This window comes from Vigna unguiculata, chromosome 9, assembly GCF_037176805.1.
Source record: "Vigna unguiculata cultivar grain cowpea cultivar isolate G323 ecotype 2 chromosome 9, ASM3717680v1, whole genome shotgun sequence".
NCBI lineage: Eukaryota > Viridiplantae > Streptophyta > Magnoliopsida > Fabales > Fabaceae > Vigna > Vigna unguiculata.
The window spans coordinates 31,900,902-31,971,777 of NC_140800.1; the positions used below are offsets into that span (position 1 = coordinate 31,900,902).

The window sequence follows — 70,876 nt, forward strand, 5'->3', positions numbered from 1 at the left end:
AAGTATAAGAAGAGCCAAACACTTTGTATTTGACTTGAGGTAAGGAAGATCATGGACTTAGAATCAATTATATAGTCATTAACACTCACTCACTAACTTATTCCAGGCGATGCAAGACTTTTCAAGACGTATTATTTTCATCAGCCCAACATTCTGCATCCTTATTAAAATAAATACATCTTTATTGCCCATATCAGCAATCATACTCCACCATAAGGAGTATACTCACTTGAAATTAAACCATCCCAAGAATTTTCACTTGGAATTAAACTATCCCAAGAATTTTTATGCACTCTACATCGATGCTAACCAACACTCATGTATAATCATCACACACTTTGCATAAATATTAGTTAATGCCAGCGCATAAACACCATACACTCTACATCAAGGCTAACCAATGCCCATGCATAATCCCTATGCACCTTGCACCAATATTATCCCATGCCTGTGTATAAAATTATCCCTAGGAAATACTCATCCTAGCATTCACAAACTGCTCAACTAGGAGGTACCACATGTCATAGTCCTCCACATCCAAATCTGACTAACCAGGAGATGCCATATGTAACAATCCTTCACTATCAGATCTGATCAACTAGGAACTGCCACATCATCATCTTCTTCCTCAAGTAGATTTGACAAATCACACAACCAACATTCATCTCCTTCCTCAAACAACCACCGTCTCCACCACACCATCATCAGAGCAACCAAACCAGCAACACCCTTCATCGGAAACCATGTTGCAACCCACGACACAAAATCGTCATGCAAACCTTGCAAAACCACCGCTGACGAAATAGCTCCGCACGAAACTTTAAAAACCCATCAAAGATCTCGCAACCATCGCATCTCATAGCCACCACGTCATTCGACACCCTCATTGGAGATGCAACATCCACCTCGCGAAGACTTGTTGATCCCGTTGCCAAACGCATTGCACTAACACCCCACGCAAAACCCATCTCGTGAGTAGGGATGTCAACGAGGCGGGTAGGGTATTATGGGTAGTATCTCCCTCGTACCTAACCCGTTGGATAAATATCCGCCCCGTATCCATACCCATATCCGTTGGGTATCCGTTATGCGGGTATCCACATAATCTTTTAATATCCAAGGATATCCACGAGTACCCAGAGGTATTTACAAAAAAATAAAATTAAATATTTAACAACATAATTTAATCATAAATTCAAATAAAATAAAATACATAACATTCATAAATTTTAAACAAAGTCCAAATAACCCATTTAAATAATGTTGAATGACAGTTTACAAAGAAATGATTTCTTTTAAAACCAAGTGATAAAAAAATAATTCATTCAAAATCAATATGATAATATTTTAATCATATTTTTTTTTAATTTAAATTAGATTATAGCGGGTACGGGTATCACGGGTACAAATACTATGATACCCGTACCTACCCCGTTAACATGCGCGTATTAAAAATATTCGTACCCGTTACCCGCAGGTATCCATTTCCTACTAGTTGCGGGTTTTATCCGCGAATACCCGCTGGTATAAATTTTTTTGACATCCCTAGTGAGCGTGAGAAGCACTAGTTAGGTAATTAGTACTAGTGTGTGTTTGTAGTTATGGTGTGTGTGTGTGTTGTATTATATATATATATATATATATATATATATATATATATATATATATATATATATATATATATATATATATATATTAAATATAACTACAAATAATGAAATTAGTGTATAAAATAATTAATAATAACAATAATTATCATTAATAATAATTTCAAATAATAGTGATTATTATAAAAGTAAGATTAATAATTTAATATAACTTATCTTTTATTATTTTTTTTTATTAAAATTTATTAAATAATAGTTTTTAAAACTTAATATTTTTATCTAATCCAAAAATTATTTCATATATTTTTATGGAAAATGATACTATGACTCTCATTTTTTGACTCTTATGCTTTACTCCTTAACGTATTTGGACCATTGATTTTTCAAAGGAAAAGACAGTGGTGCATTAATCAATGGTCCACACTAAGTCACGTCAGAGAGTAAAAAAAGAAAGATAAGTCATAGTATCATTCTCCTATTTTTATAATCAAGGGTATTTTTGTAATCTTCAAATTATTTATTATAGTTTTTTATTTTATCTATCACATATAGGGATGTTAAAAAAATCTGTACCCGTGAGTATTCGTGGATAAAACCTACAACAGGTAGGAAATAAATATTAAAAATGGATACCCGCTACCGCGGGTACAGGTATCTTTGATATCCGCATGTTAACAGGGCGAGTACGTGTATCATAGTATCCGTACCCACTGAACTTTAATTCAGAAATATATATATATATATATATATATATATATATATATATATATATTAGTAAAAAATATTTTGAGTCTTCATTCAATAATGGTGGTTGGATTCTTATCCTACATCATATTAGATTACTTCCAGATATTGTGGAGGCATTGATGTGTCTCTTGGTTATGGACCAACTTGGAAGGTAATTAACATTTTTACTTACATATTTTAATTAAGTGATTGTTACAAATTTTTAATGAACTTCTTATGTTTTCAGGCTCTTCTAGATTATAGATTAAAATTGGACAACATGAAACTTTATACTTTATACAATGTTGCAAGATGTGAACATTGATGAAGTTAGTAATCTTTAATATTTTATTCAAAAATAAACTACAATATAAATTGTTAGTGATTTTTTATTTGTTTGTTTTTCAAAAATCAATCGAATAAAGTGGACTTGTTGATCCAAGCACTAATTAGGGTTAAATATTTGTTCTTTTAAATATTTTTATAAATACCCGCGAGTACACGTGGATACCCGCAGATATGAAAAAAATAGGCGGATACCCACATAACGGATACCCGACAAATATGGATACGGGGCAAATATTTATCCCGCGGATAGGGTACGAAGGAGCTACTACCCGTACCCTACCCGCCCTGTTGACATCCCTGATCACATCACTCAAATTGTTCACTGACTTTCAGACAAATAAATACATTAACTTTATCCTCTTAATTCATACAAATAAATACACATATTCATTCACTCAAATCTACATATATTTATTTTTACACTCTCCACCAAATTCATCCCTTCATCAAATCCATCTATTCATTATCCTTACTCTTCTTTTTCTCATAAGTGCTTCTTCTAATCCTCTAAGGCGGTATTTGTTTCTACCAAGTGTAACAAAGGATGAAATTTCAGGTGAAGGATGTGTTTGTTCTGCTAATCTGAGAAGATTTGCAAGGACATATTTAGAGAAGTGGGGGAGAGTAATCTTTTCTGAAAACGAAGATATTTGTGAGGAAAACCAAAATATTTCGTCTATCGTTAGCACTCCGACCTTGTTCTTTTTCAGTTTTCCACTTTTTCACTTTTTCCCCTTCTCAGTGTGGCTTGAGTTATTTCCTTTGACCTTTTTTACTATGCTATCTTGCACCTGTGTTGTATGACAAGCAGTTCTTAGTTTTTTTTTTTCTTCATGTAAGTTTGATTGTATATGTACATACGCATCTTATGTTTGGTATGAAAATGAATACTTCTAAATTTTTTTTGTGTTGAATAAATATATGATGAATGAATATGAATGATTTTCTTAAAGTGGAAAACTGTTCTTTTTTTTTTTTCTGGTTAAAAATGTATGTTTTTTATTTAGTAAATATGATGGTATTTTCTATATTAGGTTTAGGTCTGATTGTATATCACGTTTAAAATTGATTTAGGATTAGGTCTGTGAATTAGGAAATGAATTACAAATATGTATTTTATAATAAAATAATATTTTAAAATTTATCACACAATTATAAAAAAAAAATCTAATTTAAATTTTTGTTAGGCTAGTTTTGTTACGCCATTATAAAAAAAATATTGTTACGCCATTAACCTAAATAATATTTATTATAAAAAGTTATAATTAATTATATTATAATTTAAATTTTTTTATGCCATTATAGAAAAATAATTATTTATTATAAAAAGTTCTAATTTTTGAAATTGTAATTATTAGGGCTTTAGTTGAATTGTAAATTAGCCAACTTTTAACTAGTTAGAAATTACATTTATTTAGATTAAATTAGTTAATATTTTATTTAGGTTAATTTTTTTATTGAATACGAAAATTTATATTAACTATGTACGAATGAACAGAACTAAACATTTTTAGTTAAAATATTACAAATTTGTAATTTATAAATTTTTTAAGATAATTATAATAGAAGTAAATATAATTAATATAAGATTTGGATATGTTACAATTATTGATATAAAGAAGAAGATGGAGATATTGCTTCATTAAAGAGTTTTGATAATGACATATAGGACTTATGAAGAAGTCTATAAGATTTAATGAAGAAATGTTGAAAACTTAAAGAATGTTTGGATTTAAGAGATACACCGAAAACTTAAGCTTAAGAGTTTAGTTGTTGAAGTCTTGTAATTTGTGTATCTTATTTAAAATAGTTAAATTAGTAGATCAAGAGCTAAAATGCAGAATCCAAGTAGTAAACCACTTGAGAAAGTTTTTATTTAATTATCTCATGTGATAATCGATTATCTCAGTAAAATTTTTTTCGAGAAAAGCATAATCGATTATCAAAGCAGCAATTGTGACTTGATCTTTCATATTCTTATCCTAATTTTGAAAGTGCACAAGTGGAAAAAAGGATTTCTAATTTTGTTATTTTGGACTTTTAAGTCTATTTTGGGAAAGATTTAGATTGGACAAACTTAAATTTTAAGTCTATTGAGTAAAAATATATTTAAATTTTAAGTCTCTTGTTAACACACTTATATTGCAGCCTGTTGTTGACTAACATTATTTAAAATTGAAGTATGTTTTTGAACAATAGAATTAAATGTGGATAAACTTTACATAAAAAACGACGAATTTAAGTTTGTTTTGACCATAACAAACTTAAATTTTAAGTCTATTGGGTAAAAACATATTTAAATTTTAAGTCTGTTTTCAACACACTTATATTCATCTCTTGTGTGATTCAAGAGAGGTGTCTTCATCCTTTGTAGGATTCAAAGGAGGTGTTCGTCCCTTGTGGATTTCAAGAGAGGTATTTATCATCTTTTGTGGCTTCACGAGAGGTGTTTTATATCCTAAACTGATATTCATATTTGTAATCGGTTTATTTTTAGTGTTTGAGTTAATCTCTATTTAGAGAGATTAACAATTTGATCCAAACTAGTATGAAATACTTTGTGCAATTTTCTCTTCACACACTCTTTATTCTATTGTGATTATTAAAATAAAGGAAATGATTTTAATGAACTTTGATATTAAAAGGAAAAAGTTTTAAGAGTACAATTTTTATTAACAAATCAATTCACCCCTCTCAGTTTTTATGTAAATGTGAATATTCTGCTACACGATTAAGAATAATTTAAATTACATTTTTTTTTTCAAATTTCATTATTATACTATTTATATAATAAATTCATAATATAATTATTACTCACAAGAAAGCAACAAAGCTTTATTGATTTTTTAAACTTAATTATAAAAAAAAAATCCTTGACAATTTTTTATGATCATTGCAAAGATAAGACAAACAAGAAAAACAAAAGCACAAGGAGAAAGGGTAAGTTAGTGAAAATAAAAGGAACAAATAATAATCAAACCACTTTAAACAAAAGCAACAAGTATTACCAAACATAGAAGACATACTAACTTAATTATCCAGATACATGTAATGAAATTAGAGTCATAGGGAATTTGCACTTGTGATGGCCTCCCCAACATCGGTTGTAGGACTTTATACATTAGCTTTTAGTAGGTTGCACCTGTGTTCTTTAAGTCAAACAACATCACCCTGAAACACTAATTTGTTGTTTCCCCATTAAAGTTGTTTCTCTTTGTCCGAAGGATGCATGCAAATGTTGTTGTACCCTGAGTAAGCGTTCATGGATTTGAGCAACCCATAACCTAATGCGCTATCCTCCACCATGTTGATACTGGGCAAGTGGTAGGAATCTTTTGGGCAAGATATCTACAGGTCGGTGAAGTCTAGGAACATTCTCCATTTACCGCTAGCCTTCTTCACCATCACTAGAGAACCACTCGGGGTGTTGGATATTCGCTTTAGCCATCAAATCCATATTCAATCTACGACACATGAAATTTGGGACAATACCTGACATGTCTATTGGGCTCCAAGCGAAAGATTATACATTAGATTTCAACACCTTGGTCAATTCTCGCTCACACAATGCCCTCAACTCCTTACCGAGCTTAACCATCCTACCCTCTCCAAGCTTCACTTCCTTGATGTCCCTATTTGTTACAGTCTTCTATTCTCGTAAATGATTAGATGGTCTAGCTCTATGATGTCAGAATTGGCCAAGGTTGCAATACAATACATGCTTTGTCGAGTTTTCAAGCTTTTCTCATGGCATTCTCTTGCAAATTTTTTATCTACTCTCATTGTGACCATTTTGCTGTCTGAGTTTGGAAACTTCATCTTTAAGTGGGTCGTGGAGACCACTGCCTTCAACTTATTTAATGAAGGTCGACCCAGTAGCAAGTCGTAAGAGTATGGGACGTTTATAATGATGTACATATGACTATTATTTTAACAACTTTATCATTTGAAAAAGTTGTCCTTAAATCCACATACCCCCTTTCCTCCTCTTGCTCCCCCAAAGAATCCCACTAAAACTCGATTAAAGGGTTGAAGTTGGTCCCTTGGAATTTGGAGTCCCACAAATATGTCCCGGAACATGACATTGGTCGAACTCCCTTGGTCTATGAGAACATGGTGCACATTTTTGCCCATCATGATCATCAATAACACAACTGGGTCATTTTTATGAGAGACAACATCTTGTCGATCTACGTTTGAGAAGACTAGGTCAAATGTGCATATATGCCTCTCAGGTGTAACGTTCCAACAAACCCTCTTGTGATAGTACTGAAATCTTCTAAAATAGGAGTCTTGTGAACTTGTTTCAAAGCCACCTGTCTGCGTGAGACTTGTCAGCCCTCCTTTCTCATGGGTCCCTTTGGCAAGCATACTTCTGCAAAAGTCCTTCTTCCACCACTATGGCTAGTTGCCCAAAGAGGGTAAAGCATCACTCAATTTCATGATCATACGTGCGGTAGAACTCCCACTAAGGTTGGAAGTCTCTCCCATGAACCAAGACGATTTCACAGGGAATTTTAAATGTTTAAGTCACCTACTTGTCAGCTAATATGAATGCCTTAGAGGTAGTTAGAGGAGGGAGCATGTATTGGTAATCGTCATGATTTGTTCTCAACTTCCGACCAACATTCTTCTAGGCGATGTAAGTGGCATACCTGTAGTCGAATCGTTTTCCAACGACTGTCTCCTCCCCACTTTGTTATTTTGCGAGACTGTGGCTTTCCAGTCACAATGGACAGTGTTAAAATAGTTAACGGATTGTGAACAATCACTGCTACGTGTCATTTTGTGTGTGTTTTTTTTTTTAATTTTTAAACTTTCTTATTTTAAAAAAATATGTCCATGTGTCAAGCCACTATCATGCCACGTGTCAGGGTCAATTTTTTATATTTAATTTGATCTTGATATTCGTTATTTTTGTTCAATTTGGTTCCAATTTTGTTTTAAAATAAGTAATTTTGTCCCCTTCCAAATTGAGATCAAATTTAATTTTATATGAATGTTGAACTCATATTCTTTTTAAAATTCAGATTTTTATTAAATATTTTTAATTTAGAGTTAGAATTGGTTTAAAATTAAAACTTTTAAAGTAGGGAATAAGACCATTGATTTAAAATTTTAAGCGGTTAAAAATAATATAAAGTAATATAATTGATTGGTATAATGTTTATGTGATTTTTAATACCTTATGTGATTTTCAACCTCTTAAATTTTTAAATTAATGGTGCTATTTTCCACTTTTAAAATTTTCGGTCTAATTTTAAACCAACTCTAACCTAAACCAAAAATATTTAATAAAAATATGAATTTAAAAGAAAATATCAATATAACATTTATATAGGAATTAAATTTGGTCTCAATTTGGAAAAAGACAAAATTACTCAATTTAAAAAAAATGGAACCAAATTGAACAAAATAACAAATGTTAGGACTCAATTGAATATAGAAAATTGATCATAAAACGTAGCATGATATTGGCTTGACACGTAGGCATTTTTTTAAATTAAAAATTTTAAAAACTACAAAATGACACATGACAATCACGGTTTATAATCCGTTAACTAATTTAATAGTGCGGTTGGAAAGCGGATCAAATTGCAAAATTGACGAATATTAGAACCAAATTAAAAAAATTATTAGGATCAAATTATAAACACTTAACAAATATTAAAACCAAACCAATATTTAATCCTAATATCTATTGCATTATGTTTAAATTTTATTCTTTACATCTTTTAAATTGTCTCGTTTTTGTATCTTTATGTTATTCACTCGTTATATTTATTTGAACTGTCTAACATTTTTATTTTTAAAATTATTATTTAAAAAATTAAACTTTGACTCCTATCTGTTATTGATTTAGTATGAGTTATTGATCTTTCAATGAAAAAGATAATGATACATTAATTAATAATCTACATTAAATCACGTTAAGAAATAAAAAATGAATAAAAGAAAAATAGGTATTATCCTTATTATTTATTGGTTAAATTACTCTTTTGGTCCCTCTATTTGTTGTGAAATTTCAGTTCGGTCCTCAAGTTTTTCGTTCTCTCAATTTGGTCTTCATTTTCTTAAAGTCAACATCACGTGTCAATTTATGGTTTTTTTGAATTTTTTAAATTTGTTTTAATTTTTTACATGTGTCACTTCATAGTTGTGCCACGTGTCAAAATTGTTAATTTTTGACACGTGGCACAATTGTGAAGTGACACGTGTAAAAAATAAAAAAAAAATTCAAAAAAATTCAAAAAAAAATCAAAAAAATATTCAAAAATATTCAAAAAACGCAGAAATTGACACGTGGCGTTGACTTTAACACCGTCTGGTCAAAGTTAACGGTAAGGACCAAATTGAGTCATTTTTAAGAAAATGAGGACCAAATTGAGACAACGAAAAACTAGAAGACCAAACTGAAATTTTATGACAAATAAGGACCAAAAGAGTAATTTAACCTTATTTATTTGTTCGATCTCTAAGTCATACGAAATAATTCCATAAACATGAGCGAACTTGCATTCGTGAAAGTAGTTGTGTAACACCCCATTTAATTAATAAACATAATTAAAATAAAGTGTCAGACAAATAAGATATAACAGCGCAGTTCCAGAGTTTAAACTTAACTCCTTACAATTATCCAAGGAACACTACGATGCCAAAACTAAACCGTTACAAAGTTCAACAAGAACAAAATAGAAAATTAAGAGTTAAGCTAGTACATGGGCCATAGCCTAGAAAGAAAACCCAAAGTAGAAAGATCCAGATGACTAAGCAGCGAAACCATCACCTCCTTGATGACCACCGGTGTTCCTCGCATCTGCTCACATCAACAAGTTGATGATCATCGCAAAAGAGAGAACCACACATACAAAACACACAACAAACAATAGAAGGGTAAGCTAGAGCCAAAAGTGGTTTTATCATGCAGTTAGACATACTTTCACAGTCAATAACACATACATCATCCAAGCATGTTATGAACATTCCATCAATACACTACGACTCGACTCGACTCATCTGGATACATATAATCTGGTCAGATTCAACGGATACTTGCACTTGTGGTGGATACCTCTGCTCACCCCCGAGTTATGTGTTACAAATGTTACAATGAATCAATCCCTCACACACAAGGTTAGCCCTTAATGAGTTTCAGGCCTCCTGCTACTCTCACCACAAGAGTTAGTCCGTTCTAAGTGAGACTAACTGATTCCTTAGAGTCTCAGGATGCAATCCTTACCTTGAATCCTTATCAAATTATATAGATGGGGCACCACCATGGACACCCACTAACAGGGGCCATGGAATTACGTCCCGACCACTAAAGCACGACCTTGGAAGTCTCACCTAGAAACTCCAAGGAATTATGCACTGACACGGACCAATCATACTCAATCAATCAAGAAGGATTTAACATGCATATATATATATATATATATATATATATATATATATATATATATATATATATATATATATATATATATATATATCACATACCAGCTCCTTATAATCCACCTCTTTCGTATTTCCAGTGAATCCATACCAACCCATTATTCTCAAACCATGAATATGGAACTCCATCTCATATCAATACCATGCCACTTTGATACCAACCATCTCGATTAGATCACAACCAAGATCATATCCAACCCATCATTTTCAATCCAAAGATCACATAATTCTTGCATACTTAACTCATTCATGCTTTTAACAAGGTAATGAAATTATACAGTAGATCACCAGTCAATATATAAAACACAACAAACATCACACCAACACATGCATCAACCTCGCTCAAGTCAGGAACCCTCGCTCAAGCAAAAGGGCTCATTCGCTCAAGCGGCAGGCCCTCGCTTACGCGAGACAACCAACAGTGAGGGTTGCTGGAATGCGAATTTTCGCTTAGGCGAGCCCCTCCTCGCCTGAGCGAGGCCACTCCTCGCCCAAAGAAAAAGTCCCTCGCCTGGGCTAAAAATTGCAGCGACGAGCCAAAGTCCTCACGCGTTCTCGCTTAGGCGAGCCCTCTCGCCTGAGCGAGATGCCTCGCTCAAACGAGAGCTCTCCGCCTGAGCGAGAGCTCGAGTGTGGATCTGGCCTATTTCTGCAAGTCTCGCATGGGCGAGACAGGTCCGCTTGGGCAAGAACACATGTTCCTCGCCACTATTTCCCTACAACAGTCACACCCACAATTCCATACAACATACCAAGACATTTCATGCTCTCACAGTAACACACCAGCCATAAAATCACAGCACAACAATAGAATTGATAGAAAATCGAATTACAATAATAAGGCCTAGCTTCCCTTACCTGGAAAAAAAGGCTAAGAGAATGGTGCGACTCCAATAGCAAAACACAGAACCTTCAGGGACAAATTTACCAAGCTGGAAAAGAATAGTGGAGTAAGTATTGACGTAAGTCTACGACAAAGCCCTAACTAGAAGTATGAACATACAAGCGGAAAAATGAGGTATGAGGTGTAGAACACTTACACGAGGCTAGAAGGTGAAACTGAGCTCATTGTATCTAGATTGGGAGTAAACCCTAACAAAAGAAGACGGCAATAACTTAAGGATGTAAGAGTTCTATTTTTACGAAAAAGTGAGCAAAGCGTTAAAGTTAAAACACATTAGGTTTGATTTGCCTTTTTGGGCCGGCCCTTAGGCCCATTAGGTTAAGAGCAGCTTTTAAAATATTAGGGTAGAAAAACTAGACCTTACAAATTGTGCGAAATCCAAGCAAATTTTCAGCGAGTTAAGATGTTTCTGTCTCAGATATGTCATGGAGACAAATACATAAGCTTCATTAACATGTCTGTGCATCAAAGTTTGATTTTATCGAATGCAAAAACTTTCTCTTGTCTTTCGGCGAAGTTTGGTTTTAAATCGAATCTTATTGTCATTTCTGCTCTTTATCATCCATTATTATTTCCTTTATATTTGACAAATAGATTTTTTTTATTCTAGATAATCATTCTAATTTTAATAAACAATTATATAAAAAATAAAATGGGTGCATTTGTTTTTTATATTATAGATAATAATTTTAATTTGAAAAAATAATTAAATTAAAATATACTGTTATTTGAAAAGATAAAATGAAAAGATAATTATTTTAATTTAAAAATAATTAAATTTTAATTATGGCTATTTAAATGATAAAAGTAAAAATATAATTATTTTAATTTAAAATAATAGTTATTTAAATGATAAAAAAAATGTTTGCAAGAATTTTTTTGAATATAGATATAAATATATTTTTATGTATAACTCAGATTAAGACTTACACCAAATAAAATTTAAATAGCATTATAGATATATTTATTTCGTAGTAAATATATTTAAGTAGAAATTAATATATATATATATATATATATATATATATATATATATATATATATATATATATATATATATACACACACACACACGTTGTCCTCTTGTTTTATATCGTATATAGTTTATATTTTAATTCTTAATCATTTTATTTTTCGATATCTCCAGTTTTTTTTTTTACTAAATTGAATTCATTATATTTCGGCTATACGATTTAGACTGATTTGTTAGTATTAGTTTTTTAAAGCTAATTATTAGTTCATAAAATTGCGTTGTCAGGTATAATTTTTAATTTAATGTTAGCTATGAGGGTATTTGATAACTGTTGATTTATAGGTTCTATAGATAAATATTGTTGAAATATTATCAAGTCTTTTCACTTATTTTCGTTAGGTCTCTTTTAATTTTTCATACTTCAACCTTTTTTGTCAGTCTTATATCATTTCTCTAATGAGCAAAGTTAATTTGATCAATCCAAATTAATACTTTTGTATTGTCTTGAAATAATGTTTCATACTTTGGTAACATAGGAAACGTATGTTGGTAATGAAGTTGGTTGTTGTGGTGACTTTCATGAGAAAAGGTTATTTAAAAATCACAATTTTTCTTTTCTGTTACTGAAGAAGTTCAAATGTTTTTAATGTTGTGATGTGAATTTTAACTTTAATCAAAGTAGGTTGAAATGCATATATTATATATCATAGATAATTTAATTTTTGTGCTGAATTTTATGCATTTTAAGGAATTGTGAATGTGAAAGATTTTAAAGCATATAAACATATAAGTTTTTATAAAAAAATTAATATAGAAGTGATAGTTTAGTAGTATTCATTTTAGATCAGAAGTAAACTCCATCTTTTCCTCCTGAACACAACTTTCAAATACTAATAATATTGTAAAATAAGTAATTTTAACTATTATCAAATTAAAGAAATAGTTACTTATCGGTATTTGAAAGATATGTTAAATAAAGATAAAGGGTAAAAAAAGTATAAATTTCTAATATGAAATATAGTTATTCACGGTCACTTATATATTAATGCTTTATATTTACATGTTTAAATACTTCAAAAAGAATTAAAAATGATTGGTAAATTAATACTTTTTTAATTTAGTTTTTATTTGTCATTAGATATAAATATTAATAAGAAATTGTATTATTATAAATTCATTACAAATAATAAATTATCTATCATCTACCTCTTACAAATTACTTACACAAAACACAAAATAAGTGTTGAGAGATCGAGTGGAGAAAATGTTTGTGTATATGAACATATGTGATTGAAAATTAATGGTGCAATATGGATTTTTTAAGTGAAAGATATCTTATCACTTTTATTAGCTTAAAACACTATGTTTGTGGATGCACTTATAACTTTTGCTCAAATGACTATATCTTATCAGTTCTAACTTTCACACAATCATAAAGAGTAATGATACATGTACATCTTAGACTAAATTTTTAAAACAAATAATATTTTTTTGTCTATATAATGTTATTGTTGTCATGCTTCCTCATACATCTTATAACAATATTGAATGCTAGATCCACAGACATTGTTCCAACTCATCGAAATCATGTTTATAAAAATTAAATTCTTGTTATCAATTATAATAATGAAAAATGTCTTATATAATTTAAATTTAAATTATTTTTTATTATAGGATTATTAAGGATAGAATTTCATTAATTTGGATAAATCAATATATGTGTAGTGGTCTTCATCATATACAGGTTAAGAGGTCTAATTTGTTAAATTACACATATAGATGGTTCATGTAAATATATGACCATTGAACTTTTTTAAAGAAAAATTCATAATGATTAATATTACCTTTCAATTGTCAACGAAAAATTCTTTTGAAGAAAAATATAACTTTTATTAGATTTGAGATTATCTTGTAATTAACAAGTTGTTTATCATACTTTGATATCAGACATCTAATACTTCATAATATTGATTAAATGATTGTAATTAGCAGTTAATCAAAAAAGAATTAATCAAGTCTTGGTAACGAGTTTGAGCTCTATTGAAATAATGACATTGACCTTGGTTGAAATAAAGATTTTTAGTCAACATTGAATATGACTAATTTTCTATCTAGTTGATTATTTTTTTTTCAACCTACATTAATTGAAAAGTAAAAAAAAAAGTCTCAACCAACAACGTTATGCAAGGATTTGGATTTCTCGCTGGCTTTTCTGTACTATCCTTATGTTGTATCTTCAAAATATATTGATAACCACTAATTTTAAAATTTTAAAATTTATTAAAAAGATTTTTAAAGTGTCAATATAGTGTATTTTTAATGTTCAGCAGATAATAATACAATAAAATCTAGTAAAGAATGTGAACTCCGTTATGGAAATAAACAATAATTGATAATTGTCTAGATAATTTTGATTGATTAATAAAAAAAAACTTTGTCAATATAAGTTAAGAATATTTGCAAACTTCAACCAAAAATATAAAAAACCAAAATCAACTAAAAGAAATGTAATCAATATTAATATTTTTTTGAATGATTTGTCACTATTCAATATTAATTTTTTTTTCATTTAATGTTAATATAATATATTATACAAATCAATAAATTTGAATTGTCATATCTAAACAAAATATTTGGAAAGAAACAATTTAAAGGTAAATCAATTTAAATTTAATGTATTTAAATGTTTTAAAATTGTGAAAATTTCTATTCAAACTCAAGATTTAGAAAGTTGGAATATGAAGTTTTTTTTATCCTCTCTACCTATTCAAGTTTGTAATTCTCTAAGCGTAATGCCTTCATCTAAACCAAAACGGAATAGTGACTATTTTATACTTGAATACTATATTTCGTGGTAATTTTAGTTTGACTAGTGCTTACAAAAGATGGTGAAGTTTCTTTTAAGTCTTCATGATTTGTTATTTAAATTGTTATGATGTTAGAAAGGTCCAACCGGTTACACATCCTTATTTTGAAAAATTACAAAGTAATGTTTTATTATTTAGGATGTCTAAAAAGAGTACACATTTGATGATTATGAATGATATACGAGAGCTTTTGTCTAGATAAAAAAGGTATTTGGAATACCGGTTCGCCTTAGGTTTATTCCTTAACTTTATATCATATTGGTTTCAAACTTTTATTGACCAATAATTTATAATAAAACACTAGTCTTTATAATAGGTGATTCACTATTTTTGTTGTTTTGAAAATATTCTCATACTTAATAAAAAGTGTCGTGGATTCGACAAGTGGTATCAAAGCTATGGTTCAGTATGATTTTATCTTAATATGTTATGTGGTTGCAGTTTAGTTTGATCTTCTACATCAGAAAAGATGAATCCTTGTAGTTGGAGAATCATCCTTATTTGTTGAAATTGCAACGAGAAATTTGATGGAATGATCATTTTCAACGTCTTGTTGACGCGGTGAATCTGCAAATAGGTTTGCGGAGGTACAAGGACTGTAAGTCGCGTTGATTTGTAATAAAGATCATGTTTTGTGGCGAGTGTGATCCTAGATTTGTAGAGGAGGTCGTTGTTGGTGCTCATGTGACTCAGTGAGTGATGTTCGATGAAGTTCTAATATGTGTGAGTCACAATTTGTGACTGGTTCGTGGAGGGAATTCTTTGTTGTTTACAAATCTACTTTGGTTGTTTGTGTAGTGTAGCTCGTGGACTTGAGGCTTGCGTGATGTGCACTTGTAGATTCGATGGTTGTTGAGTTTGTGGATCTACTCGCGCGGTGGTTGGTGATGTAGGTTGTTGTGATTTTCGCTTGGTTGTTTGCGGTGGAGATTTGGTTTTCTGAGCTGCTACTTCGATCGACTCAAGGGATGCACATATGATCAATGAATGCGAGATCTATTACGGCGTTTTGTGTGGTGGGTTTCGCGTGCAATGGATGATGGTGGAGCTGTTGGTTAGTCGTTGGTTGATGGTTGTGCAATTGCGTTTTAGATCTAGTGTGGTGGTTCATGCAACTTTGATGATGGCTTACGAGTATAAAACATTAACACATTGATTTTGAATGGTTATTTTTTATCAATTGGTTTTGAAAAATCTTCATTTCTTTGAAAACAGTCATTCAACAATATTTAAATAGGTTATTTGCACTTTGTATGAAATTTATGAATATTATGCATTGCATTTTTATTTGAATTTATACTTAAAATTGACATATGTTGTTAAATGTTAATTTTTTTTTGTAAATACCCACAGGTACCGTGGATATTAAAAAAATATGTGAGTACTCGCATAACAGATATTAGCACGGATATGTATACGGGTATGAGACGAATATTTATCCAACGAGTAAGGTACAAAAGAGTTATTATCCGTATCCTACCCGCCTCGTTGATATCTCTAACTCTCACACACTCCACACAACACACACCAACACCAGTTAACTAACCAGTGCCTCGTCACTCTCACACACTTCACACAACACACAACACTCTCACATTAAAGTTTAAGTTTAATGCCAGGGACAAAATCATAAAATGATACTTCATTCACTCAAATCTTCTCTTCCTTGATGAGATGGGTTACTCTGCCTATTTATCAAATCAACGCTTTCCCTCCAACCAAATGAGCTAAAAAAACGTAAGTAAACCCGCAAATCCATTATACCACATTCATCTACAGAGCACCATCCACACATTCGAACATGGCTTAAATGTTTAGAGGAAAAGAATCTTGAAAGTGAAGAAAACATTTATGAAATATTTGCAAGTATAATGAATAAAAAATATATTTTATTAAATAAAATTATAAGATTATAATTATGTATTTAAATATTAAATTAATTTGAAATAAATGTAATTAATTTGAAATAAATGTAATTAATTTGAATTAGGTTAATGTGAGTTCCCATATGCTGCAAATCATCTATTCCTTTCCAGCGGGTGTATTCTCTCCCGGAAAGTGAGATTTTGACAAACAAATTCTCTCACTATCAATCTCGAATACAAAATCCACTCCTCTCACTATCTCCGCAACGGAGCCCCACTGTATACGCGCCCTCTAGGGATCTAGTGTATAGGGGATTTAAGATAATTTTAAAGTGAAGTATTTTCCAACAAAACATTGTCCAAGATATTTATTAAAAAAACTTAATTATTCGGAACATATTTGGTTCTAAAATTTTAAAATGGTATCTACTTTTAAGTTTGTTTCAATTTAGTATTCAAATTCGTGAGTGTGTATCAATGTAGTACACTCCGTTAAGTTTTCGCAAACACAGTTAACAATGTGTCAGTCTCGGATTCTTTTAATTTTTGAATTTTCTTTTAATTTTTTTTTGAATTTTTTTTTTAAATTGTGACGTGTCAAATCCTTGATGTGACATGTGACATTGTTAGTGACACGTGGTAAGATACTTGCCAATTGTCATTGTCTTGATTTCAGTTTAGTCCTCACATATGTCTATTTATTTCAATTTAGTATCATATATGTTTATTTGTTTCAATTTAATCCTCACTATATTTGTTTGAATTTATTTCAAATATTTTTTTTTTCAAAATAGAGAAATATTATCTCTCTTTTATTACAAAAGTTATTATTTATATAAATATTATATTGATATTTGTTACTAAAAATGACTTATAAAATTAAGTATTGAAATTTATATTAAAGTTAACGATAAAAGTCATCAATAACATATTTAAGTTTTGTTACATTGATATTTGTTATACTCATGAATAACAAACTTTTGGTAAATTTGTTATTCATGACTTTTATCATTAACTTTAATATAATTTTCAATACTTAATTTAATAAGTCATTTTTAATAACAAATATAAATAGAACATTTATATAAATAATAAATTTGGTCTTAAAAGAGACACAATATTTATCTATTTTGTAAAAAAATATTCAGATAAAATTGAAAAAAATAAATATATGTGGGTAAAAATTTTAAAAAAATTAAAAAAACCAGATGCTGACACGTGACACGTTAACTGCGTTTGTAAAAACTTAACAAATGTATTACATTGATGTATTATTTTGAAATTTTGGAACCAAACTGGGTATATTCGGAGTAATTAAGCATAAAACAAATTCTTACAAAATTGTTTTTTTCTTTTTGTAAACATTTTATCGGTTTTAAAACATTTTTATTCCAAAACGTTTCAGTTCATTTTTACTACTAATTCAAACTCAGCCATAAGTACTGACCCATAAAACATCATAAGGTTTACTACTAATATTAATGTACAAGTTCATCCCAACGGAGAAATCAATCTGTCCCTATAAACTATTACTATTCCGACCAATGCAGAACAAGAACAGAACTGCTTAGCATCCCAACCAATTATTTGTTCCTACGAGGTTTGAGACCAGCAACTAATTCTATATTCTCCCACATTTATAACTGTTAAAAGAAAAAAAAAAGTTAAAAATTGACTATAATTTTAAAGCTATTATACTAGAACATGGCCACATATTACAACTCTGCAAATCCATGTTAACAAGGTCAATCCATCTTCTGGGGAGATTCCTCTTTCCTCTCACTTGCCACCTTAGGGAATACCATAACAGTTTTTTGAGATAATGAAACACCACAATCTTCTTTCTTACTCTTTGTTGGCAAACCTTGTCCCTTCAGTGATTGTGGATACTTGAAAGTTCCAAACTCCATATTTTTCAGGGTAGACGATGGGAAACTCTTACCTTGCTTGGTCAACTTTGCAGACTCTGATGGGACAGTCTTCACTGAAGATCGAAGAAGAGGAAAATCTTTCTTTGAGAGCTCAAACGACTTTGTCTTCCCATCCTTGTGTGTCTCAGAACAAACCTTTGGAAGAAGGGGAAAATCTTCTTTTGAGAGCTCAAAAGGCTGCGAATTGCTACCAATATCCGTCACAGTATGAACATTTTCCAATGGAGTAGAGTCTCGGGCTTGTGTTAGTGATCTACCCTTGCGAACGCATGGAAGAAGGGGGGACAAATCTGCACTTGAGAGCTCAGACAACATCGAATTACCACCCTTGTCTGTCTTAGAACATGCCTTTGCTAATGGAGCAGACGCTTGTGCTTGTTTTGGAAGTTTAGCCTTGGGAATGCCTGGAAGAAGAGGGAAGTCTTCTTTTGTGAACTCAAACGGCGTTGAATCAGCATTCAAATTTATCTCAGAATGAACCTCTACTGTAGGAGGTGATCTTGGATATTCATTGTTCTTTACAATGGGAATTTTCCTTGGCCTGTTCTCATTTGCGCGTATATCCCAGTAGGAGTTATAGTTCTGCAAGATTCAACCATTTTAGGATCATATACTATATACTGTATACTGTGTGCTATCATAATATAAATAGATTGGGTTTGATAAAAAACACAACATACCAAGTCAGGTATATATGTGCCTGTTCCTCGGGATTTTACTACTTCATCAATGGTGTAAGCTGGATGATACAGTGTCTGTGCTGGGATGTATACATTGCTACCACTTTGATAAATCATGCTCCAGTTTTGCTGTGATGTCAGGAAATCACCTTCGCTCCAGTTTTGCTGGGTTGATGGGGCAAGCATGTCATCGTGAGAAGGTGAAGATGGAGAATTGGAATGCACAGTTGTTACTGGCATGGAATTATTGGGATATAGCTGATCATATTGTGAGTCAAAACAGTAACTGGCATAGTCTCCATCCAGAACAGACCCTTCAGATCTTCCAGTACCAAATGGACAAACAGGAACATCAACATCTGCCCTTTCTCCTTTCCCATTCCTTTCCAAAGTACAGAAGAAAAACTTCTCAAGTGCTGAACCCATGTTTCCTCCTGGAAGTGTGAGGACCTGCTTCAGCCTTCTAGCACCATAGGAAAGAGCTAATCTTATTCGATGTAAATTGGCTGCAAATAACCATTACAAATTTCAAACGCCATGTATACGTATGAAGTATTAAAGGTATAAAGAAAATGAAGTACAAAACATGATGAACTTTAGCCATTGATGCTTAAGTGGGCAAAATTACCATAGTTGACACAACGACCAACGTTGTTATCATTTCTAAGAGGATCCAAGATGTTCATGAGCTTAACGGGAAATTCAGGAGTCACTGTCTCAGATGCTCTTATGCTAGAAGAGCACATATCCCTGAAGTTTTTGAGAAACTCTTTCTGGAGCAAGAATCCACTCTGTTCACATTCTGGTGTTTCTGCAGCAACCAAGTTGGGATACATCAAGGACTGAACAATAAAAATACATTGCATCGCAACTTAACACTTACCAAGAATTTCTGGAAGCGAGGATAAGGCTTTTGGACCCCATATACTAGCATAATTGTGGTCCCAGTCAAATGAGCCGTAGTAGTCCAAGAATATGTATAGAACCTGCTAATAGCGGCGATTCAGTGGTTTTATTCTTCAGGTAGATTTAACTACAAATGCTGAAAGGGTCCTAAGAATGTTATTGATGGAAGACATGACTCACCTCTAGAGGACCACGCAGTGACGAATGAAAACGATTGATGATATACAAGACCAATATTTCTATCGCATACGTTGATAACAGTCCATGGTGTGCACCAAGAATTCGGCTTTCATAATAGCACCAAGCTTTGATTAAGATGATACTGCGTTTGAAAAGATGGTTCTTTCCCACAAGCTGGTCAACCTAAAAATTTATTTCCAACAAGAAAATTTAGCAGAACCAAAATAGAAACTGAATGAAAAATATAATTTCAATCAGAAATAGATGAACTATGGAGGAAGAGATAGAATTGGCAACACTTGTATCAAGAAAATGGAAAGGGACTGAGTAAATAAGACATTAACTTAAAATGGAGACAGATTTTTTAAGGTGTTCTCTACATGATCATTCACACAGTTTTTGACTCTGCAGGACCTCGGAAACATATCTAAGAATGTATAGCACACACACACTGTAGTAGAAGGAGAAGCCAAGCAGGTATGTAAAAACGTAACAGGAAAATGAGTTCAAAATGTCTACATGACATCTGAAACATCTAAAAGTGCAGTACCAATATATTAAATGATAAATTTGATATAAATGATAGTTCTAACACTACATATATTTTCATAAGCACAACTAAGACTAATCACAGATAAATGTATACTTAACTAACAAGTATTTTTTGGTTACACTTAACTATCAGAGAACACCCAATTAGGTGCAAATATTATTGAAATCAAATACCTGGTCCAAAAATTTTATAGTATAGAATCCAATCATCTGGTTGAAAGAGATATCAACTGGTATATTTTTCACCGTACATTTCACAAGCTGGACCTGCAGCTCATCATCAAAACATAAACAGGAAGTCCATGAAGTTGACAGATATCCTTTGACAAAAAAATTGTAAAACACTCCTGTCTAATCATGTCAAACACATAAACATATTCATTTTGAAAAAAAAAAAAACAAAACAGGAAGATAATGATAACAGTTGAAATAGAAAATTTTGTTTCTAAACCTGTGCAGGTATATGTTGTATGTCTTTTATTTGGTATTCAGGGTCATCTTCTTTTTCAAGTATACTGCACACTGTTATGGCCAAATCCTCCTCTGTATCTTCGCGACTAAGTGCTGTTAAGTCAATATCTCCATCAGGAAGGTAGGTTTTTAGTGGAACAGAACCGAATGCCAAGACCTGTAGGAGGTCCACAAAGAGGTAAAAAATTCATTTACAATCACTTCTGTAGTGGCATAAAATAATTAAGTGAACTTTCTATTTGCAGCAAAAAGCTTTCAAAGTTTAAAGTGACAATCAAGGTTTAAAAATATTCTGTAAATTTGATCTTGAATTGGAAAAGTTTTATTATCTGCATATCTAAAATCATATTTGAATGTAGCTGCTCTTAAAAGGAAAGTATACATATAGAAAAAGGAAAAGGGTTTTGCACCAATAATTTCTAAACAGAAATCAAAGAACATTCATAGCAGCATACATCAAAAACGGATCTAATTATCTGCAGATCATTTATAAAGCAGCAAACATTCAAGAGCAGACAACTAATTATGAGAGGAAGAAAGCAACTTCAGTAAACGAAGAAAAGACCAAATGTAGAAAACCAATGCCACAAAATAAAAAAAAATTATAAACATGATTATTAGATTCTAACATGTGCTCCATAGTAATCTCCTATCAGCTTCCGAACATAATCAATAACATCCTTTCTGTTCTCCTCAGATAATACATTTGGTTCAATTATCCATAGTATCTCTTGGGCCCTCTCTTCAGCCATCTTCCAAATTTCCTCATCAATTGATAACAGCTGGCTAGGTGGGGATGGTAGCAAATTTTCTTTCTTATCATCCATAGCTGCAGATATTATAACTCAGATCTCCAGCAAAATAAAAACCTAGACAACAACACAAACACAACATCTAGGCAATTAACTTCAGTGATTGCATGTAAAACAGAAAATTGGTCCATAAAACTAATATCTTCTTATAGGAGAACTGCATTCCTGAAAACCTAGACAATTAGGCAAATTGCATTTTGGTGAATCTAGGATTAAATATTGCGCATTTGTACCTAGTTATATTTAAAATAAACAAGCCAATGTTGCAGGATAATAATTGTTAACTGAAGACATATTTTGCATTTAGGTTCCTTACTAAATTTTTGAAGCACTTTGTCTTCGTATATATCAGCCACTGCTTTTGAGACACTAACAAAATTTTCAGGGCTAATGTTGTGTAGAAAACTTTAACCAATTCATTTCAAGAGCTTCACATCTGGCCATGCAAATCTATCAAATCATCATCAGTTCATAAACATTTGATATTCATTTATCCTAAGGAACAATAACAACAACCAAGTCTCATTTCCTTAGGCAAAGGTTGGCAGCATGGATAAAACAAGATGTAACAGCATGCAACAGTTCACAAACAAGACACAGATAACTGATTATCCACAGAAAATCAAATTCAGCACACGTATTCAAAGGAAGAACACAAGAAATTAACACCAGAAGATCAGTTCCTTTTGCAGAAAACGTTCAAGAACTCAACAATTCAGTCACAGGAGGATCGTGAAGAATGTACATTGAACAAAGATGGACAAAAAACGGATGACTCAAGAAAATAGTACTTTTGAGTCACAGAATACCTCAATAATTATCACCCACACCAACAGAGGTTAAAGGGAAACGAAATTTATTACAGAAACTGAAGAAAGTTTATAGCTTTTGCCTCGAATGCAGCATGGTCACAAGCTCTGAACCTCATTTCCAACGTTCACACCAGTTAAAATTCTAAAGAAACTCCCACCCTGTCAGTCACTGACACAGTGGTCCATGACGTTAGAAGCTGCTAACTCTGCTGTTCTAGGAAACGTGATCTTCGCTCTTTATATATACAAAAAAAAATATAGTAAATAAAAAATAAAACCACTTGTATTTGACAAGCAAAGTCTGGACTCGATCCGTTATTGCCACACAAGCATCATTTCTCAGGGTCTTAATTTTTCATCACTTGACTTAAGACCATTTGGACTGTTACATTTCTTTCAAGCGTAATCTTCGACATGTTATTTATTCTTTCTTCTCCTTGTCAAACTCTTTCGTCACCTCGCTTGTATTTTCCAAATAACTCCTTCTCTGGTATTAAGTGCGACAGCGCTAAAGTTCCCGTCTTTCCGCAGAAAACCCGCGAGAGGAGTTACCTCATTGAAAGGGGTTTGGAGTTTAGCCCAGGAGATGCGTTTTTTCGCGAGGAAAGTGCCACCGGCCGAGACCTCGGCGTTTTGGCCGCTTCTTTACACAAGAGGGGTAACGGAAGATTGCGCGTTCTGGACGCATTGTGTGGATGTGGAATTCGGTCACTTCGGTACTTGGCCGAGGCTGGAGCGGACTTTGTTGCGGCAAATGATGGGAATGAGAATTATGGAAGCACCATTGTAGAGAATTTGTCGAGAGTTTCCTCCGAAGAGGAGGGGAGATGGGTGGTTACTCATTTGGAAGCTAATAGGGTTATGACTGATTATTATTTGCAGAAGAGTTTATTTGATTTTATTGATGTTGATTCTTTTGGGAGTGACTCTTCGTTCTTGAGGTCTGCCATTAGTACTTTGAAATTCGGTGGCTTGCTCTATGTTACTTCCACTGATGGCTTCTCATCTGGTGGCCACCGTCCTCATCAGTAAGAATCCTTTTCATTCTTTTGCTCTGTGTTTATATATGGTCACTAAGTGATTGTTTATTTGCATGTTCTGTTGTAATGGATTTAGATTAGATCCCCCAAGTGGTTAATTAATTTTCTACTTTTCCGCAGTTCTTTAGCTGCATATGGAGCTTATGTGCGCCCTATGCCGTATTCGAACGAGATTGGTTTGCGAATGCTTATAGGTGGGGTTACCAGGGAGGCTGCAGTTTTGGGGTATCATATCACACCCTTGTTTTCTTACTATGCTTTTCATGGACCTGTTTTTCGAGTCTTGCTCAGATTGAATCGTGGAAAGATTCATGACACTAGGTATTGTATCATTGTGTCTGCGTTAACCTTAGCTTTTCTTTTCTTTTGTGTGTGTGTGTGTTCTCGTTTAATTGCTATGTTTTTTACTCTTGTATTTACTACTTTTGTGACTCTTATAGGCATTATGGTTACATTGGTTACTGCCAGCAATGTGGAAATTCCCATGAGTTTTCTTGGGATCAACTTGGTCAGATAAGTTGCTCGTGCAGCGTGCCACAGGTATGGTCTTGTTTGTTTGAGACTTCACCATTGAGGTTTGTTCATATTTGTGAGTTTAACTTGGGCTGTCAAGGAACATTGTCAGAAAATCCTTCTCAGAATTATATGATATTTTATTTATCTCTATTTTTTAGTCTCAAACTCCTATTTAAACAGTTACTGCATAAGGAATAATCAATTCTGAGTGTTTTCGTTTCTTTTTCCTTCTTTTGAAAAGTAATTTATAATGTAATAGAGCTAAGATGTAACCCCCTCCCTTTTGGATTCCTTTATTATTCACACATGTTAAGGAATGGGTTATGGAACAGGAATGAGGAAAACCATTCAAACTTTGTTGTGTTGTGTGGTTTATATTTTCTGGAGATCAAATTGCAGAAAAATGTTACTTCATATGAGTGCATAAATTATTTCCTGTTTTAATTTGCTTTTCAGGTTTCAAACTCCCTTGTGGTATCAGGGCCTCTTTGGACGGGACCTCTTCATGATGGTGCCTATCTTATGGACATGCTAAATCTGGCCAAGCAGTGGGGATGGATAGGCTGTGATGGTAAAGACAACCTTGAAAAGCTTATAAGAGTGATGATGGATGAAAGTGACCCCAAGTTGCCATTTGGGTACATCAAGTTGGATGAGGTGCTTCTTATTCAAATTATATCTTTGTTGCAATGTAAAATCATGTTAGCTACTCTGTTAGAAGAATGGCTTATACTGGTTTTTGTGTGTTTATGCAGATGGCTAGCCGTGCAAAAATCAATTCTCCACCTTTGAAGGCATTGATGAGCGCCATGCACCAGGTACTCTTAACTTATCTAGAAAAAATAATGATAACTGTGTACTTTATTGAGTATATAATGTTTGGAAGATTTTTCTTAGCCACAAATTTAGTTCAGATCTTTCTCAAAATTGCTGAAACATTATTATTGATCAATGATGCTTAAATAGATAGTCTTTTTACTTATATTGATTCAAATATGACTAATTAAACTTCTATGTTAAGCCATGACATCATTTACGGCTTAACAATGTTCACATCACAGGTCAACACGCCCCCTTTAGGCAAATGCCCAAAACTTTACTTATTCAGTAAAACTGATTGGCTTCCTGGTGTATGGTTTACCAAAATATAAAACGAAAGGGTTTTACCTTTTATTATGTATCATGAGTATATTCTTTCCCTTATTGGATTTTTTTTATAGGAAAAAGATGCATTAAAAGAGGTTAAAAGCTAAAAAGTTTAACACACTCTTTAATCTCTTTCAATACTTAACAACATATCAAAATCAATGTCTGTTTGATAACTTTCTTTGGTTAGATGAGATAATGAGATCATACATTGTTCATGCTGACTCCAAATAGAGCTCCAGAAACCAGATAGTTACTAAGAAGTTTTTAATGTTGTTTACTGCAGAAGGGTTATGCTGCCAGCAGGTCTCACATTGCAACAAATGCAATCAAGACAAATTGCCCCATGACAGAATGCATCAAGATTGCCAAAGAACTACTGCAGGTTTCTGTCACTTAATTTAAGGGCTGAAAGTCCTCTGGTTGTAAACCAGACAAGCATATTACAGTCACAAGCAATGATGCTTGGTAAATGTCAGGAAATTAGAAGTGATGGTCATATCCACTTTCACATTAAATTTTGCAAATGTAACCTAATAATAGAATTATGGAAATGCCTTTATGGTTATTTGATGATTATTTCTTATCAACGGATAATGTTCAAAATTTGCAAAAATAATAATGTGCACTACAACAAAAGCATGGATTGGCGTTGCAGTAAAATGCACGCGAACATTTCAAATAGTCACCTGATGTGAGATCACAAATTATTTCAAATGGCCACAAAACAGAATTTCAAATCATACCAAACTAAATTCATATCCAACCACAACATATTTTAGATTACAATGCAAATATATGTTTCTAAATAGGAAAACACTTAATCCAAAAAACTACTAATATAATTTAAGTCTTGTCTTATAATTGAAATTGGAATAGAATGAAATTTCATTATCCAAATGTACATTTTATTGATAAATATTACATGAAATAAGAACAAAAAAGGTAGATTGCTTTGGGCAGAACAACATAGTGACCGGTGAGTTGAAATAGCCACAAAAGTAATGAAAATAATTAGAATAAACACAATAGACGAGATGTAAATATAGAATCCAAATTGTTACCAAAATTATCTAAATAAGAAATAATTTATCTTACACTACAGGTAAACTTCAAGAAAGTGGCTTGTCATCACAGTCTTCAGCATAATAAGGGTGAACCTGACTTGTACTTGTTGAAGTGTCACGAACATTTGGGTCCCTCATCATTGTGAATTGTTGTTGGATCAATCTCAGTGTGTTCTTCACTTGTGTGTACTTATGAATTGCCACATCAGGCAATTCTTTTGCTTTCTTAAACTCTTGACGCAATCATTCATCTTAGCACAATAGTTAGTCTAGTAAATGATAACAACTAATAAGGAGGGTTAAGTGAGGGATGACACTTTGTGGCAGATGTTGGAAGCCAAGTCCACAGTTCCATAAACTTTACCTTTACTATTGCCTCTAGCGGCATCCTTCCAACATTGAGTCTTTGTTGCTGCACTTATTTACTAGAGTTCAGAAGTTGATCCTTCAAAATTGTCTGCTTGGATGACCCTCAATCGCTCATGGTAGTTTTGCTAATAAATATTAGAAGTTGTAATAGTTAGGAATTAATATTAAAGAAATAAGTAAAGTAACTAAATTATAATAATAACTTACATAAGCCTCACATGAACGACCATCTACCAACCCACCGTTCTTGGTGTGAGTGGTGAGAAATAGTTTATCTGACTTAACCAATTATAATGGAAACTATAACGGGTTATGGTGGAAATATTGCGGTAAAAGAAATATAATACCACCACATATAATTTTATGAAAAAAGTAATGATATTATGTTTAAAAATTGAATTACTAATAAAATCATATCAAAACACCACAAATTTAAAGTTCAAAACATAAAATAACAAGAAATCATAAAATAAATGTATTGAGTTTCTTTCTAATCATCATATTCTTCTTCAATTCCAACATAATTGTCTTCAATGTCATCATCCAGTGGGGCATATCCCTCATTTTCCCCTCCTGAGAGACTCTTGTCAAAGTTAAGTAATTTTTCAAACTCGGAATCAGAGCTATCATGCAATTCATTTTGAACCTGACATTGAGTCTTTTCTTTACTCTTCTTAGTTTGTGTTGGAGTTGGAGTTGAACCTGGACCTTTCTTAGAAGCATGTGAAGATCCAATAACAATACCACCACTTGATGGTTGCTTCCTTTAATTAGTTGTTTGTCTCCTCGTATAAACTACTAGTTCTCCAATACCTGAAGCTTCATAAACAGTTGACCAATTAAGAGTGGGATCATCCTCAAAAACCAACTCATTACCCCTTCTTCATTATTACTTTCATCATGAACTTCTCCCACTAACCACTCATTACATTCATTAATGTCATTCATAGAATAGGGTCTATTTTCATCCCTAATATCATATCTTTGAGCAAGTTGTTATTTATACTTTATGTAAACCAAATCATGCAACCTTTTGTGGTCCAACCTATTCCTTTTCTTTGAATGAATCTGCATTATGAATAAGTAATATGTGAATTAATTTCTTTCTAAACTCTACAAATAAGATAATAATGAAATGATTCATGTCTTATTACTTGCTCAAAAACACTCAAATTCCGCTCATATCCCGATGAACTACATGTTAAACTTAAAATCTTGATTGCTAGCTTTTGTAAGTTGGGAGTTGCATGACCATAATTCTTCCACCATTGAGCTACGCAAGCAAAGAAAGTAACTTAGAATGTAACCATTATATATTAGCGCAATTTAAAAAGTGTTTAAGTGTCTCACCTGGGGTTGTGGTTTTCCTTGATTCTTTAGCAAAATCATCACCAAAGAGTCCATTTGCAATCTTATAAAGAGGCAACTCAGTTAAAAATTTTTGTTGCACGTCTTTACTTGGCACTAACCTCCTGATGCAATCATATAATCCATTTGTAACTTCCAAATCATATTCGATGTTTGGGTTGGAATAAATAACTCTGGGTTCAAAAAGTGACCAATAACATGCAATGGGCGATGAAGTTGGCATGTCCATCTATTATCAATAATTATTAATCTATCATTGTATTTACTTTCATCCTCGTTGAATGACTTCACTATTATTTCATTGGCTTTCTCCATTGCTTCATATATATAACCATAGCTGTTTTTCTTTCCCATCCACTAAACGAAGCACATGAGCAAAAGGAGCCATGACTTTGAGAGTAAATACTACTTGATTCCAAAATGAAGGCATAAGAACAATTTTTGTAGCCTCCCTCCCCTTGGCTTCCTTAAATAGCTTGTTATTGCTCCATTCATCAGAAGCGAACATCTTTCTCAAACTTCCCTTATCTTGATGCAACCTTTGTAATGATAAATAGGAGGTAGCAAACCTTGTAACAACATGTCTTACTAATTCCCTCTTATTTGTAAATTGTCTCAACAAACTCAAGGTACTAGAATGGCTATAGATAAAGCCAACAAGACTAATTCCTCTTTGAATTGTCTTCTTTATAGAAGGAAGTTTTCTGATATCTTCAAGCATCAAATCTATACAATGGACAGCACAAGGAGTCCAATAGAGATGGGGTCTTTTCTCTTCTAACAACTTACCAGCCAACACATAATTGCTCCCATTATCTGTTATAACTTAAACAACATTTTCTTCTCCAATTTCCTCCACAAGGGAATCAAGCATCTAAAATAATTTTTCTCTTGTCTTCACAAAGTTTGAACCATCAATGGACTTGACAAACATTGTCCCTGTAGGGGAGCTAACCAAAAAGTTAATCAAGCATCGTTACTTTCGGTCAGTCCATGCATCTGACATAATAGAGCAACCATGTTTGCTCCACTGCAATTTATGATCTTGCAACAACTTTTCAGTGTAATCAACTTCCTTGTTGAGAAGTGGAACTCTGATTTCATAATAACTAGGCGCGGGTAAATTGGGTCCATAAGCACCTATGGCATCAATCATATCTTGAAAAGTTTTCAATTTCACAAGGTTGAATGGCAAGCCTGCTTGGTACCAGAATCGAACCAAGGCCTTTAAATTTTTGTCACATGCCTCTTTGATGTTAGCTTGCCTTAGTTTTTCCTTTTTTTTCTCTTCTTTATCGCAGTGGCTGGATTTCTGCAGAACATATCCATTGGTCCTTTCCTTCCACCGCTATTTCTCCCTTTATCATTGCTAGCCGTGGAAATTTCAACTTCATCTTCAATCTCATGGTTATCATTGGTTGCATTATATCTAGGATTGATAGAGGAGCTATCTATTTTTTCTTTATATAATTTTCAAAGTTCTTCTCTCACATTTTTTGGAGTCTTGGTGCAAGCAGCAACATTGCCCTTCTTTGCCATTAAATGTTCTTTTGCGCTAGTAACTCCTCCTTTCATAACTTTCCCACAATAATTACAAACAGTTGTATTTAAATTTGATTCATCCATTGAATGACAATGTTTCCAACCGGAGTCACTTCTATGAGATGTTCTTGAAGTATCTTAATCATTGGCCATTATTGTGACTAGAAACAAGTATATTTTTTGCAAAATAATTATAGTTAAAGTAGAAAAAAAATAAAAAAAAAATAGACTTGGCGGCGGCAGCGGTAGTCGGTGGTGGTGGTTAACGGTAGTGGTGGTTAACGGTAGTGGCTAGCGGTGGTCAGTGGTGGGAACCAGCAGCGATAGTGGCTGACTGTGACAGCAGGTGCAGTTACAGCAGATGCAAATGGTCTGGTGCAGTAACGTGAAGAATGTGGTTTGATTTCCTTAAAATATAAAAAACTTAAGGTGAAAGGAAAGTTTACTACTGTGTGGTTGTGTGGCTGTTGCAGTAATTTGGTAAAAACAATAAAATAGGATAAAAGAAGATCAGCATGTTCACAATGTTTAAATAAACACTTTAGTGGGCCAGGCCCAATGACCACGAGAGAGGTGAATTAAATTAGGGTTTCTAATCTTCTTTCTTCCGCTTCTCTCACTCACCATGCAGAGGTGTCGTTCTGCATATTTCTTCTCCTATACTCTCAAGATCTCATTTTTTTGTTTTTCCATTCTGATTTTTTCGCCTCAGCCGCAATGCCACCACCACCAGCCATGTTAAAAGTGGCCGCCATGGGCCGTCATCGAAAATCTGATTTGCCTCCGCCTTATTGTGGCAGCATGCCGGAAAACCATTACCGGTTTCTGCCATGGTGCTGCCATGATCGATATTTAACAACACTAGACTTAGCAGGTTGACTATATTTACGTTCCTAAAAGAAGTTGTATATTTAAGAACAATATATCTTAAAAAATGAATCCAATAACATGTAATAAAGTGTACATAATTTATAAAGTATACTTATTAGGCCCATTGCTATGTCTAAGTGAGATTTGGGTCAATAAGTAGCAATTCACGCTCTCGAATCAGAGCCCTTTTTGTTCTTCCAGAGCGAAAATGTGATCCCAGAGTTCTTGTATCCGCTTTACTAGGACCTCCTCCTCGATAGATCCCAGAAGGCAACCAGGGTTTACTCTTGCTAGAGCTTTGTGTTCTCTACATGAATAATTGCTTGCTAAAATTTGAAAAAACCATCCAGTGCAACAGTCCACCTCTACCTAAAGACCAATTCACTTTATTTTGGGATGATCTTTCTTTGGACGTCTCAAAATCCCAATATTTCAAAATTTCGCTCGATGCTTCATATCCAGTCTAGGTACATTTGGTTCGTTTCACCCTTTCTTTGGAAAACATATCACAAAGGCATTTTTAACTTTTGACTTGTACGCCATTTGGGTTACTGACCAAATTGGTGTACATAATTCATGTTGCACATGAAATTATGAGCCAACATACATAGTCCAAGACTTGTTCAAAATTGGTTTCCTAGCATCAATTGAACTTTGATTTAGGAAGTAGTTTCGTTGTTATCGAACTAATTCTCACATTAGATTAGAATTGATATTATATATATTAAACAAGACACTAAAAGCAAATTATAATCATTCAGAGTGCAACAGTACAATATCACAATATAATTAGAGTACAATATCAAAAATATACAATTATAATCAAAGTACACACATTATTATAATAAAATTAAAATTATCCTTAAAATATAGACAAAGATAAACTATCTTTAGAGAAAAGACAACTAACAAAATCAGATTCCCCAATTTTATTCATAGGGGTTCTTTCTTTTAGTTTGTAATAATATTTTTTTTAGTAACTATATAACTCTTTCATTAATCTTAAACAATTATACCAATATTTATATTTATATTTTACGATTTTATTTAATGGACATAATATATCCCTCCGAATGAAAAAATGATACTAGTTTTATTTGTTTGTAAAAATATAATCAATTGGTTTAATTCAATTTTCAATTATAGTTATTTTTTTTTTTTGGAGGGAGGATGTTAAATTAAATTTGTATATAGTGGCATTTATTTTGAGAAATTTGTTAGAGTAGGTTAGGGTTTGTTAAAAGTAATCCTTCTGTGGTTACCTTCTGCTAGATCAAAACCTATTTAAGATAGGTTTCCTTTCTCTTATAAAAATATCTCTTTCTCTTGTAAATACACAAGTTTTTAGTTCTGCTTTCAATCAATGAACAAAGGTTTTCAGATCTTACATGTTTGCCTCAACCAATCTTCGATTCTAGCTCTTCTCTTCTCGCTACAGTGAATCTCCTGCACTATTCCACCTGGTTTCATGGAGGGAAACCCCAACCCTAGGGTTCTTCTTGAGCCTCTGCCAAACCCTGGCATTAGAGTAGGTTCATGACCTGTCCTGCTTTCCGCTGCTTTTTCTTTTCCCTTCTTGTAATCTTGCTACTTTCTTGAACAATGGCAGATAACAGTGACAAAGATCAAGATTCTACACTGAAAAAGGTAGCATATCTGATTTGAAATCCTTGCAGTCCCTATTACTTGCATCCAGGAGAAAATCATGGTTTAGTTCTTGTTAGTCAGCTGCTCATTGAGACAAATTACTTTTCTTGGAGTCGAAGTTTGAAATGTGGTCTTGTCTCCACAAACAAAATCAAATTCGTGGATAGCAGTATCAAGGTTCCTAATAGGGAAGATCCCATGTATGATGCATGGGAAAAAGCCAACATGACGGTTCTGTCTTGGATCACCAAGACTTTATCTCCACACATAGTTAAGAGTGTGATTTACGTTGAGAGTGCCAAGGATTTTGGGATGAGTTAAAAGAGAGATTTTCTAAGGGAGATTACTTCAAAATTTCTGACCTATTGCAAGAAATCTACTCTATTCATCAAGGTGAAAAGAACATAACTTGGTTTTTCACAAATTTGAAAATTTTGTGGGAAGAATTCACTACAAAAAGAATTATTATTCAGTGGAGGTTTTTTTTCGATCTATGGAGGTTTTCACCCTCTGCGGGGAGTTTTTTAAACCTCCACAGTTAGAGTTGCCACAAGCTATTTGTGGAGGTTTTGAGTAACTCCTAGTATCCAAGTTATATTCAAGAGGTTATGTTGTGGAGGGTTTTAACCTCTTCTATTACGGTCTATTATTTTTTGGAGCATTTATAATTTATTAATTAATGAAATTTTCTTTATAATAATAAATAAATAAAATATGTAAATTTGTAAAGTACACAAAAATTAACCAAAATTAATTTTATTGATGATTTGATAAAGTATTAACAATTACAATGTAAATATATAAAAAATACATAATGTTGAAAAAAGAAAATACATAATGTCATAAATATAAAAACTCTGAGTTTAGAGTTTAAAGCTACTCAAACAAAGATTAATCTATTGATCCCTTCGTTGTTCTGCTTCCTAGTCCTATGTCAATTCTTTCTCAAAAAGAGAAAGATAGCTCTTTGAATAGGGCTTAGATTATTAAGTGATAAATATTTCTGGAGATGATCAGAGAGTATTTCTAGAAACCAATGGCAACAATTTCTTATGTTGTTGGAAAGAGGTTCGACAACACAAACGCGACTGAAATCAAAATGGAAGAACCTTAAATTGCAAAAAATAATGTCAATTCTCCCCCCTAAAACGACCTCGTTTTCATTTAATTTTTCAGTCATTCGAACTCGCTCACACGTTGCAAACTCGCGATTTTACGTAAGTTTAACGATCCCACTTCCGATTCCATTGATTTTACTTCAAAAACGAGTTTGCTTCCGAGTTAACTCGGAAGCCAGGTGTAGGATCCTAAACTCATCCGAGTTAGCGAGTTAACTCGCGAGTTTGATAACCATGATGATAACTATAATCATGTGAGGACTCAAATATTGTTGATGGAATCTCTCCCTAACATCAATCGTGTTTTCTCCCTTATAATACAACAAGAAAGACATATTTCTGGGAACCCTGGGTACAATAGTGAAAATAAGACTGTTAATGTTGGTAACAGACAGAATGGTTGGAGACAACAAGATCAAAATGGCAGCAAGCAATCTGAACATGGCAATTGGAGACCATAGGGACATGGAAATGGCTGGAGAGGACAGAACAAAGGGAGAGGGAGAAATCCCAATCCTAGAAAGTAATGTTCCTATTGCCATAAGATGAACCACACAATTGACGAATGCTACTCCAAACATGGGTATCCACCCTGGATTAAACAAAGATAGGATATTGCTAACCAAGAAAAGGAAGGCAACAATCAACCTACATGCAATCTTAACATCAAAAAGGATTCCACACAAAGTGTGAATCAGAATGCTAAACTTTATTCTGCTGGATTTACTCCTGAGCAGATACAACAACTCCTTCAAATCATTGAGCACACAGACAAACTAGAACACAGTGTCAATCAAGTGCATAGAAAGGATTCTAGTGTGAATAATCATGTTGCCCAACAAGGTAAACATTTTTGCATTCTTAACACTAGTGCTACTGACCATGTCACTTACACTAAAGATCATTTTGTTTCCTTTCACATAATCAAACCTATATGCATAAAGTTACCCAACTCTTCCACTGTTATTGCACACTTTGTTGGAACAGTGCAATTTTTAGAAAATTTTATTATCTTTAATGTTCTCTATATCCCTGATTTCACTTTTAGCCTGATATTTGTCCAAACCTTGATTAAAGACTTGAATTGTGTTCTAACTTTCTCTACTAAGACATGGCATATACGAAGCAATTCTACCTTGAGAGTGATTGGACATGCTGAGTTCGTTAATGGTTTTTACTATCTGCAATCTCCTATCACCAATCATAAGGATTTCGTTTTCACAAGTATAGCTCTAAATTGTACCAAAAATAATATTGATTTGTGGCATTTTAGACTAGGACATCCTGGGAACAAAACTATTGATCAAATATGTACCAGATTTCCCTACATACAATCTCTGAATAAAATTGCTTGTGATATATGTCATTATGCTAAGCATCAAAAACTTTCTTTTTCTCACAGTTCTACTACTTCTCCAGCTATTTTTGACCTTATACATGTAGATATATGGGGTCCCATGTCTATCATATCTGTCCATGGTCATAAATATTTTCTAAGCATTGTTGATGACCTTAGCAGACGTATTTGGACTTTTATGATGCATTCAAAAGGTGAAGGTAGGACTTTACTACATAATTTTATTACCTATGTTAAAAACTAGTATGGGAAAACCGTTAAAACCATAAGATCTGATAATGGGCCTGAGTTTAACTATGCTAAAATTTACCATAAAACTGGCATTACTCATCAACGTAGTTGTGTGGAAACCCCACAACAGAATGTCATTGTTGAGCGAAAACATCAACACATTCTAAATGTGGCCCGTAGTCTTATGTTTCAGTATAACTTGCATAAATCCTATTGGATATATGTTATTTCTCATGTCATTCATTTGATTAATAAGCTGCCTACTCCTATTTTGAAAAATAAGTGTCCTTATGAAATTATTCATAATGAACCCTCTACTTTTCTTGATCTAAAAGTTTTTTGTTGTCTTTGTTATGCTTCTACTTTGGAAAATAATAGGACCAAGTTTTATGCTAGGGCTAGAAAGGGATTTTCATTGGTTATAAAACTAGGATTAAAGGCTACATTGTCTTAGATATCAATACTAGAGAAATTTTCGTTAATAGAAATGTAATCTTTTATGAAAACATTTTCCTTTACAAAAATAGTGAATGCATAAACCAAACTGGATTCAGTACAAATGAACCCAACAACAGTGATTTTTAGGGTTAAATATGTTTTTGGTCCCTCAACTTTCAGTAAAAATTGAAATTAATCCCTCTTCAAAACTTTGACCCAATTTAGTCCCTCAACTTCAAAAATGCGTGAATTTAGTCCTTTTAACCAAATTTCTTTAAGTTTATTTGATGTTTCAAATGTGTTTCATGATCGTTTCTTAGCTAATATTGAAAAAAGAATGTGTCAAACGGTATAAACATCTCAAATGCTATCATGAAATAAATTTGAAATATTAAATAAACTTAACAAAATTTGCTTGAAAAGACTAAATTCATGCAGTTCTAAAGTTGGGGGACTAAATTGAGCTAAAGTTTCGAGGAGGGACTAATTTCAATTTTCACTGAAAATTAAGGGACCAAAAACATATTTAACCTTTATTTTTATGACTACATTGGCATTGAGAATGACTACATTGGCATTGAGAATGATACTGTTTCTACTGTCCAAACTAATTCTGACATACATATTGACAATAATTTTGCCAATGCTTTCAAGCAACCCTTGGAGACCACCATAGAAGTTGACCAGAATTCCACTCAAATCAGAAGGTCTGACAGAACTAAACGCATTCCAGACTACCTTAAAGATTATCATTATTAGGTCAATTATTCTGACTCTACACACAATTTTGTACACTTTAAAAATAATCTCAAAACACCTTATCCCATATCCACTGTTCTTTCCTATTATTCTTTATCTAAAAAACAACTAAATTTCACTCTTGCCATTTTCTTTACTAATGAACCACAATCTTATGTTGAAGCTTGCACTCAGTCTGGATGGATCAAGGCCATGGAAGACGAAATCCAAGCCTTACAAAGCCTTGGATTTTGCTCAGTTATGTTATAGGTTGCAAATGAGTATATAAAGTCAAACACAAGGTGGTCTCCTCCTTACTCTTGCAACAACCAAAAACTAACATTTACATCAATTAGATGTAGACAATGTCTTTCTTCATAGAGATATAATGAGACAGTATATATATATATATATATATATATATATATATATATATATATATATTAAAATTATTTTTTAAAATTTATACATTATATTGCGCTTAAATATTCAAACTATTTTAATTTTTTCAAGCAAAAAAATTTAAAATGTAAAAAATCTCAAATAAAAAAATGTAAAAAATAAAATAATATAAATTTAAAGAATAATTTTATATATAAATTATAAAAAATTATTTTAATATAAATATATAAGTTATAATTAAATTTAATTATTAATTTATTTTCAAATGAAAAATATAAAATAAAATTATTTAAAAAAAATAAATTAATTAAAATTTTAAATAAAAAACTAAATTAATAATAATATATTGATACAGTACATTGCACGATCATTACATGACACATAGTTTTTTATTTAATTAAAATATTTAAAAATTTCACAACAGATTATATTGCACTTAAATATTTAAACTATTTTAATTTTTTCAAGAAAAAAATTTAAAATTTAAAATATCTCAAATAAAAAAATGTAAAAAATAAAATAATATAAATTTAAAGAATAATTTTATTTATAAATTATAAAAAATTATTTTAATATAAATATATAAGTTATAATAAAATTTAATTATTAATTTATTTTCAAATGAAAAATATAAAATAAAATCATTTAAAAAAATAAATTAATTAAAATTTTAAATAAAGAACTAAATTAATAATAATATATTGATACAGTACATTGCACGATCATTACATGACACATAGTTTTTTATTTAATTAAAATATTTAAAAATTTCACAACAGCATGTGTGACATAATGATAATGTGATGTGACCATTTATGTCTTTTAAAAACAATTAAAAATAATGAAAAAAAAAATTGAAATTTTCACATCGATTTAAAAAAAAAAAACAAATTAAACTATTCTTAAAAATTGAAAAATTAAATTGAACCAAAAAATCACAAGAAATTAAAACAAATCAAACCAATAAATTAGAAAATCAAATGAATAATTAAGTCTTTATTTTTTTCTTTTTTTTCATCTGTTCGTTCATCTCCTCTCTTTGTCCCTCTGCCAATCAGAACCTTGGTAGAAGGGCTATAGTAAAACTTCTCACGACATTCACATCTCTAAATTTGTCTCTGATAAACAAAATCATAATCTGGTTAAGTTGTTAATTTACTAGGCACATTCAAGCCCTTAGGCCAACTTCAATTACTTAGAATCATTTGATCACACATCACGCAATTTATATATTAAATAGTATGTATCTGTATACACCAAATTTGCCAGGAAATAACTAAATTTAATTATGGGTTAGAGAGTTGAAAATAGAAAGACTTTTTTATACTGAAATTCACATTGAAAACTAAAATACAAAATCATTAATAACAGTTTTAATAGAAACTTCGATCATAGTTTCTGAAATATATAAAATCCATTCAAGGGAACTTTTAGGACAGAAATTGTGTAGACATGATGAATGAGCAGGGACCAGACCATCCTGTACACAATGTATTTGAGATGTAAATGTCAGAATTATTCTAAGTCGTTCATGTCTGAGTCTGACCAACAAATAATGCAACAGAAGAGAAGAGAAGAAACATGCAGCGAATCCATAATGGACTATACAGATGGAACATGAGTGGATGAAGTATGAGCTATTACTCTGCAGAGTGAGATACTGTAAATGGAGTGAAAATGTAGAGTTTACAGTCGTGGATATCAACTCCAGCACTGAACGATGACACTGCATCTTCAGCTACTAACTTGTGCTGCAAGATAAAAAAAAGGAGGCAAAAAACATATAATATGCTCTTATAAATAGGAAACACAGACTGACATAAGCAGTTTCATGCAAGTATGCTAGCTTACCTGCCACAGATCCCTCACGGAAACATGAATGCCAGATTCAAGCCCAAGTGCTTCCCATGAAGCTGTTATCGTGGCAACTTTTGAGCACCGATTCCAGAGAGCAACAACCAATCGATTTCCTGATAGAGGACCTGCCCAAACCTGTAAAGATGTAAAAGTAAAGTCTAAATTTAGCACATAGTAGCATGTATGCGACTTTAAACTTCGTCTTAGTGATTTGGCTCTTGAATGATGTTGATTTCCATTCAGAAAGTATACGAGATTCAGTAGAAGGAATAGTTCAGAATATATTACCTGTCTGCAACCATCTACACCAGAAGCTTGAACTTTCCTTCCCTGGACTCCAAGTGAGTCTGCAGAAATACAAAATAAATAATCAGTATCCTTACTTACCTTAGTCACTGAGATAGATGAAAAAATTTGCTCCTTCCGATCTTTTACATAAGAAACAACTAATAAATTTCATCAAATCCACTAAAAATATTAAGTTAGTTAATTCTAATTAATAATGTCCTAATTATACTGTTAATACAGAAATACCCTTTGAAGTAATTGGTTTAAGTAGGCGTTACATTAAATCAAGCTATAAGCCTATACCTAATTCAAGAAACAATGTTTCCATCAGTAATTGAAACTTGTATGGATAATAGACCATTTAAATACATAAAGAATGCGTATTTGTCTCACATCTGTCTCACAGATTCACAATAAATCAAGGGTACAAAACAAATTACTGATTAATACATCTCAAATTTATCCATTTTATGTAACAAAATACAGAGAGTTATGCATTAACTTGGTAACAATAATAGAAAGCAGTAATACGACCTTGATTAATGGCAATGACTTCTTCATTGCTTAAAATCTCAAGTGTTTCAGCAGTCAAATTTCTGACATCACACCCGATCAATAGCGGTGCCTGCATGCACATGTTCAAAATTTTGAGCATGTGAAAGTTTCAAATATAAAATATGTGTCTCAGTCTTTGAAAGCTTAACTTATGTTTATGCTTTATTCAAAAGAAATTATGGTTAAACCAAACGGAAAGTGAATTCAGAGTACCCCTATTTTTTATTTTGTTTACACCAGAGAATCAATTTTGCAACTATGCCTGCTATCCTAAGATCTCAAGTTGCCAGTTATTTGAGGGGTAGCATGTAGAAAAACATGTGATGAGAGACTGGTATCGAGAGATGACAAATCCTGCACAGATGAATGCACCTTCGCTAAAGCCCAAATGCTGAAATGAGCTCGGTATTCCTGGTAAGTCATGCCACCATTTCCAACTTCCAACATATCTGGGTCTGTCCGGTAAAATAAGGTAAGTAGGAATGCTTCTGGTTTTCTTAATATTTTCAATAAAATTTCAAGAAAGACAAAATGTGTACCATTCCATCCCCCAGGACCAGCATATGCAGCCCACTTATCGTTAAGATCGGCAATGGTTGTCATGCTAAACAAAGTAAAAAAAAAAAATTAAGAATTAGATAGCCATTTAAACAGATAATTTTGGACAAGAATTCTCCAAATTGATCAAATGTTAAAACTTTGTATTGGAATGACAGCTAGTGTTTGACACTGTACCTATGGTTTGCCAAGAACAAATTATGGAATGAGTCTTGTAGTAATAGATATACAAAAGATCAAGGGAATGTATTAGATTATTTCATAGGGTCAAATCTCAAACAATATTGATGGATACTGCAGGATAACCCAGATTCCACATTAACAAATTTAACACCTAACTCTATGTTAATGTCATCTTTATCATCATGATTCAACAGTGTTACTTAATGACAAATAGTCACGAGCCTCATGCCAATCACTATTTACATACACATTCTTTATAAATCTTTCATGAATCAAGGAGCTAAGATAACTGTACGCTAGAGTGCATCTAATTTCTTGAGTCCAGCTGCTATGTGACAACAAGATAAAACTTGGCAGAGTAGGATTATTTGATCTTCAAGTAATGAACTCACTAGTGCTCTTACTCCTCAGTGACAGAGTATTCTTAAATCTTTTCCCTATTCTGCCTGCTAGGAATAGATTGAGAAACACCATCCACCCTTTGTGCTCATTTTTTCCCTACACTTTCCCCTTCCTTTCACGTGCCTAATCATTGATACAACCTTATGAAAATTTTCATTCCTACCAAGCCAAGGTCACAAAAAAGGTAATCATTAACCATTACACCACTAAATATATCCCAGTTATCTGTTGGCGTGTGCTCTATTTCAATGCAGTAGTAACTTAGGACTAATTGGACCACACAACTTTTGCTGGTTTTATGCCATTATCTTTCGTTAAGGCATGAACATTCCAAATAGAATTTTAAAGGTAGCACTTAGAAATGAAAGTCTAAAGCTTTAACCTTGCCCACGAATCATTGATGTCGTCGGTTGTGCGCCAGCTGTTGCCTACCTTGTCTGCCCACAAGGCAGGGTTATCAACTCCCCTTCAAAATCAAATGTATCCCATGAAGAATTATGTCAAATTAAATGGAACTAAGCTCATATAACAAAATACCAAAAATGATTTATTACCATTCACAGAGTGAGTAGAAAATTTTGCGTCCAGTTGCATTGAGAGCATCACGCATAGGAGGATAACTGGAATAAAAGCAACCACATTGGCTCAATTTATTGTATTACAACCAATACAAATACAGTGTGAAAAAGATGAGAACACACCGTTCTTTTGGAGGGATACCCAGGTTGTAACAGTTGTCATACTTCAAATAGTCTACACCCTGGTAAAAGGATTGATTTGAGTTAAAATTCCTGTTAAGTAAAGAAAAATATAACTAGCAACAATTCCAATTTATGACAATGTTACTAAGATGTTAAGTTACAAAGGAATGATTTCAAAAGGAAGCTCAGGATACATCACTGACACAATTATACAAAGATGTGCCTAGTTTTATTTTGGTTTCCCAAAGGTTGTATCCTCCTTTAGAAGCAATCCTGATTGAGACGCGGTCGACACTAAATGTGAACATCTTTTTCAATAGGGATTCCAATCACTGGTTCACTACATTGTAGGGATCAGCACTTTTCGCTGGACCCAACCCCTCTGTTGGTTCTCCATGCTTAATATTAATCAATGGTGGATGTGCTTCAAACATCATCTTCATGAAATATTTGATTGATTGACAGTAGATGTATACTATTGCAATTTACATTTCCAATTAAATATTTGACATATTTTAGTGCAGCCAACTAAGCTTTATAGTTAAATGCATCAGGCAGTTGGTCTATTTTCTTGTATTACTTGAGAAATTTTAAACCTAACTGTGCCATTTAGACATAATATTTATGACAGTATAGGTCATTGCCAAGTTCTGGGAAAACATTGCAACAAACAAATTTCAGTTGAGTACTATCTGATATAGAATGGCGTAATTTTTCTATTTGTTTGCTCAAAATCTAGAAGCATTCCATTAAATGGAACAATTTCTTATCTCATCAAATTTTTTGGGGTATATGATGATGCCATCAGAAACTCTTATCTAAAGCTTGGTTTTGTTTTGTAAAATGAGAAATTAGTTCCATAAAAGATATATGAGGCTGAGCTAAACAATTTATATCAGATGTGCTACACATACAGAATGCACATGATAAAATAGAAATGAATGAGGAGTACTTATGTTGTATGGACCCTACAAACTCCCTAAGCATGAATAGTATCTGATACTGTTTCACAAATCATGAAAATGAGATAATAGAATCTAACCCAAGAGGCAAATAAATCTGCATCATCAGTTTCATGGAAAATCGATCCTGGCCGGACTTGACATGTAAACATCCTAATAACAGTAAAGATATGTACAAATATTAACCAGGAGATTAGATGATCAGCTAGTCACAATCAACACGAGTGACATTTCTTTAAGAATGAATTGTTCAAACATCTGGCTTATTGCAATATCATCTTACCCAGCATCTGAATATATGCCAAGCTTGAGTCCCTTTCCATGGACATAATCTGCAAGAGCTTTGATTCCAGATGGAAATGTCTTAGGATCAGGAACAAGTTGACCCTGCACTTCCACACCCAAAACAGTAAGGAGCAACATATATTAAAGAACGTTCAAAACAGACTTTTAAACTTTGATACATAACCATTTATTCACATAGAAAATAGGTAGTGCATGCAATCATGAATAAAATACATGCTTCCTGCTTGATTAAACAAATATCTAAGTGGAGTGCAAAGTTGGAAGCACAACGAATGTATACTTTAAATCATTACACAACAATAACTTTAGCCATGATATAACATTGAAAGCTAACAGTTATGTAAAATAATAGATGATAACCATAAAGTTGATCCAGAAAGATTGAAAGCAACAGAACTTAACTGACCTTAAGATTTCTTGTCACAGCAGACCAGCAATCATCTGCATATTGCAAATTGTGATATCAAATAAGTATAAACAGATGACACGCTGTTAGAAAGTTCATTTTGAACAGACATGAACAGTACCTATATTGACATATACATAACCTAAATCAGCCAATCCGGTTGATACCAGTGCATCAGCTGGAAGGATAAAATACATATCAGCATTAGTAGAACCGAGATAAATATTGAATTAATGCTTTTAAGTATGAACCATAATGCTTGCAGTGAAACAAAATATGCCTTTGGAGATTATAAATCTAAAATCTAAAATTACAATACAAATCATTATCAGATGGAATGCAAATCTCACTTTAAAAACAAAAGGTTTTTGTCTGTTTAAATAGTTAACCTATTTCACCGAAAAAGACTGCCATACTTTCAAGAATGCAAAGTTTATTTAATGTACAGGGAGAACCAAAGACCAAAGAAAGAAAAACAGATACCCGTTTCCTTAATGACCTTTTCACTGATATTGCATGCAAAGAAATTCCAGCTATTCCATCTGCAGAGCAATTAAAGCAAAATCAAAGTAAAGACCATCCAAAATATCTGTGTGAGATGGTGATCGTGATTGTGACCGTGTGTGTGCAGGAGGGTCTTACAGTTTTATCAGTTTGGTGGAAGCAACAGAGTAAAGAAAAAGTCAACAACTCAGAGATTTTATTCAACTAAAAACAAAAGATTAATCTGGAGAAAGCGAGAATCGAACCCCATCTGAGGCGTTTTAGCCAATCCATTACTCAGCTGAAACACACCGTACATGGAAGTGTCGTAAACAGAATGAAAGTTTGATCCGAAAATTGGGTTCCCATAGCTCTGCAAAAGTGGCGCAACTCTCGCTGAAGCCGAAACAGAGGAAGCAAAGAAGAAGAGAATCACCGAGTACACCAAAAAAGTGTATCCCAGTTTCTGCTTCGCCATGAAAGCGATGAAATTTGGAGAGTAGAATCTGAACAGTGTCACTTGAAACAAATCCAAAACATCAGTTTGAGTGTGAGATTTCCGTAGGAACTGTCGGGAAGAGAAACATTTGACACGATTTGCCACGTATATATCACTTAATCTTATTCTTTTATTTTGAAACTAATTGTTAATGAGTATGAATAGAAGGAATACTTTAAGTTAGGGATAAGAATCTCTTGTAATATTCGAAATACATAGTTTTCTTTATCTTAGTACGTGTCACCGCTACAATGTTCCCAGATAATTAAATGTGTTTTTAGTTGTTTTTACGTTGAATCCAATCTTTAAAGTTGTTAGCTTTTATGGGTCTAGACACTTCTCTTCCTGTGATAGGACCCACGGTCTACGTTAGTAGGACAATTCTTTTCTAATCAGGGTTAAACTATGTTTTGGTGTCTTATCTTACGATTTTTCAGATGTATTTTAATTTTTCATAGTGAATTATCTTTCAAAAAAATTAATTCCAGTGCTTATTTTTAAAATTTGATCAATTAAATTTGACAATCTCCAACGTAGTTTCGTATAAGCAACCATTCTTAACAAAAATTTATTACCAATTTGGATTAGTAAGTTAGCCTATCACTCGCTTAATCCATTCCTAGATGAAGTGAACCATAACTGGTATATGGCAACGCGAATAACTAACACGAGATATATAAAACTAAATCTAAAAGATCAGATATTCAGTTTATATTAATTTGTTTATTTTGATGATACTAAATTGGAGGAATATTACAATTGTATTTCTTAAACGCATTACTTTTGTTCATGTCTTAACAAATTTTTCCTTTTGTGGAATTACACAAACACCATTCACATATTCAATAAAATAATAACTATAATGAAGAAGAACTTTAAAAGATTGAACTCGCTCTCAAAATGCATCACTACTTGAAGAATCTATCAAACCTCCCCATGCGTTCATGACCATCTTCCAAGCCTCTACAAAGTCCACTACCATGTTATTATACTTTACTTTGACATTCTTATAATTATGAAACTAACATAAAAGGTTGGAAATTTTACGAAAATTTATGTTAATTGAATTTATTAAAGTGAGATCTCTGTCGGTGATAAAGACTTACATCAACTTTTAAAACAATCATAGAAAATAATCTTGTAGACATCATACACTATCTTAAGTAAAGACAACTTATACTTATTAGTCTTGTATGTATTGTTTCTATCAACAAAATAATGTTAAATACATTTTTTAATTCCACTAAACTAAGATGAATTCAAAAAATATTTGTAACAAATGTCCTTTAGCAATATCCTTGGCCAAAATATTTGTTAATTCCACTTCTCTTCAGAAGCTTTCTTTTCAAAAATATCCTTTGCCAAAACTTTGATGTCTTAAACAATGATTCTGCACTGTTGGAGAAAAAACACAAATGTATACTTAATTGAGTTCACTAAGGAAAAAATAAATAATTAAAAATGAAGGTACAAAAAAGTTATTGAAAAAAAAAAGTGATCGACTACTCAAATTTCTTCATCCTTAGATTTTAGGATCACAGATACATTACACATTTGGAAAAAATTGTTCTGGACCAATACGTCAGCCCAATTGGATTTCAGTCATAGATAATAAATAATGGGGGTTGTAGTGACAGAGGTAGTTGGCTGTCTGAATCAATTGACAGCGGTGTTGTAGTGTTTGTATATGTACCCGTGCACCCCCTCTTCTTTCACTTTCACTTCCACCGCAAAAGAAGAACTTTCGTTGCTGGTTGAAATTTTGTAGTTTAGGGTCCATACTATTTCATCACTTTGCTTCATATTTTCTCAGAAAAAAGGTATGCATTACAAGATAAATTTACATTTGATAAGTTTATGGTTGAGGTAAATGTTATATGTGAAAAAAACAAAAAAAAAAATGAGTTTTTAATTACAGAAGTCATTTTTCATCCAGCCATTTATGGAAGTCGACTTCCGGAAGACAAGTGGACTTATGCGAAAGTGAAGTTATTTTTTTCCATTAACGGAAGTCGACTTCTATAACACAAATGAAAAAATTCCAACTTCCATCCGAAAGTATATGTGTAAAACAGAAGTGGACTTCCGGTATGGAAGTGAAGTTTTTTTTTTCGAGTGTTACGGAAGTGGACTTCCGATCTTTAAAAAAGTTAATTTTTCACAATTACGGAAGTCGACATCTGGAAATGAAATTTAACGGATGGTGACTTCCGGTGAGTAGATTTTTTTTCTTCTCCAGATGTGCTAGCATGTGTTTTTTCTTTCTTTCTTTCTTTTTCCACTTCCATAGATGATTTTTCTTTTCTTTTTCCACTTCCGTAGGATGCTTTTTCTTTTATTTTTCCACTTTTTCCACTTCCAAATATGTTTTTTGGTAGATAGACTAAGTGATTTTTATTTTGTAATTTTGTTAGGGTTTGAGTAATAACTTATGTTTTATTTATTATTTATTTATATTATTTATTTAATTTTTATTTACATGAATATTTATTTTTTGTTTATATATTTTTTATTGTTATATTTTTGTGTGTTTTAATTATTATTTGTTTAAGTTTAATATTTATTTATTGTTTGTCTGTTTTATATTTTTGAATGAATATTTTTATTTTTTATTGATTTAATTTATTTATTTTAAATTTTTTTATGGGTTACTGTTTATGTATGTTTTATTTTTTTTATATTTATTTTATTGTTGGAGGAATATTTTAATTTTGTTTTTCTATTTTTTTAAATTATAATTATTTAAAATTTAATTATTTAAAATTATTTTTACTCAACAATAGAATTAATTAAAATTAAAATTATTCAAAATAGTAAATAATTAACATTTTAATTATTCTAAATTATAATTAATTAAAATTAAAATTAATTTAAGTTGTAATTAATTAATATCAAAACTTATTTACATTAAAATTTAGTACAAAAAATTACAATGTGTTTACAGAAGTCGACTTTTTACGGAAGTCACGCCTCCTACGGAAGTCACTAAATCACTCATCTCTTCTTATGGACATCACTTCCCCTTATGGAAGTCATTTTCAACTACGGAAGTCAACAATTACAATCACGGAAGTCACACCTACGAAAGTCACCACAACTACGGAAGTTAGTTTTAATTACGGAAGTCGACTTTCGTGCCAATCACATAAGTCACACCTACGGAAGTCACCACAACTACAAAAGTCAATTTTAATTACGGAAGTCCACTTCAGAAACTTGATTTTGTCTACGGAAGTCCACTTCCATCATTTTATGGGTTACGGAAGTCGACTTCCGGGATTAAATCACTTGCGGAAGTCGACTTCCGATTTGTGGTTTACGTCTCACTCACATGGCAAAAAATGTTTATACGCATGGCAAACATTGCAACAACAACACAAAAAATGAAAACTAGAAAGGGGTATGATTACTTGTTAATGTAGAGGAAGGGCGAAGGGAAAAGGGAGACCAAAACAAAAAACAGATAGGAAGAGTGTGGCTTGAGGGGGCGACCTTAGAGACCTTAGAGAGTGAGGAGAGTCAGGCAGAGGTTTGGGGGTGAGGTGAGGACGACGGCTAAATTTAGGTTAAAAGTGAGTGAAAAATAGTTTTTATTAAATAAGAGAGAGAAATGAGAGAAGTAATTGATTTAAAGTTTTAAAATGGTAAATGGATAATTCTGGATTTTAAAAAAAATTTAAAGGTGAAGAAGTAATATTGGGGTGCAGAAAGAAAACCCCTAAATAATTCTTATGTATCATAGTTAAAGATAAAAAAAAAGAAGAAGTAAACTTTACTTACGTAATTTGAGTATAGATTTTTTTTTCTTAATAATATTGATCTTTAAAACTCCATTTTATTACTCAAAAAAGGAAGTAAAAGTATTATCTTATTCAAAAGTGATTTGATAACAAATTAATCATATTTAAAATTTGATGTTCATCATTTTATAAAAATATTAAAAGAGTAAGATACTAGTATTTACATAATACCGTGATAAAATTAACTTTACTAAGGAGAAACTTCACTAATATGGTATTTTAAAAACAGATCAAATTAACAAATATATTACATATTTTTTCTGGGTGATATAACTTTTCGGGGTCATGAGATTAGCATGGCCCAGTGTAGGACACTTATTCTTGGACTCTCCTTTTATTCTTCCTGTACCCCCTTAAAATTATATATTTTAATTTTATCCTGATATATTTATAATAAAATATGAGAAGTCAACCTTATAAATTTCATTTTGTTTAACTGTTGTACGTGGTGTCTCCGGTGAGGTTTGGAGGTTTTAATTCCAAACGTATTTCAAAAATATGTTCCGAATTAAATACTTTAGAACATCTTTGTAAATATACATTTTAGATCCAACAATTCAAAATACATTTCTGGAACATCAATTAACTTCTCATATTTTCTTATAAATTTATAAAGGTTAAACAGAAAGAAATGATTTTAGGGGGTGCAGAAAGAAAAAAGGCAGGTGCAGGAAGAAGTTGCTAACTCCATCAGGAAGCAAACAGATCCAATGAGATATCCTAAGTAATGCATGTTAGGTATTATTGGAACAGTTTTTTTATCCATCCTAAAAAATTAAGAGCATTACACTTTTTTTATTATTGAGACAAATTACAATGTGCACAGAGCAATTGTCCACTTTTTTCATAAAAAGATAAAATAATTATTAAATAAAAAAATGTTAAAATGACAAGAAACGTATTTATTTTGAAAATACGGATATCATATACGACACATATCCGATAAGATGATACATTTATTTTAAAAATAAAAGATATGTATTTGATATATTTATTTTGAAAATAATATAAACAATATATTATGCATATTAAAAAATATATAACAATTTTTAAATATATAATAAATATATAACTATTATTATTTGAATCTAAATTAAAAATATATATATTAAAGTTGTAAACATATAAAATTATAAAATATTATTATCGTAAAAATATCTTTTATATCGAATACTTCATTAACAAGTATTAATAAAATATCCTAAATAATGCCATGTTAGGTATTATCGTGACAGTTTTCTTAACCATCCCAAAAAATTAAGAGCATAGTTAAGAATATGCTTTTTATTTGGTTTTATTGTTGAGACAAATTACGATGTGCACATAGCAATGGTCCACTTTTTTCATAAAAAATAAAAGAATTAATTATTAAAATAAAAAATATTAAAATGATAAGCAATGTGTTTATATAAAATAATTTAAGTTAAATTATTTTAGAAATTTTATAATTTTATTATGAAAATTATAAGTAGTTAACTGCGTTCACAAAAGTTATAATATATATATATATATATATATATATATATATATATATATTAAAAGTAACTACAATTAAAAAAAATAGTAAATATGTATGAAAAAAATAATTAGAAAAATAATTTACTTTATTAATGGCTTAGATAAATTATTTTATAAACTTTTATATTTTTATTATGGATAATATTTTATTGTAAATAAATAGTTAAACAAGTTTCAAAATATAATAAAAAAAAATCAGGTCAAAAAACAATTATAAACCTAAAGAATAAAATAATAAGGAGTTGCATACACCAATAATAAGAATATGAATTATACATTTTTTTTTCCTTTTAATGCAAATACCCAACTCAACACGAATCACTGAATTCCTTATTCCTATTATTTATTAATGGTATAAAAGAAGCATACTATTGTGAGTACTATACAGTGATGATGTTGAAAAGTAAAGAATAAGAGATGAGAAATTTGTTTGTTTTTAGTTGTTTTATATAGTTGGATTTTGTAAGGTGGTTGCAAGTTCTCAACTTCTACTCCAAAGTCAAGACTTAAAAGGGGTCAAAGTTTTTCTAAAAGGGGCCAACTTGGATACCTTAATTTTTTTCATTAGTTTAAATGTTAAAATTATTAAATAATACACAAACTGATTCAGACTCTTATTATTATTATTTTTTTGTGAGAAATAAAAGTCTTTTGGAACAAACACAAACACAGTCAAACCAAACTTCTCTCCGTCTTTAATTATATGTCGCCGGTTTTCTTGTACATTATTATAAGAATAGTAACTAGAAATCAATAAATTAAATATAATTATTAAAATGTTAAAAAAACAGTATATATTAATTACATTAAATGTTTTATTAACTGAATAAATTTTAAAATTGTACAACCCTGATTATTTCTTCTTCTTTTTTCGTTGTAAACGCATTCCTTATTAGTTATTTCACTATTTACACTAGCCAAACAATAAAAAGAATATAAATCTTAAATGAACATTATGAACATTATAAAAATCAAAAAGTATATCGTATAAAACAGTAAAAAAAAAGTTCACTGCAGTCGCTATACATATAGTATTCATGTCTAAATATACTTATAGTTTCCATATCAAATAAAAGTTTCATTGGTTTAGTCCCTGTAGCTTTTTATTTTTATCCTTATAAAACTTTATTTTACAACTTCAATGTTTATCACTTTTAATTAGAAACATATTACTCATTTACTAAAAAATAACTTTGATTCTTAAAAAAGTGAAACTTAACTTAACTAGGTGAATTTCATCTGTTTTACCTGATAGATAATATATTTTTGACATTTATAGGACAACATCCAAAGTAGGACAAACACTAAACTGGCTCAATGTTACACTTATTAAATATAAATAGAAAATATTCATGACAGGAAAATTTTTAATTAGAAATCAATTTTAAAAATAAAAAATAGTTAGTTATTGTATTGATTAATTTAGATACTAATTTATAAAATTAGAAACTATTAATTATTAAAATAGCCAATATTATAAATACAAAATTATAATTAGTCACTAATTAATTAGAGACTAATTTAGGAACTAATTTATTTTGGTAGCCAAAACTTAGGTAATTAATTTTTAGTGAATAACTTCTTTTAGTAGTTAAAACTATGATAGCTAATTTTAAAGACCAATTTAATGATTAATTATAATTTTTTATTTATAACAATAATTATTTTAGTAATCAATAACTATTAATTTTGTAAAATTGATATGTAAATTAGTCACCTGATTACTAATAATTATTAGTCATTAAAGTTAATTATTACTTAGAAGTTTCTTGTAGTGACCAATTATGATTATATTTAGATAATTTGAAATGTTTTTATATTTTTTTCTTGTTGAATTTTGGTATGGTTAAAAAAAAGGTTAAATATGTTTTTAATTTTTAAACAATAAAATTAAAATTTGTTTCTATTTTAAAATTTGATACAGTTTAGTCATATTGTTAAATTAAAAATGGTTAAATGTCTTGTTTATCACATGACAAAATTTAATATTATTAAATTAAAAAAACTATATTAATTAATTTTTAAATTTAAGAATTAAAATATATCCAAATTTGAATGAAAGACAAAATTCAAGTTTACGGAATCCAAATATATCTAACTTTAAAAAGACAATATTTTGTTGCAAAAATAAATGAAAGGAAAAGAGGTGTGTTTAAAAAACATGGAAAAGTCAATTTTTAAATAAATTAAAATTATAAAACCTTAATTTTACACAATAAGACATTAAGACAAATGATGGAGATTTTTAAACAACCGATAAAAGAAATCATGAACTTAATAAACTTTTAATTATTTTATCATAAATTTATTGTCACTCACCTATTCTTTCTCCATCAACTAAATTATTGAGGATTATCTCTAATTCACCTTATTGGCCTATTCTATAATTGGCCAAGTTAGTCCTAATTAACTACATTACACACTCTTCCTAAAAAATCACATAAATCAGGAGCTTATCTTCTTCACCTTTTGGTTTCTCAAACTAAAATAGTAAATGGAGTTATCTATAATTCGATTACTACAAGAAAAAAAAAACATTTTGGGAATAATAACATGTAATAAGAAAAGGATCTTAATTTTGTTTTGTCTTATTTTAAATGAAAACCAAAAAAAAGTATATTTTTAGAGGGTTTTTTGCAACCACTATAATAATTTATAAGTTAATTTGATGGTTCGTAAACTGGTATGAGAGAAAAAAATTGTGTCTAAACAAACTTTCCATAATTTCTAAATTGTTTTCACGCACTACTCCAACTAGCATTTTAACTTATAAGTTAATCACTTTAATATGTTTTTTTTTTTCGGCTTACATATTCTCTTGAATTATTTTAATAGGATTCTAATTCTTAAGACTATTTTCTTCAAATTCAAAATTTTAGTTAATTTTGCATATACGTTTAGTCTTGTAATTTACTTAAAAAGGAATTATTTTAGTCCTTGAAAAAAAAAATTACCCCTAAATTTCTTGTTTACCTTGTTTCCGTCATGAAAAATTATCAATGATGGTTGACATGGTAACGGTCTAAAGTCAGAAAGTGGGAATTATAATACTTATAAGTTAAATATTTTTTTATCCACAAATTTATATATTGAAATTTACGTCCTTTTAAACTTTAATATATTTTATTTTTTAAATTTAAAAGATAATAAATATAATCTTTTTAATTTAAGATATTAATTGTTTTAACATATTAAATGATATTTTAAATTAATATTTAATGTTAATTTAAAACATGTTTGACATGTAAATAAAGTTAATATTGTTAGGTTAAAATAATTACATTCATTTATTTGTTAAAATTTTACAACTAAATATGTATTAAAATTTAAAATATAAGATAAATTTCAATTTCACATTAAAATTTTTAAATTTAAAGATTAAAAATATATTTAATCCTAATTATAAAAACAAAAATGTAACAAAACTATCCTGAAGATGAAAATATTTAAATCTACTAAATATTAATAAAAAATAAAGGCAGAAATACATAGCATATTATATTATATTATATTATATATATATATATATATATTTATTGTAACATCTCATTTAATAGTCTAAAATCATTAAATAAAACATTTCATATTTGATGATCACAAAGCATATAATACTAAAATGTACCAATTATATTACAGTCATCCATAAAATAAGCTAAAATACAATTTTATACATAACCTTCTAAAAGCTTAGAGTTTTTCAAAAAGATGTATATGTACACAAGAACTCTAGATGCTAACTAAACAATTGCATCATCCTCTCCTTGCACCAGTCTAGCTACAAGATCTTCATCTATTCACCCCAATCAAATTATCATTGCGAAAGAAACAAGAAAAGACAAACAAGACAAAGAGAAAATGATGAGAAGTTAATGTTATAAAAAGATTTAATCATTCAATAGTCTAACTACTTAAATCATACATAATTCAATTATCTTGTGTTATACTAAGATTCAATTATCTGAATACATACATTGATATTGGACCCCGGTAAGTTGTACACTTATGGTGGTATCCAATGCTTTGCAGAGGGTAGATATTACCACACACAAGGTTAGTTTGTGAACGTCTTTAGCCAAGGTAAAGCCCCTAGTCGAAAAGTGCATAAATGTCCACTCGTCCAACAACCAGATGGCTCGCCCAACGAGGCTTTAGGAGAAAAATCCTTTTAAAAATCGCTCAGCGAGGTCTTCTCGACCAGTGACTACAAAGTCAATAAACTCTCTAACTTTTGATTCGTTGTGTGAGTAGGTACTCAATTAATAACTCCTAAATCAATCAGTCCCTGACTTTAGATTCGCTCAACGAGTAAATTCTTGCTCAGCAATTTCTAATTCATTTGAGCCTTTGACTTTGGATTTATTAAGCAAGCTATCTCTCAACCATTGATTCTATATAATTCTGCAGAACATGATTCTGCATAATTATGCATTCCCAATCATTTCTAGCAATGGCGGACCATTAGAGGGATAGGGGGAGCCACGGCTCCCCCAAAATTTTTTGGATTTTTTTATATTTATTTATATATTTTTTAAATTATAATTATATATTATTTATATTAAGTTTATATTATGAAAAATAATAATAATAAATAAAATAACAAATGTAATGGAAACATTGATTTATAAAAAAAATTAGGATTTTATTTTTGTTATAAAATTTTTCTACCATGTAAGTTATTATGAAAGTGTGTGAGGGCGAAAAAAATATGAAGAGATAGATTGAAAACAAAGGTTGGAGAACACATAGATTGAGATTGAAATATACATTTATGTACGATCTCTCGCATATCAAGCTTAATATCTTATAATGATTTATGTATGTTAGATTTATGATTCTTCTTAGGATGTTTATCCCAGATTAGTATAAACCCTAATTATGATTTTAGGGGTTCTTTTATGAAATTGGTATGAACCCTACTTATAATTTTTTCCAAATTAGTATAATCTTTAATTATGAAATTTAGGGACTTTATGCCTATGGTAAATTTTGTAAAGTTTTGAATTTATACAGGAGAGATGATAAATTTATATTAGAAAGATTATAATAAAGAGTAAAAGAATTGTTTTTTTTTTGAAGGAGGAAAGTTTGTGATAAAGGTGAAAAAAAATTGCATCTACGTTAATTAAACTTGAGAAATTTCATGAGAACCAAAAATTCAAGACAATGAAAAACAAATCTCTAAAGTTCCTAGAGTTACATATAATGAATTTAAAAATTCATTAGAACACAATCCGGGAAAAGTATCTTCAAATTTCACAATACTCACCAAATAAAATTGATGAGGTACGAAGGGCTTATCTAAAATGGTATTCATTGTTTGGTATTATGATATAATAACGAATGATAGTCATATTTTTCTGAATTCTATTATTATGTGTGCTTGCTTTAAGTAGAAGAAATGAGAAAAGAAAATGAAGATCTTTTTTTAACTATATATATATATATATAATATAATTTGGCACCCCCAAATTTTTTGTTCAAGTTCCGCCACTGATTTCTAGACAACTCAATAACCTTCACAGATGCCAAACACATATAATTTGAATCAACCACAAACAATAGTGTCAAGAACTATCAAATACAAGACCAATCCAAATGACATTTACATCTAACTATCTTAGGTTTAACACCTCAATTTCACACAATCATGTATCATTCCCATATCAAACACACCTACCATTCACAGTATCATCATACAATCTATCAATTCAATAAACACTTAAATTAGCTTCCCTTACATGTAAGATGACTCAAATCACTCAAGGAGTGTAAAATCTCCCTTCCAACTATTAGGACACACTATTGAACCTAAGCAAATATAATCAAGGAACATCATTAGAACCACTAGTCAGCAGAAATTCACATGAAAAACATAAAAATCAAATGCGAGCCAAGATTACTCACATGCAATGAGATTAACATCATATCAAAGAAAAGGCTGAAAATTAACTTACTTAATTTGAGAAATTGATCAGATAGGAGTGGAGAACTCGCCACAAGGATCACCCTAGTGGTTTCTGATCTTGAAAAAAGATGAACTCAAGAATGAGAAATCTAGAGAGAAGGGAGAGGCTCATAGAAAATATTTTTAGAGAGATTATGTATTTATATAATGAAACTCGTTTATAAAATTTATATTTATACTTTAACTTTTTAATATCAAAATAATTGAGTATTCATTATTTTAAACACTTTATCGATCTTAAAGTACCATTTATAGGTTCTCTCTCACACACAATATATATATATATATATATATATATATAATAGGTTAAAATACACATTTGGTCTCTATTTTCGTTCAATTGTGTCAATTCAATCCTAATATATTTTATTGTTTAATCATGTCATATTTTTTGTCAATTTTGTTCAGTTTGGTCTTTTGTTTGGCACGCCGTTTAAATAATTAACGGCAATGAATAATGACGATCACGTGTCACTTCGTGATTTTTTTTTTATTTTTTAATATTTTTTTAAAATTTTAGATTTTTATTTTTTTTTAAATTTTTGAAATAATGTCTACCTATCCACCAACAATATACTACCTGTCAGAGTTGATGTTTTATATTCAATTTGATCCCAATATTCATTATTTTTTCTTCAATTTAGTCTCAATTTATTTTTATAATGGAATAATGTTGTCCTTTTTCATATTAAAACTAAATTTAATTTTTATATAAAAATTATAAAATATTTTTATTACAATTAATTTAAAATTAGAACAATTTTAAAGAATAGATCTAATACCATTATCTAAAAACTTCAATTCGGATGAAAAATTATTTTTATTCCATATGATTGGTCTAACTCTGATTCACGTGAAAACCATTTCTTTAGGAAAATAAAAGCTAACTTGTCAAGATATACCATTTTATTACCAAAAAAATTCTCCTGTAATCATTTCAAGGAAAAAAATATATAAATTAAACTTTTTTTTGTCATGTCAATTTGACTACAACTCGGAAATAATATTTAATAAAAAATAATGATATTTTAATTTATTTTTTTTACTATTTTTAATTAATTACTTTAATATTTTTTAATTATTTATTTTGATTTTGATTTTTTAATAATATAATATGATAATCTAAAAATAATTGAAATGATAAGTTAAAAATAAATAAAAGAAATTGTTCTAATATATCATTATCTATTTAATAATAGCTTTGAAATATCTGGCCATTTTCTTTTGTTTTGAAATACCGTGTTTTCTCAAGTTGGTCAAATTGATTAGTCTTCTTTAAATATACATTGACTTGTTTGAGATGACGGTTTCAACACCTCAGCATGAACTGTGCACAACTACCACATATTTACCTCACCTATTCATGTATACCACACCAAATATGTAAATACAGAAGAAGAAGAAGAATAAGAAGTTATTTATTCAAAAGAAATAACGTGTTTTTCTCATTGCGAATTCTAAAATTCATAACACCGGTACTGAACCTGAACATGAAAGAACATCCTCTGTAATCTGTGTGAATAAAAAGTATAATCTGTATGACACTCATGTATATATAAAGTATTTACAAATTAAGAAAAGAAGAACTTATAAAAATAGTGAGATCAGGAAGAACTGAATTGGTAGGTGTATCTGTCCATTTTCCATGTAAAATTGATCGATCTCTGTAAATAACTAGTTGTTGAGGTTGTTGATTCCTTTGCTTGGTCCAGAAGGTGGCACTGGCCCTTTGGGAAGCATGTTGAGGACCAATGGCACGTGTTTCCCTCCGGCGAGCCTCGTCACCGGAAACGGCTGTTTCCCGGCGGCCCTCATGTGGGCACAGGCTGACACGCGTCCGGGAGTCTCTGGCAGCACCACCCTGACCACCCTGTCGCTGGGAAGCGCGAGGTTGACGGTGGGGTGAGTCGCTACGAGGCTGAAATAGTTATGACTGAAGGGCCTAGCAGATGATGAGGTGGATGATGTGAGAAGCAGAAACAACAGCAACATAGATGCAAGGTAACGGTGGTTAGCCTCTGGCTTTGTCATAGGTTTAAGAAAGAGAGGTTGAGAATATGAGAAATAGGAAAGTTTTTGTTTTGGATGTTAATTAATGTTTGTTGATCTATGAATGAGGTGAGAGGTATGAGATGTTTATATATGTTTGAGATAGAAGGAAAAGTGGTGGAAGTTGTTGGTATGAATGTAGGAATGGAGAAATGTGGGAGTTGACAAGGTCAAAAATCAGAACGTAGAACAGTGGCAGTTGATGATGTTGTTGTGTTGTGTGTGTTGGTGTGATTTTCTAAACCAGTCGGCGTGTTTCTCAGCAACTCTCTTCGTGTTACCTTAATGGACTAATTAATATTCTCTTGTCACTGCTTCTTTACCTATTTAATTGAGGTCGTCCAAAAATGTCAACTATGCTTTCAAAACAAATAGAAATGTAATTAACAGTTATTGATAGGAACACTTAATTTGTTCGGGTAAAGTAGTCTAGTCATTTAATATTATTGTTAATTTACTCTTTTATTCATTTTGTTCTCATGTCCATCAATAATTAATTTACTTTGTTTTCTTTTTCGATACCATTTTTTTATGATTTATAATTATTTTCTAAACTTATAAATAATTATTCAAGTTAATTATATTCAAAACTTAATTATAAAATTAAAAATATTATTGTTTATTTGTTCATATGTTTTTCTTTTAATATAATATATATTTAGAAAGAGAAAAAGAACATAAACGAACACTAATAGTGCATAGTCATAGGTTTAATAAAACTATTTTTTTTTCTTAAAACAATATAAAGAATTTGCTAAAATTATTTTAAAAAATAATACTTAGAAATGGTTAGACCTTCGCTATTTTAAAAAATAATATAAAAAGAGGTCAAAGTCTTTATTAAGATAAAATTAATTTCTAATGTAACTTTAAGAAATAATAAACAGTACACCTTGTTAAACTGGAACTAACTTTAAAAAATAATATAACGAGAACGATAAGTTCTTGCTAAACTAAAGTTAATTTAAAAAAAGTTATAGAATAGATAAGACCGTTGTTCATAGATGAATTTTTTTAATTTGTTATATTTTAAAGTAAGTATAAGCTTAAAAGTGTTTAATTTTAAAAAAAAAAAACTATAAAAAGTTTGCTAAGGTAAAATATCACTTTAAATAATAATATATAGACATAGTTAGACCTTGTTAAACTAAATTAATCCAAAAATTAATATAAAGAAGGATAAAAACTATTGATAAGATAAAATTAATTTTTACAACAAAAAATTATTTTAAAAACAAAATAGATAGAGAGGATTAAAGCTAAAACTAATTTTAAAAAAATAAAAAAAAAAGGGCTAAGTCCGAACTAAGAGAAAATTAATTTTTAAGAAATTTAAAAAGAAGGTGAGCCCTTGCTCGTAAATTAAACTTTTATTTTTTTAAATTATTAAATGTTGTATATTGTGAGGTGAGCCATTCTAATTTCTGGTCACACTATTTTTTCCTTGCTAAATGAGCGTATTTAAGATAATGGAAATTTTTTGAAAAATATTAGAAATATAAGTTACAGTGATAAAAGAATATGTTGACTAACATTTTTTTAGTGTAAAAACTAAACTGTAATTAATTCCGGACATGTTTAAGTAGTGGGTTTAATTTGTTTTGCATCACTGATACCAAAATTAAATTTTGAATATAGTTAAGATAGAAGTGAATACGTAGTTTGGTCTTCCTTCCAAGTTCCAAGTCTGAATAGAGAATTCCAACGCAAATTTGGTTAGTGTGAGTCCGCGTAAACGGAGTCAAGTTCTCTTCTCCTTCACTTATGACATGTTTTCAAATTCCACATGGAACGTGCTTTAGTTTTTGTCCGACAAAATATCAAAATATCATTTGTTTACTAGGATTCGATACTTACAATTTGTCAACTTTGAAAAGCCTACGTTAGGTGTTAGGTGTGAAAGTCTCCACTAATTAGCATTTTGGTGCCATAGAATAATATTTCTGTTTTAGACCAGACAAAGATCTTCAACGAAACAAAATTAATATATATTAATATTAATAATGAATGGGATTTTAGATTTTCCTTCCGATAATAGTCAAACACTTGACCTTCAAAACCAAACCACACACATCCCTTGAAAGTTCCGTAATTTCATCGGAAAAAAACTGAAATAGGGACTTGGAATTCTTGGGCCACCAAATCAGGGGGAATGGGCGCAGTTGATAGTTTTTTTCTTTGTCGCATTACAGATCAAATTAACATTTAAAATAAAGTTTAGAGAAAGCTACTTCTATCTTTACCCAAAGAAAAACTATCACTTGGTCATTCATGAAAACCAGACTAATTAAAATGATAACCAAATAATTAAAGATTTATTCATATTGCAAAAATAACAGTGGTAGAAAAAAAATTACTCCTAGTTAAGGTTTTAGTGATAGTGTTTCACTCCACATGCACTTTGATAAAATCTAGAAAACGTTTTTGCAGTGGGCGATGGAAGCATTATAATAGGAGGAGACAGGGACGAAACTTCTGCTTTGATTCGCGAGCTGTATATATCAAACTATACTTATTTTACTATAACTGGACTATGCTTTTTTAACTATGTTTTAAATAAAATTTAAAATTTGAACTTAAATTTATATTTAACATATTTTTTTTCTTCAATTTAATTTGGTTTGTTACGGATTTAATGTCTAAAAAACTAATTTTTAAGATTTTTGTTTTCATTTTGAGGTGGATAATTGAGTCCATATTTTGAACCCTGGGTTTGTTGGGTAATAATAATAAATATTAAATACAGAATTGCCTTGCATCGCATCCACAACAACCGCGTTGATGCGAAGGCTCCCGTTTTTCTTCCGCTCCAAGTTTTGGAAATAAATGCCAATCCACCCACTTCATTTATAATAGTATTTTTTTTTTAAACTAAGATAGTTTAGTGATTAAAAAGAAAAAAGAAAGAGTAAGGTTGTAAATTTAATTTCTCTTCCTAATAATTTAGAGAAATAAAATTAATTTAATAAGAATTTAGAAGAAAGGATAAAAAAAACTTGTAGGTTCAATTTTTTCATTAATAAAAACTAACGACTAATAATTATACGTGAAATATGTAACAAAACTTTATGCCAATGGGGTGAGTTCAAAAATTAAAAAAAAAAAGTGACAAAAATCAGTGAAGAAATTCATTCAAAGGATTCGAAAAAGCCCCTAAACGAATGAAAGAGAAAAATTATTCAAAAAGAAAATAAAAATACGAAAATGAGTGACAAGATATTGTAAATAAGAAAAAGTTAGCATAAAAAATCATGCAAATGCATGGAAAATTGTAAGCTATTCAAATAAACAGAAAAAAGACACATAAATAGGCAAGAAAATAAGTAAGAAAAATTATTAAATTAGTAGGGGTGTGTATATATATCATTTTGAATTGACAAGAAGAAAATCATACGAGTAAATAATATAATAGGAGGAAGATTTAATTAACGTTTTTTTTTTAAATAATTTATTCGTATTGCTATTTTTATAGGTTTATTTCATACAAAAAAAATAATATAACAAATAAGCAATTTAGTTTTTGAAATTGTATCTTATTGAAATATTAATCTTTAAAACTGAAACAACTTAAATAAGTCAGTGAAAATTTTAAGATTATATCTAAGTATAAAAATTTGATATGTTTTCTAATTTTTATCTCTAAATATATTGTTCTAGTTTAAAGACCTAAAGTTAGATTTAAGTATAGCTAAAGTCTTAATAATTTCTTAATTTATAGAGTCAAAAATCCTTGAAATGAATAATTTATTACTAAAAACAAATATTTAATAGTATTTTCATAGCAACTTCATTACAATTCCCACCAAGAGAATAAAGCTAAAATAAGGATTACTTTTCGGAAAAGTGGTATATAATAAAAGAAAATCAAAGCTCATAGTATTACGTCCAAATATGATCCAATTATAAAGAAACTTATCCAAATTTAATTGGCTCTTTTGTATTCGGAAGGGGAAATTGCTTGAAATAAAATAACAGGTAAAATTTATAATATATATATATCATTTACACTGTGTTTTTTTTGGATGTATTCACTGTATAAGAAAATTGGAAAACAAGAATTAAACGGTGAGTGACTTGTTCTTTTGGAGGTAATGAGAAGTAATAGAAAGCACATATTAAAAAGATTTGTGATAAATGCAATCCGACTAGAATAGGTAAGATTAGAGGGTGAAGATCGTAAATAACTTTTTTTTTTCCTTTTCTTATTTTGTTTTTCTTAGACTATCTTTGTTCCTTCTTCAAGTCTATTATTTTTAATTATTTCTTTAATACACTTTTAAAAAAAATTATGTTCTCTTCAAATTTTGTATCATTGTGTATATTTTTCTCTGAACATTTTTTTTTTCAAATATTTGTTAATTATTTAATTAAAGAGTGAAAAACGAACTTTTTAATTTCTTCTGGTATTTAAAATTTGTTATGTTTTTGTTTATTTTATGTGTAAATATTATTCTTTTATTTTGAATTTTTTAGATAATTTTGATTTTAAAATTTTCGAATTTTATTTTGTTAAAAAATAAATATATGTACTTCTAGTCTTAATTTCTTATTAAAATTAAATAAAAAATATTATTTTATAATTTTAATAATATAGTTTAATTTAAAATTATATATTTTATATATTATTAAAATTACATAATAATATTTTCTCAATAATTTCATGAGTAAATTAAAATTAAAAATGTACATATTTGTTTATTTAAATAAATAAGTTTTAATAATAAAATTATCGAAACAATTAAAAATGAAAAATATTTTATATAAGAAATCAAAAACATTATTTTTTGGTTCATTAATTAAATTATTAGTAAACATCTACAAATTAAGAATATATAAATAATATATAATTGTATAAAATTTTAAGAAAAAAATATTAAAAACTATTAGATATATTAACAAACAATATCAATTAAAATATATCTTTATATCAACAAAACCAAAAATTAAATACTTCAAAAATGATTATTAAAAACAAAAAAAAATAGAGAACGCAAATAAACATTTAATAGGTAAATGTTAAATTTATTTTTATATCAAATATATTTTATTATTTATTTTTTATAAATAATTTTTTTATTATTTCAGATAATCAATAAAAATTAAATAAATTATTATACATCATTTATATAGTATTTTATATTTCTTTTAACATTGGGAACATTTTAGTAATCTAACTTTTTTATCTATTAATTTTTTTTAATATGTTACATCAGTTTAGTCACAAATTTTCACGAACTTTGCTCTCTAAATCATTCTAAAATCACCTCTTAATCCCTCGAAAGAAACAACATCAACTTCACACTCTAATCCTTCTGATTTCTTCCTCTCCCTCTCCTTCAAATTATTCCTCTCAAAAGAATACAATCTTAATCTTATTTGTGAGAACCTAGAAAATGGTTATAGGATAGTGGTGATTTTTGTAAAAATAGAACACTGCATTGAAATTGTGACCTCTTCTTTATATTGTTTCCTTCTCAGTTGTACTCTAAAATATGAATCTTCTTCATCCTATAAATCAAGCAACACTTACATGGCAACAACGGAAAAAACATCGCTTAAAATAGGAATGAGCAATAAATTTTTATTATTGGTTATATAGTGAGTTTTATTTATCTTAAACCTAGATAGCATAACAAACAGGTTGCCCAGTGGCGGATCTTGACCAAAATTATTTGGGGAGCCAAAATAATATACTTAAAATTTATATATTTAACATTACTGTCACTAATTCAAAAAAAAAATAAATAGACAATTTAGTATAGTTATAACTATAAAAGAAACTACACATATGCGAAGAATTATCCATTATTTTTTTATATTCTTGAACTTATCAAATTATTCAATCATAACTAAATTTTTCAGTTTTTTTTTCAACATAAATAACCATATTATCTAGAAATATTCATTTTCCATTTTACTAATGTGCACATATCGATTCAAAAGTCATCACAAACATTTTATTTCATTGTTATGCCATGACCAACTATATTGTCCTGTTTTGATCTTCACTTCTCTTTTATCAATTTTAAAAAATGGATTTATTCTTTTTTTTTCATCAATATACCTATTTAAAAAATAAGTTTAAGACTAAAAAATAATTTATCATAATATAATAAAAAATTAAGAGACAACAAAAAATTATGATAATCAAGTCCACTTAAAAATTGTCTATAAAAAAATCACATAATACATTACTTACTCTTCTATATTCATAAAAAATAATATACAAAATGTCATGAGATAAAAAATAGTGCTAAATATTAAACAAGTATTTCACTATCAAGTGAGACAAATATTTTTCTTTAAAAATGGAAGAAAATATATAAAGAATGAGAACAAAAATAATGAGTTTCTATTTAACTTTTTTTTTTCTTTTGTAACAAAAGAAATTAGGTAAAAGTGAGAGATAACTACAACATATGAAAAACTCAAAACACAATAAGAAGAAAAAATAAAAATTATCTTAATGATTTTTTTGATTTATTATATTTGATTTTATATTTTTCTATTTATTAAAATTAAATATTATACTTTATAAAAGAAATAAAAATAATAATTAATTTAATTTTCATTAATTCTTCAATATAATACTATCTAATTTAAAAAGATACATTTAATTTAAATAATTTTAAAATATACATAATTTAAAAAAAATGCATATAATTAAAAAAAATACATATAATTTAAAAAAAATTGAAAAAGAAAAATTGGAAAAGTTTGGGGGCCGTGGCCCCCGCTTGCTCCTTGAGAGCTCCGCCACTGAGGTTGCCTATCTGTTTTAAGCAATGGCATTACAAAATGTACAAAATGTAAATAATTATAGGCAACAGTTGTTAAAACGTAGATAGTTTATACAATATTTTTAAAAATGTGGTAATTTAACTTTAAATATTTTTAAATTATCATCATGTGACCTAATAATAATTAATTTTTTTCTAAGGTGCATCAATTTTCTCTTGGCAAAGGCTAGGTGGGTCAAGTCATAATCAAATCATCGCAATTTGGTTACTAGAATCTTAAGTAGAAAGAATTGTACTCTAATTATCAATTATAGTTTTTGACTTAGTAGTAAGTGTTTGATCCAATAATGGGTATCATAGACAATGTCATGAGCTTGATTTCCAATGAGACAATTGTTCATAGAGAGATTAAATAATTATGTTCTAAACATAAACGCAACAATAGAATAATGATTGGCTAAAGAATACACAACATTTAAAATATGTTGCCTAAAATAAAACTATGAAATAAAGTGTGGTTTATTGTTTTTGTCTAATGTAACAGTTTTCAAAACTTTCGTGGCCTTAGGAAAAAAAATGTTGTCTTTGAGCAACAACCACGATTGCATACTCCACGGTTGGAAAACCGTGGCAAAATTGTTGCCTAAAGTTAAATCCACAATTTGTTTACTTTAGACAATATTTTTAAGTTGTTGTCTAAACTAAAAAATGATGTTTTTTCATATTTTTATTTATTGTGTATTTTTTCACAAAAAAAAAATGCTTAACACTCTCAATTTAAAGTGTTCAATATCATAAACCTTTTATTTACTAGATAATATAAAAAATTTATCTTCTTTATTCTATTATTATTTTTTGTTTCATTTGAATAACTCTTTCGTTTCGCTAAAACAATTTTCTTTTATCTTGCTTAGGTTATATTTTAAAAGTTTTATTAGATTTCTAAGGTATTTTCATCTTATTATACCCTTAATTAAACATTTGTTTTTCTTTGTGCAATTTCATTCAGTGGTTTCTCAAATTGTTTCTAAAATACACATTTAATCATTTTTTTAATATTTTTATTTGTTGTTTATTTTTATCATCTAAAATACTATTTTATTATTTTTATATAATTATTTTTATTTTCCAACTTTTTATCATATGTGTAATTTTTTATGACTATAATTGTATAAATAAATTTAAGATGTATAAAGAAATTTATTATAATATTTATTAGTGTATAAAAAAATAGATTTCAGAAGTAAACAAACATTTAAAATATTTTTTAATTTGAATATTTATTTTTTGTCTAATTTTTTTAAAAATAGTTTTATATTTTAATAATTAGGTTTCATTAATGTTTGTAAATATAATAAATATTTTGGTTTTCATAAAATTTTATTTGATATTTGAAATATATACAATTGTACTTTTTTTAAATATTTAATATTAAATATTTAATAATATTATATTTATCACCATAATTTTTTATTATTTTATAAAAAATAATTAATTAATATCAAAATAGTAAAAAAACAAATACAATATATAAGTATATATTGTAACATCCCATTTAATAATTTTCACACTACCAAATAAAACATTATATTATGATCAAACAAAGCAGATAGTAGGAATAACCTGTTATATATCGCTGATACAGTCATCCAAAAATAACCATATAAATCCCTGATGGCAAGTATAGGTATACAAGAAAGGATAATCTATACATCGCAAAACTCCATAGCATCTAACCCAAAAACTACCACGAAACATCCAAGCAAAAGATCAACTCTTGTCCAGGAGAGGGGTGTCTTCATCTGGATTCGGCTCTACTTACACCAACAGTAGGTGATCATTGCAAGGAGAACACACAAGGAAAACAAACATAAACAAGAAGGATAAGCTAACTGAAATAAGATAAAATCATGCAGTTCACAGTATAAACATCATTCATAAAACATAGTTCAATTGTATAATTCTAGACTCGATATCCGGATTGTGTAAGCGACACTAAAGCTCTTGGTGGCTTGCACATGTGAAGGTTCCCAAACTCTGCAGAGTTTGGGCACAATGGGTTATCACCCAACCACTCCCAGGGTAAGTCCCATTCGTGTCTAAGACTTGATCAAGTCTAAAGACTAGGACCTCCTGCTACTCCTCACGACATAATCCATTCTGATCTATCTGAGCGTGAATGATTATTGGAGTTTTAGGATACCAACCAATACAGATTCCTCACGTCCTTACACACACTAACATTCTCTTCTGAATTTTCCTTGAAATTCTATTTCAACCACAACTTCTCATAATTCATATTCATCTAATTTCACCATACTCAATATTAGCAACAACATTCCAAACATATAGGAGACTAATTAAACAAAATCACTTTTAAACATATAATTTCACCTTTTAAAACAGAACATCAAGCACCTCACTGTAGTAGCTCTCGCTCAAGCCAGACAATCTAGCCCAGGCGAGAGGCTATCTCCCTTAGGCGAGTCAATCTCGCCTGAGCGAGGCTCTAATAGTGGGCAAAAATAAAATCTGGGCGAACTCTCGCTTAGGCTGAGCTGGTTCGCTTAGACGAGAGTGTCTCTCGCTTAAGCGACCTCAGCTCGTCTAGGCGAGGCTTCGCGCAGAAGTAGCGGTGGGTTTTCTGGTGTTTTCGCTTGGGCGAGAGCCACTCGCCTAGGTGAAAATACTAGATTACTCTACTGTTCCCACATGTAAGAGCCATAATTCATGGCAAAAATCAATCAAGCAATCACACATGCGTTTCAAACATCAATTTAGCACACAATGCTTCAATCAAACTCATCAAACATAGTTCACGGACTAAAATAAGAAGAAAGACAATTAGCTTCCCTTATCTTTGCAATTACCACAAGCAAGTACTCTTTGAACAAGGGGCACCTCAATCTCACAACCTAAGGTACCGAATTACAAATGTCAAGAGTAAGAACAAGCCCTAACTCAACTCAGAAAGATGGAACTACCCAAAATTCAAAAATTTAAAGGCAAGGGAGAAATTGAGATTGACCAACGGTGTCTTTTGAGTATACCGAATCAGTATAGCTATCCTTCTTCTAACAGAGCAATGAAATTTCACAATCAGTGTAAAATTTTAGTACTAGATTTTTTTCTTCTTTTTTCATTGATTGTCTCTATGTAGTCAAAAATCCGATAGAAAATTTTGCAAAGTTTGGGTATATAAAAATTTTTTTTATATTAAATTTTTAGAGTAATAGTATAAAAGGAAGGTTCTTAACATTTCAAATTATTAGTTTTGGATTAGAAACTAAAGATCCATTAAAATCGGAATATGAGAAAAGGGTTTCTAATAATTAATAAAGTAGATAATTCATAAAGTAGATTTTCTATTTTAATAATTCAATTATTGCCAAATCAATAAATATATTTTTTGTGGTTGTTGAAGATCTTTTTTTCTATTTTCTTCTACATTAATTCAAAGTGAAATAAAATGAAATAACAGAGTTATTATTCTTTGTTTGAATATTCATAATTTTTCTTTTCTTTTTCCAATATAAACAGAATTCTATTGGAGATCTATAGAATAATACTAAATATTTTCATTAGATCAGTTTACTTAATTCCTGAGTTGATTAAGAAGTATGTTGATTTGAAATCACAGGATGGGTAGATGTAACAGATGAGGAATTTATTTCTAAATTATGTTACTCTATTTCTTTTTTTTTTCGTCTCTAATAATTGAATTTATTGAGGAATTGCCAATTTTGAATTGTATCTTTCAAGTAGGATTTTTTATCTTCTTTTTTCTCTCAAAAATGGAAATTTAGGGAAGTGCTTTATAAACATATGTATAAAAAGAACGAACATATTTCATTTAGTTTCTATATGCCCACTATCACTAGTTATTTCGGTTTTTTACTATCGGTTTTAATTATAACCTCGTCTCTATTTATTGGTCTTAGTAAAATACGACTTATTTGATTTGTAATTTTGAGAGGAATAGTAAATTTTGGTATAAGACATTCTAGAATTCCTTACTATGTCAATTTACAATTCTCGATCGTTGAGATTTATGATCAATACAGATTTATGTTTAAGGCTAGATATTATATTACCTTTCTTTTTACTTTTCGAACAAATAAAAATGATTGAAGTTTTTCTATTTGGAATCGTGTTAGGTTTAATTCCTATTACTTTGGCTGGATTATTTGTAACTGCATATTTACAATACCGACGAGGTGATCAGTTGGATCTTTGATTCATTAATGTCTCTTTTTTTGTGATTCCCTATTTATTTAGTTTAATCCTAATCGACAAGGATAAAATTCAGACTTTCTTTTGAATGTTCAATTATTTCAGTGTAATTATCAAGCGAATAATACTAGAATCACGCTCTGTAGGATTTGAACCTACGACATCGGGTTTTGGAGACCCGCGTTCTGCCGAACTTAACTAAGAGCGTTTTGTTTTCATAAAATTATATGATCCAAATCCATTTTGCATATAGATATTCAGTATGTATGTTCAATTGGAATTCGTCTTCACAGGTTCCCGGTTTATTGCTCATCTCATAGAATATGGAATATTATAGAATACGGAATATCATAGAATAAGTAATTGTTAGGGATAGGGATGACAGGATTTGAACCCGTGACATTTTGTACCCAAAACAAACGCGTTACCAAGCTGCGCTACATCCCTTTTCCATTTGTTTATAGTGTTATTGTAAAGAATCTTTGTCTTGTTTTCCACATTTTTCTCTGTTGATAAAAAGAAAGGAGGATTTGAAATGCGAGATCTAAAAACATATCTTTCCGTGGCACCAGTAGTAAGTACTTTATGGTTCGGGGCTTTGGCGGGTCTATTGATAGAGATCAATCGTTTTTTTCCAGATGGTCCTGAACTAGCCTCAGGTATGATTTCTGTAACAGAAGAGAATGATTCAGACTTTTGGATGAGAATTCAGACCCTTTTCTGGTAGAGAGAAGGCAGAGAAAATAGAGAGGGAAAAAAGTGCAAGGTGAGAATGAAGTGTTATTTTTGTGAAGTTGGTAGCAGAGAGAAAGAGGGTTCATGGAAAAAAAAAAACAAAGAGGAGTTCTCACATATATCCTTAATAAATTCAATTTAATAAGAGAAAGTTTTATTTACTTATATATCATAATTTTAATTAACTCCCATCCATTAGACTTTTAACATTATGAGAGTATATATATATATATATATATATATATATATATATATATATATATATATATATATATATATATATATATATATATATATATATATATATATATAAAAGAAATAAAATATAAGAAATACTACTTTTAGATACTTAAATAACTCTTACAAAAGTTAAAAAAAATGAAAAACTAAAATAAAATGACATATTCATAGACTAAATTATCAATCTATTATAACTTCAAGGAAAATAATTGAATAAAAGAGTGAATCATGATATTAATGTGAAATGGATTAATCCCCTGAAATACACTGCAAAAGGAATGTGAGATAAGAACTATTAAATTCAACCCATTTGACACGTGTCAGAAAAAGCCGTTCTCTGTGTAATGCTATTTACACTTTCACTTTTTCAAAAAGCAATTGATTCTTTTAAAAATCGTGTCGGTGGAGCGGAGCGATTCACACAAATCCTACATTTTCTATTTTTCAATTTTTATTACAACAATTATTATCTTTGATTGTTGATAGATTATTTCTTTTCAACTTAAGATAAATTAGGCTTAAATTATTTAATATAACTAAACAACGTATTTGACTTAGTTTTAATAATATTTACATTACGGGGCAAAAATAATGAACATTTTTCCTCAGATATTATTTAAAGAGGAATTGTCATATTATTACAACCAGCTAAAATATAGTCGTTGTTATGCGAGTATTTGTATTTTTTAATAAAAGTTTAAATTTAAATTAATAAAAAATATATAATTAATTTTTAAATGATTGTTAAATATTAAATAAAAAAATAAAATATGTATATAAAAGAAATTTTTAAAATAATGATTAAAGATAAAATATTTATAAAATAAATATTTTTTAAAATAATAATTAAAGATAAAATTATGAAATATGAACATAAAAATAATATTATAGTCATCATAATTGGTGTCCCCATTTAAGCATAGTTGGAAATAGAATTGGAAGCAATGATGGCAGTTGATATGAAGTTTGAAACTTATTAAGAGGTTAGGAAAGGTTGAATGGAATGAACATGTAATTCTGGTTCACAGGCTTCTTCGGGCCCTTAGTTTTGTCTTCTGAAAGGACTTTATCACCATCTTCACCTTTCGGTTTCGTGTTTATTAGAACTACAATATGAAATATTGTTAAATAATGACATTAGCATGACCAAAGTAAAGTAGAAAAAATAATGTTATATAAAAACATATACCTCCTTTAATTCATGTGTTTCTTAAAAAATATAAATATTGAACATGTACTTTTAGACATTTTGTCAAACTTTAGGTGAAAAGAGTGAAATATACCTTAAACTCTCCTTTCAGAATGTAAGTGGAGATGAAAGCAAAACTCCAGAAAATATGAGCAAGGACCCCACAATATGCCATCTTCTTTAATATCTCTTCAGCCATCACTCCTACTTATTTTAAAAGGTTATTTAATATTTGTAGTTATTGATATTTCGTAAGTATTAATACAAAC

General features: G+C 30.1%; 3 protein-coding genes, 1 long non-coding RNA gene and 1 pseudogene across 5 annotated transcripts; 1 reads left to right on the forward strand and 4 right to left on the reverse strand.

Moving 5' to 3' along the window:
- Positions 1 to 9,286: 9,286 nt before the first annotated feature.
- Positions 9,287 to 11,252, reverse strand: LOC114162268 (uncharacterized). Its single transcript, XR_003599180.1, has 3 exons — positions 11,177 to 11,252; positions 10,995 to 11,068; positions 9,287 to 9,498 (listed from the first exon to the last, which is right to left on the reverse strand). It is a non-coding gene; the product is annotated as an uncharacterized LOC114162268 (long non-coding RNA).
- A 6,949-nt stretch (positions 11,253 to 18,201) lies between these two features.
- On the reverse strand, positions 18,202 to 23,261 carry LOC114162511 (uncharacterized). The gene is made up of 8 exons (XM_028046429.2): positions 22,095 to 23,261; positions 21,446 to 21,622; positions 21,169 to 21,261; positions 20,443 to 20,625; positions 20,240 to 20,342; positions 19,985 to 20,167; positions 19,357 to 19,862; positions 18,202 to 19,258 (listed from the first exon to the last, which is right to left on the reverse strand). Exons 1-8 carry the CDS (start codon positions 22,290 to 22,292, stop codon positions 18,491 to 18,493), a joined length of 2,211 nt encoding a protein of 736 aa, XP_027902230.1. The 5' UTR covers positions 22,293 to 23,261; the 3' UTR covers positions 18,202 to 18,490.
- Positions 23,262 to 23,371: 110 nt separating this feature from the next.
- Positions 23,372 to 26,381, forward strand: LOC114162512 (N2,N2-dimethylguanosine tRNA methyltransferase). Its single transcript, XM_028046430.2, has 6 exons — positions 23,372 to 24,117; positions 24,250 to 24,450; positions 24,570 to 24,669; positions 25,102 to 25,302; positions 25,401 to 25,463; positions 26,078 to 26,381. Exons 1-6 carry the CDS (start codon positions 23,504 to 23,506, stop codon positions 26,189 to 26,191), a joined length of 1,293 nt encoding a protein of 430 aa, XP_027902231.1. The 5' UTR covers positions 23,372 to 23,503; the 3' UTR covers positions 26,192 to 26,381.
- A 1,336-nt stretch (positions 26,382 to 27,717) lies between these two features.
- LOC146883901 (uncharacterized) lies at positions 27,718 to 29,930 on the reverse strand (annotated as a pseudogene).
- An 8,346-nt stretch (positions 29,931 to 38,276) lies between these two features.
- On the reverse strand, positions 38,277 to 44,269 carry LOC114164233 (Melibiase family protein). 2 transcript variants are annotated; one of them, XM_028048821.2, is made up of 16 exons: positions 43,906 to 44,269; positions 43,640 to 43,698; positions 43,278 to 43,334; positions 43,157 to 43,191; positions 42,728 to 42,831; positions 42,525 to 42,597; positions 41,483 to 41,541; positions 41,336 to 41,401; positions 41,164 to 41,247; positions 40,178 to 40,242; positions 40,011 to 40,093; positions 39,618 to 39,708; positions 39,084 to 39,142; positions 38,790 to 38,930; positions 38,583 to 38,689; positions 38,277 to 38,418 (listed from the first exon to the last, which is right to left on the reverse strand). In XM_028048821.2, exons 1-16 carry the CDS (start codon positions 44,115 to 44,117, stop codon positions 38,328 to 38,330), a joined length of 1,386 nt encoding a protein of 461 aa, XP_027904622.1. In that variant the 5' UTR covers positions 44,118 to 44,269; the 3' UTR covers positions 38,277 to 38,327. The 2 variants fall into 2 exon arrangements, with proteins under 2 accessions (XP_027904622.1, XP_085523048.1); XM_085666922.1 differs by having other exon boundaries at positions 38,277 to 38,689; positions 43,906 to 44,266.
- Between the last annotated feature and the right edge of the window lie 26,607 nt (positions 44,270 to 70,876).

Excerpts from the sequence above, each read along its gene's own strand:
- LOC114162511 (XM_028046429.2), bottom strand. The coding sequence starts at position 22,292 with ATGGATGATAAGAAAGAAAATTTGCTACCATCCCCACCTAGCCAGCTG. Across the intron at positions 21,262-21,445 it reads TACAACATATACCTGCACAG|GTCCAGCTTGTGAAATGTAC; the intron begins GTTTAGAAACAA and ends GATGAGCTGCAG. Across the intron at positions 20,168-20,239 it reads CTCGCTTCCAGAAATTCTTG|AAACACCAGAATGTGAACAG; the intron begins GTAAGTGTTAAG and ends TGGTTGCTGCAG.
- LOC114164233 (XM_028048821.2), bottom strand. The coding sequence starts at position 44,117 with ATGGCGAAGCAGAAACTGGGATACACTTTTTTGGTGTACTCGGTGATT. Across the intron at positions 43,192-43,277 it reads TTATGTATATGTCAATATAG|ATGATTGCTGGTCTGCTGTG; the intron begins GTACTGTTCATG and ends TGCAATATGCAG. Across the intron at positions 40,094-40,177 it reads TGGTCCTGGGGGATGGAATG|ACCCAGATATGTTGGAAGTT; the intron begins GTACACATTTTG and ends TTTACCGGACAG.
- LOC114162512 (XM_028046430.2), top strand. The coding sequence starts at position 23,504 with ATGTTATTTATTCTTTCTTCTCCTTGTCAAACTCTTTCGTCACCTCGC. Across the intron at positions 24,451-24,569 it reads GGAAAGATTCATGACACTAG|GCATTATGGTTACATTGGTT; the intron begins GTATTGTATCAT and ends TGACTCTTATAG. Across the intron at positions 24,670-25,101 it reads GCTCGTGCAGCGTGCCACAG|GTTTCAAACTCCCTTGTGGT; the intron begins GTATGGTCTTGT and ends TTTGCTTTTCAG.